Source organism: Castanea sativa, chromosome 2, assembly GCF_040712315.1.
Source record: "Castanea sativa cultivar Marrone di Chiusa Pesio chromosome 2, ASM4071231v1".
Taxonomy (NCBI): Eukaryota; Viridiplantae; Streptophyta; class Magnoliopsida; order Fagales; family Fagaceae; genus Castanea; species Castanea sativa.
In genome coordinates, this window is record NC_134014.1 from 33,766,065 (window position 1) to 33,838,153 (window position 72,089).

Consider the following 72,089-nt stretch of genomic DNA (forward strand, 5'->3'; position numbering starts at 1 on the left):
TTGTCTTCATGTATGAATGCCACAAACTTAGAAGTATAGGTTATTACATTAAATCCCGGTCTAGTGTAGTTAGGTTGATTTCTTGCCTACCCAAGTCCAATAAAGGCATGAAGGACAACTACCTCATCGCCTTAGGCAACTGGCACGATGGCCCTCACTGCCCAGTCGTATGGGGAGATCCAGGTATGACTCCTCAGGAGTTAATTTCCCTTCCTCATGACTCAATCTCAACCCCTTTAAATATTTTATTCCCTTTTGCGCGCTGTCATTTTTTATTTTTTTGCGCTTATCACAAATCTAACCACATTTGTCTCCTCGGGTGTTGCTTTTCGCAAACAAACAGCTCGTACGCCCACGTTTGAGCCACTGTAACGTCGCCGACCTGAACCGCGTCCTTTATTCAGAAGTGTTTGTGAGCGAAGATTTGCAAGTAAGAGCAGCTCACTTAATACTAGGATACGACCCTATATCCTCGGACTTCCAGGAGATAGAGAACGCGATTATCGCGGGGGATAGGAGGCGCAAGAGAATAAACGTAGCAAGGCCGCACTTTCTCACCGATCACGACATTCCTGACGATCCCAACACCATCATATACACGCGACCAATCGCAGCGATACCTCTTTCAACGCACTCTCGGACAACCGCCGCCCCGGAGGAGCAGGTGTCCTCGTTGCACTCTTTGGACGAGGAGATAGACCAATTCCGGCTCGAGGACGACGAAAGACCCCGAGGAAGCCAATTTGTCGTACTCACTGATAAGGAAGACGAGCCCGCTGAGGCCTCCAGAGTTGCAGGTTTAATAGTTGCCCATCCCGACGATGATTTCGAGGAGGAGGATATGGACGTGCTCCAAGGCCTTTTGACTAAGAGAGGCGAGAAAGTCGCCCAAAAAAGAGCGGGAGGGTCCCAAGCTCCTCCGTCCTTGCCACCACCCCCTCCTTTAGCCGATCCTAAACCTCCGGTTGAAGAGCCTAAGAAGAAAAGGAAGGGGGAGGCTGAGGAGGCTGGTGGCGAAAAACAGAAGAAGCCAAGGCAGCAGCCACAAGAAGCTCAGCAGCAGAAACTAGACAAAGGCAAGGGACGTGCTCGTTCAGTTGAAAGCGGGGAAATTAAGGACATGGCCGAAGTGCACCGAGCACCGGCTACCTGGTCTCCTGACTTGAGATTGGACGGAGCACCAATCTCCTGTCAGTCCAGCATCAGGGCATTCCAACAAGGCCACACCCACCATTTGGCCGAGGCGTTGGAACGTCCTCTTCTGCTGCCCAAGGATATGGAAGCCTTGGAAAAAATGAGCCAGCCTCAGCTGTTCCTTTCTTTAAAAAGGGAATTAGCCCTGGTAAGTTTCACTTTTTATGTACATTTCGTTTTTCTTGATATCTGACTATTAGTGAATGTCTTCCTATGTCTAACCCTCTGATGCTTTGTCACAGGCTATTCAAGAGGTCTTTGCTGCCGAGAAGTTCGTGGAGGATTCTCGGAAGAAGGCCGGGATGGAGCAGGAGATCCGGATGGAGACTGAGAAGTCCCTAGGCCAGGCCCTCGCAGAAAACGAGAAACTCTCCTCTCAGCTGGCCAATCTAAAAAGGGAAAGAGACGGCGTCGAGGCCAACCTAAGAACGATGAGGACTCAAGTGGAGGGACAGCGCAAGCTTCTTCATCAAAAGGATGATGAGCTCTCCAAAGCACAGAAGGAACGCTCTGACTTGGAGAAGGAGCTTGCGCAGATGAAGAAGGAAGCCTGCACCTTCAAAGATTCACTAGAGGCTGCGAAGAAGGCCAGCTACCAGGAAGGGGTGACGGTAACACAAGACCAGCTGACAGAGGCGTTCGCGGCCTTGTGCCGAGAATACTGTCAGTAGGTCTAGGGTGAAGCCCTAAATGTAGCAGGGGTTCCTTCAACTTTCGAGCTGAGGAAGCCCGAGAACGTTTGGCTTCCCCTTGACATACAGGATATAGAAGAGGCTCCTGCTGTCGCACCTGCCCTTGAGACAGCTCCTTCTACTCTCCCTCTTGTGATCCCAGAACCCATTCCGGATCCTACAGAACCTTCAAGTTCCAATAAAGAGAAGGAAGGGTGTGGGGGTGCCGAGAATGACCCAATTCAAAGTGTGGAGCCCATCGTCCCTCCAACAACTATAGCAAGCAGAAGAAAACAAATTATGTCTTCCTTTAAGTTGGAGTTGAAAAACACTGAAGTTACAAGCACTTGCCAGCAAGACCCCCTTTTGCATGTAATGTTTGTCAGAACAATTAATGAAAGACAGTCTCATTTGATTTTCACTTGACTTGTATTTATTTTATCTTTGTGCTTATCACAAGAATTCTTCTCAAACTACATCTTAGGAGTATATCAAGCACGAAGTAATAACGAACGTCTGACAGGCTAATTTACCCTTTGCAAAAATTTGAAAAGTAAAGTGTTCAAGAACCTGCCAAAAACAAACTTGGTTTAGATGGCAAATAGTGCCACATTTTGCAAACCGATATGATACTTAGAATTTGTAACCTGGAACGTTAATTCTAGCAAAGTGTGGGATCCGAGGACCCTACCTTACCAAATTTCTGCTTGATACTTGGAGATGTATAACTTAAAATTCTATTTAACCATGGTTCCGTTTAATAAACGATAAGACATCAATTTTCACAAAGTATGTGGTCCGAGGACCGTACTTAACCAAATTTGTGTTTGACATTTAGTAATAGTAATTTAAGATATTAATTTCCCCATAGTAGAAGGTCTGTGACCCGGCATAACTAAGGTTCTGTTTAACAAATGATAAGGCATTAATTTCCTCAAGGTATGTGGTCCGAGGACCATGCATTTCCAAGTTTCTGTTTGATATTTTAGAACATATCAATTTTCACAAGGTATGTGGTCCGAGGACCATGCATTACCAAGTTTCTATTTGATATTTTGGAACATATCAATTTTCACAAGGTATGTGGTCCGAGGACCATGCATTACCAAGTTTCTGTTTGATATTTTGGAACATATCAATTTCCAGAAGGTACCATGCACTACCAAGTTTTTGTTTGATATTTTGAAACATATCAATTTCCACAAGGTATGTGGTCCGAGGACCACGCACTACCAAGTTTCTGTTTGATATTTTAGAACATATCAATTTCCACAAGGTATGTGGTCCGAGGACCACGCACTACCAAGTTTCTGTTTGATATTTTGGAACATATCAATTTCCACAAGGTATGTGGTCCGAGGACCATGCATTACCAAGTTTCTATTTGATATTTTGAGAGTTGTAATTGATAAACCCATATACATTTATAATTTAAACCACAAACGACAAAAGTGCCTTTCATTACTAATAATACCTTCGAAGGTTGTTTACATATTCCACGGGCGTTGTACAACTTTTTCATCTAAATCAGCTAGTCGATATGACCCTATGCCTGCTACAGAAATAATCCGATATGGTCCTTCCCAGTTCGGTCCTAGTTTACCCCAAGCGGGGTTTCTAGCAGTACCTACAACTTTTCTCAGAACCAGATCCCCAAGCGCAAGTGGCCTGAGCTTCACATGGGCATCATACCCTCGTTTAAGCTTTTGCTGATAATAAGCCATTTGGACCATAGTTGTCTCTCGCCGTTCCTCACTAAATCTAGGCTCTTCTCCAGGAGGCTGTTGTTGTTTTCTAGGCTAAAAGTACTCGTCCTAAGTGTGGGGAAACCAGACTCTAAAGGTATCACTGCCTCGGCTCCATAAGTCATAGAGAATGGCGTTTCTCCTATAGATCTACGCGGCATAGTTCGATACGTCCATAGAACGTGTGGTAGTTCTTCTACCCATCTGCCCTTCGCATCGTCCAGCCTTTTCTTGAGTCCACTAACTATAACCTTGTTAACGGCCTCGGCTTGCCCGTTTCCCTGAGGATAAGCTGGAGTGGAGTATCTATTTATGATGCCCATGTCACCACAATATTTCCTAAAAGCTTACTATCAAATTGAACGCCATTGTCCGAAATGAGTGTATGTGGTACCCCAAATCTAGTGATGATGTTTTTCCAGATGAACTTATTGGAATCGATGTCCCTAATATTTGCCAAGGGCTCAACCTCTACCCATTTGGTGAAGTAGTCGGTCCCCACAAGCAGCCACCTTTTGTTTCCTACTGCCCTCGAAAATGGTCCTACTATGTCCAATCCCCATTGAGCGAAAGGCCAAGGACTGGAAAGAGGGTAAAGGACTCCTCTAGGCTGATGGATGTTAGGAGCGAACCTCTGGCATTGGTCACACTTTCTTGCATAGTCCTGAGCTTCCTTCTGCATATTGAGCCACCAATATCCTTGAGTCAGGGCCCTATGAGCTAGGGACCTTCCCCCAATATGGCTCCCACAAATTCCCTCATGCAGTTCTTCCAAAAGCGCCTCCGTTGATTCGGGGTGCACGCATAACAAATATGGTCCGAAGAAGGACCGTTTATACAATTTCTGATCCTCGGACAACCAGAAACGCGGTGCCTTTCGACGGATCTTGTCTGCTTCAAACTTGTCGTCGGGAAGGATGTCGTTTTTTAGAAAAGATATCATAGGATCGATCCAACTAGGTCCAAGCCTTATCAAATGGATCCGGGCTGCACCAACAGTGGTAAGAGCTAGCGCTAGCAAATCTTCGACAAGGATAATCCTAGGCAAACCTTGAGCCGAGGATGTCGCTAGGGTAGCCAAAGAGTCTGCATGTGTATTTCCACTTCTAGAAACGTGAGACAGGATAAAGGAATCAAATTTAAATTGTAAACGTTTGACCTGGGTCAAGTATTTTTGCATTCTTGGGTCCCTAGCCTCCATGGTCCCTGTCACCTGGCCGACCACTAACTAAGAATCCGAGACCATGTGAACTTCCTTTCCGCCCATCCTATGTACCATGTTCATGCTTACCAAGACTGCTTCGTACTCGGCCTCATTATTAGTAGCCGAGAACGCCAACCTTAGGAATTTTTCGAAGACAATCCCTTCGGGGGATACCAGGACGAGTCCGATGCCAGACCCTCTCTGGTTAGCTACCCCATCAACGGATACGTTCCAAGTCAAAGGTCTTTCGTTCGTAATCATGCCAACTGATTTCTCATCCATGTGTGATTCCTTCAAAGTTTCTTCCAACAATGGTTCAACAAACTCTGCTACCAAATCTGCAAGAACCTGGCCCTTCACCGAGGTACGTGGCATGTATTTGATGTCAAAGGCTCCCAAAATAGTTCCCCATTTAGCCACCCTTCCAGAGTAGTTGGCACTACGCAACACTGACTTGAGAGGTAGTTGGGTCAAAACTACAATGGTGTAGGACTGGAAATAATGAGGAAGCCTCCGCGTGGCATGAACTACGGCTAGAAGTGCTTTCTCCAAAAGTAGGTAACGCACCTCGGCGTCATTCAGCGTCTTGCTGACGTAGTAGACCGGTCTTTGCACCCCACCGTCGTCCCTTATGAGGACCAGGCTGACCACGTGGATGGCCACTGCCAGATACGCAAATAGGACCTCATCTACTTCAAGCCGAGACATAATGGGTGGCCGGGAAAGATATTCCTTAAGTTGTTGGAAGGCTACAACGCACTCCTCGGACCATTGGAATCCCTTCCATTTATTCAACAGTTGGAAGAAAGGCCTGCATCGGTCATCTGACCGCGAGATGAACCTGCTGAGAGCAACGATCATTACGATTAATTTCTGAACTTCCTTTGGATTCCGAGGTGGCTGTAAGGTTTGAATGGCTCTGACTTGTGCCGGATTCACCTTTATCCCTCTATGAGTAACCATATAACCCAAGAACTTACCAGAACTCACCCCAAAAGAACACTTCGAGGCATTAAGACACAACCTGTACTTTCTAAGTACCTGAAAAGTGTCGTCCAAATCTTTCACGTGCGCAGATATCGTCTTACTCTTCACTACCATGTCATCCATATATATCTCAATGGTCTTCCCCAACTGCAATTCAAACATTCTGGTCATCATCCTTTGGTAAGCAGCCCCAGCATTCTTCAACTCAAACGGCATCACTTTATAGTGATAATTCCCTGTTGGAATAATAAAGGCAGTTTTCTCCTGATCTTTTGTCGCTAGTGGAATTTGGTGATAACCCTGGAAGGCATCCAAAAAACTCATCCGAGGATATCCGACTGTGGCGTCCACTAGCTGGTCGATGCGTGGCATCGGGAACGAGTCCTTTGGGCAAGCTTTGTTTAAATCTGTGAAGTCTACACATACTCGCCATTTTTCATTCTTCTTTTTGACCACAACCGTATGCGCCAACCACTCCGGATAAAAAACTTCCTTAATAGCTCCAGCCTTCTTGAGCTTGAGCACCTCCTCTTTAACGGCTTCGGAATGCTCCTTGGAGGAGCACTGAGGGGGCTGCCTTCTGGGAGGAATAGCAGGATTGACGTTCAAATGATGACAAATGAAGCTTGGGTCAACACCCGGAGCCTTATATGGGTCCCAGGCAAAAACATCGATGTTGTTCTTTAGAAACTCCATCAATTCCATCTTCTCCTGGTGTGGTAAACATACCCCAACCTAGAAGAACCTTTCGGGATCATCCGATATCAAAAACTTCTCCAAGTCTTCGCATATGGTCTCCTCTGCTGTCACCGCGTCGGGCGCATCCAGAGTCGTTAATTGCTATAAGTCTTTCACAGTCGAGGTCGAGGACTGCGCTTCGGTCTGATGCAGTACTACGGCTGATATGCATTGCCTGGCCATCAATTGGCTGCCGAGAATCTCTTCAATGCACTCCCCCGAAGGGAACTTAACCTTAACATGCAAGGTAGAGGAACCAGCCCCCAAAGCGTACAGCCAGGGCCGGGCAAGGATGGCTGTGTATGGGGAATATGCATCAACCACAATAAAATCCACCTCAACCGTCTACGAGCCAAATTTCACGGGCAACTAAATCTGTCCCTTTGGTATAACGGCCTTCCCTTCAAAAATTATTAACGGTGAGTCGTAAGGGGTGAGGTCCTCCAATTTCAACTTCAACCTCTTGAACAAGTCAGGATACATGATATCCGTGTTGTTGCCTTGATCAATCATCACCCTTTTTACATCATAATTCCCTATCCTTAGAGTGACCACTAGGGCGTTGTCATGGGGTTGGATGGTTCTAGCCTTATCTTCCTCTGAAAATCTCAAGACAGGCACATTCAACTTCAATCTCTTCAGCTTGGAGCCACCCTCCTTGTCTTGGGAGTGCGAAACTGCCATCACCCTGGTGGGACATGAGCCAGTCCTGCCAGGCGCAGCGAAGATAACGTTGATCGTTCTCAAAGGAGGCCCAGATGAATTATTCCTCTAATTATTCGAGCCAGACTGACTGCCCTATCCACTAGGTTGGTACAGGTGCTGCTTTAATTTTCCTTCGCTGACAAGCTGCTCCAAGTGGTTCCAGAGGGTCCGACAGTTCTCGGTATTATGACCCACGTCTTGATGGTATTGACAAAAGAGATTCTGATTCCTCCTAGTAGGATCCCCCGCCATCTTACTGGGCCATCTGAAGTAGGGTTCCTTACGGATCTTCTCCAGTAGCTGGTGCACCGGTTCTCGGAATACAGTATTAACTGTCTGAGGTGCTGTCGAGCCCGACTGCACGGAGTAATCTCTCATCGGCTTGTTGTTGTGATATCTATCTGACCTGCAATCCCTTCTCTCCTGCAGGATAACCTTCGCCTTACCCTTCCCCTGCTGTTGGTCTTCCTCGACCATTTTGTATTCGTCAATACGGTCCATGAGGCGACGTACACTCCGTACGGGTTTCTTGGTCAAGGACTTCCTCAAGTCATGATCGGTTGGAAGGCCTACTTTAAAAGTATTGATCGCCACCTCGTCAAAATCACCGTCTATCTCGTTAAACATCTCCCAATACCTGTCTAAGTACGCTTTCAACGTCTCGCCCTCCTTCATAGCCATAGACAACAGCGAGTCCAACGGTCGAGGAACTCTGCTGAATGTAATAAACCGTGACGCAAATGCTCTAGTCAGTTCCCTGAACGAACCTACAGACCCAGATTTCAGACCGTTGAACCACCTCATAGCAACAGGTCCCAAGCTAGAAGGGAAGACTTTGCACATCAGGGTCTCATTGTGAGAATGCACTGCCATTCTCTAGTTAAAGTGGCTTACATGTTCCACCGGGTCAGTCCGGCCGTTATAAATGGTAAAGGTGGGCTGGGTGAACCTTCTGGGGAGTCTTCCATTCTTAATCCTACATGAGAATGGTGATTTGGAGAGTTGGTGCAACGCCCGGCTCATAGCATCGTTCTCCAAGCCCCTGGAGGGGAGCTTCCTGTGCCTATGACTTGGTGAGCCATTCTCTTCACAAGAGGATGTTTTGCTGGAGGGGTGACCATGACCTTGAACTGTAACTACTTCCCTGGGATCTCCCTGAAGAAAGACTAGATCAGGATGGCGAATGCCTCCATCTGACGCGACGTAACTTCCTCTTAAGATGATTGATCTCTTTCTGCATGGCTTTGGCACCATCTTTATGGGTGGTACTGTCTCCTCCACCGTGAGTATGACTCGCTCTAGGATACTCTGTGTGAACGCTACCCTCTCGATCCCTCCGGTGCTCAAGACGCTCGAAAAGATCCTCAGGTTACGATCCCTGAGATTCTGCATGGTGTGAGCCTAAGCCTACCATGGTGTTCCAGTTCCTTCAACACTAGATTCCCACAGACGGTGCCTATTGTAAGTACACAACTGCGTCTGGACCCAAAAACACACGTGGGCTCAGGCCCAATGAGCCTTAAACAATGAAATTTGTAGAGTGTGGGCTCGCAATCTAGTTTAGTGATATTCGAAACTCGATGAACAGGCTAGAATGTTATAGTATTTGCAAACAATAGACAAATAGGGCAAAACGAACCTTCTCGGACGTAAGCCGAGGACAACTTATATATTATTTCTCTTTCTTCTTTCAAAGGTTACAGTCCTTAATATTTGTCTCTCCCCTTTTCTTTACTCTCTTCCCTTCTTAAATACTTCTTCTTCTTCCCTCTTTATCCACGTGTAACGTAAATCACCCTATTAGACACTTGTCTCATCCACCACCCTCTAGAAGTCTTTAAACGATAGCAAGAAGGCTGACTTCTACTATTCAGGGGTCATTTCCCCATTAATGCGGCTAGGGAGGTAGGTGCAGGGTCTTTAATGTGGAGGTAGCAGCCTTTTTCTGAGATATTTTCTCACATCGTTATGTCCGGAGGGTGCTTAAATCCCCCTCTTAACCAACGGTTTTTCCAGAACTTTGCCTTGATCTTTTTGACGAATCCCAGGGTCATTGTGGGTTTGTCCAATGAGAGATTCGTCCTCAGATGAATCCTCGGACTCTCGACTCATGGGCCGACCTACAGTTCTAGGGGGCTTTTAGTCCAAAAAAAACTAGCACCCATTAATAAAACCCAAGGCCCAAATACTTACTTAGGTCCTTTTAGTCCCCACACCTGATAATATACATATATATTTAAGAAATTCTAAACATAAACACAATTTTCATTTAAATAGAAGAATAATGCTAGAGATACAAACCATTTTACAAAAAATATTACAACCTGCTAATATGGTGAGTGATTATTGGTAAATGAAAATATGATATTAAGGGTGAGTTTAAATGAAAACCAATAAGAGGTTGACCACATCAACATTTGGTAAAAATATTGTAAAATAGAATACAATACATAAATATATGTGTAAAAAAATTACAATAATTAAATATTCAGCATCTTTAAAATAAACAGATAGATATTTTAACAATTACCTCAACAAATAAAAGGGAAAAAAAAATTTTAATTTTCATTCCAACACATCTAGGGCTTACTTGTACCACAACAATAAAAAAAATTGAAAGGTCAGCAATTTTGTTTATTCGCTGCACCACCAAGTCTCCCACATAATTGTAGAAAATTTTGCTCTGTGTGTGTGTGTGTGTTGGCAAATGCCTTCTTCTTTTTCTTTTTTTTTCTTTTTTTTTTCTTTTTTTCCAGTTCTTTCCTTTTCCCACTTTTGCCACAGTTTTGTGTTTACAATATAAAAGTAAAAGTTCTGTGTGATTAGACTAGACAAGAAAGAGTGAAAGACAAGCTTGAAGCTTCCGTAGGCCCCTCAACCTTATACAGTGCTCTTGTGTTACGTTACTTTTTGTTAGTGTGAACACAATCATAATGGAAATAACACAGAGAGAAACCGAATAATACTTCTGAATATAATTAATTTGAAGAGAGAAAAAAAATACACAACACTATTTAGACTGAGGCGCGGCACTAGCTTTCTTTAAATAGATTCAAGCTATTGGTTGGTTAAGCTTTGTAACCGATGCAGAACTTCTCTTATTTGTCCTCCCAAGATACAACAGCCCAATAAATGTCATATGGCTAGAACTGTAGAACAATCTTTGCACAAAATGTTCATGCCCAAAGTTCCACTAAAAAGAACACCATTTTTTAATCAAAACCTCTCTATTTTTTAGTGTATAAGAATGCTTACAATTGCTGGATTTTTTGGTGTATATTGGAATGAGCCTGAATGAGTATTTATAGGCTCAATGGGCTTCACGAATTTACTACCTAAATTAATCAAATTAATTAGTTCCATTATTCTAATGTAGTGGGTGTTACAAAATGAATTGCTAGATATTAATTTGAACGTTGCAAAAAAAAAGTCGCTATAGACCATTTGTGTCTATAGTGACGTTTTTTGGGTTTTTAGTGACGTTTTAGAAACGTCGCTTAAACCCAAATTTCTTGTAGTGGCCGGAGTTACACAATTAATGGATGAGATAAGGAGATTCTGAAAAATTGACACATCCTCCCTTCACCTCCCCTTGCACATGTATCCAACCTAATATCTAAATCAATACATATTAGCTCATTAATCACCACAATTAAATGGAATAAAATAATCTCTCTCATTTTCAATATGGGATTAAACATTTTCACTAACTACTCATCTTTCATATTAATTCCCACATTTTTACATTTACGTTGTAATATAAATCAATTTTAATTATATAATATTAAAATGCTCCAACACTTTTCATTTGCTTTCTTTTGATTTCTTTACTTTACTTTTCATTTGCTTCCTTTTTTATTTTCCTTATAATAATAATCAATATATTATATGTCGTATGGCATTATAATTTATAAATGTGCTTGATTAGTTTGATTAAAATATACTATATATACTAATATGTTAACATTTTTTATTTAGCACTTCAAAAAAAAAAAAGTATTTAGTTGTTGTTTATAGCACATATTGAGTTATGAAGTATTATACATTACTATTTTAGATTTCATACACAAAAAAAAAAAATTTATATATGGCTCCCCTAAAGATAAATTCTTGGCTCCACCACTGAGTGGTAAACTAGTGACTACTCACAACTTGCCACATAAACAAGTTGTGTAAAAGTTGTAGTAAAAATTATGGTCCTAACATCACTCTTTTTTTAACTTGGTAACGACATTTAGTTTCTTTGCATATATAAATAGATAATAGAGAATATATATAATTTTTATTTGGTTTGTAGATTATACAAAAATAACTAAAACATTCGACTTTTTTATTTTTAAAAAAATTGCAAATGATTAAAAACAATTGTATTGTATGTTTTCTTTTGTTGATATATTGTTAATACCAAATTGATGCTAATTTAGATTTTCATAAAAATTTCCGTTGGTTCATATTTGTGCCAACTAAAATACTAGTTTCATCTTTGGCCATGTTGTGTCAACTTGTTTAATGAGGAAATTATGCTGTGATTGAGGGGTTACATGAAAGAATCCTTCAAAAGTGACTCTAAGATACTAGCAAAAAATCTCGAATCCAAGATCTCATGAATATTATAAGGCCTTAAGAACTAAGCCGACCCCTTGGAATTAATACTCTCCTATTTTGATATGACACAAACACCACCAACCATACAAATCATCATCCCTAGCTAACTTAAACAAGAAAATAACACAATTCTGTGCAAGAAAGACACTAGTACGAGGATAAATCTCATTAATTAGATTCAGGTACTCATTTAATGATGCGTAAAAAAGTATCCTTCTACGCAGCACCTTAAAAAATGGTAAGATTTCATAATCATTTCTTTTCGAGGAGTGCTACATTTACAATATATTTATACACTTTCACAAAAAATTATAGGTGGTAAGTTATTATTAGTTCTAATTTGAACTCATTACTAAAATTATTTTTTTGCCCATTAGAAACAATCAATAACAATCTACACTTAAAATTTGTTATGAAAATGTTGTGGATATAAAATTTTTCGTTCTTTTTCCCCCTCCTTTTAAGTCAGACGATCAACCATGCATGTCAATAATTTACTTCCAGTTTATAATATTGAGAGTAATTGCCTTATATATTGACTATCATGTATATTTTGTTATCTCGTCACACTTTTTTTCTTAGACTAATTAGTGTGTCGATCGGCCTGAAGTAATCGTTGGAGCTATGGATTATATTCATAAATTCCTTGCTTTTGGTTTTTTTAGAGTTTGTCTTTTTCCCGACCATTGATGAATATACGTACATGCGCATGTTACCTGCAGAATATACATGCAAACAAAATATACATTTTGTTTGCTTTTTATTTTTTTTTTGTTTGTGTGTTTCGCAAACAAAATATACTTGATTGTCTCTATCATGTCATTCCATGTTTTTCTGCAGATATTTGTGAACGTGCTTCGTTTGCTCCCCTTTAAGTTTCACTCTTTGAAAGTTTTTTTTTTTTTTGTTAGGGATACGTTTTAGGTTGTATGTTTTAGACCCCTTAAACACAACCAGTTTAACTTAATTATTTAGCCAAGTGATTAACTTAGGTAAATTATGCAGATCTAGGTTAACCATATAAATCATATTATTGTAAAGTGCGGAAAATAAAGAACACAACAATATGATAACTCAGGAACCAAACCAATAAAATACCTGGGGATGATTTAACCTAACTATCCTCAAGGTAAAACTAAATCCACTATGAAAGAATTAAAGTTTACATAATAGCGACTTAGACCACTAACATCTTATTGCTATCTCGAGTAGGAAACTTACTATCACGACCACGTGACAGCTTCGAGTCCACGAACTACTTCTTTCTTGGATTCTCAGCAAGTACAAGTACTCCTGTTTGTGTATCTTTAAGATCTTGAATCTGCAACTAAATTGATCATCAAGTTCTTGACATCAATCTAGATCTTGATAACCCTAAGTGTATGTGAAGGCAAACACCTCTAGATCTCATAAAAGATTCACACACATAGCATAAAAGAGCATCCATAAAATGTGGCTAGGGTTTTCCCTTTTATACCTAGGGCAAAACATAAAACCCTACACGTAGAACGGACTTGGGCTGAGTTGGAAAATTCTGCAGAAAAACAATCTGCACGAGCTTCGATTGATCGAGTCTAATTTTCGATCGATCGAGCCAAGCATATTTATACAGTAAATCCTGCAGAACACTCGATTCCAACTTTACAACTTAAACGTACTTTGAGCAAGTCTAAAACAAGACTAAACGTTTTGATCTTGGTTTGCCAACATTACAAATTGAAGTTCTAATACATTTAAACTCAAAGTCTTAAAACCCAACAAACTCAAAGTCTTAAAACCCAACAAACTCCCCCTTTGGCAATCCGTGACAAAACACAAACTTAAACAAAGTGCTCAAAGTTACAAACAAAACAGCCCTTTACAAAAACATAGCCCAACACAACAAATTCAACCTAACTACTATCCATCAGTTGCAAGTGTAGACAGCAGCATGACTGAATCAACCTGTATATTCCTGTAACACTTAACAAACACATAAACGCATGTATGGAAAATACAAGTAACACAAATATAACTTCTTGATTTCACATAATACATAATAATGACATATATCATGAATAACCTCATAAATATAAATCAATAAATAATGTGAAACAACAAGAAACATATATAATCAAAGTATCTCCCTTTATCATGGATAACCCATACTCAATACATCATAAGCCAAAAAAGTAAATACAAAATGAAGCACGTAGATACAATCTAAAAACTCCATAGCTCCAAAGCATCAAAATCTCCCCCTAACATCAAAAACTCCGCTCTACAAAATATGTATTCCCCCTTTTTGTGACGAATTGCCAAAGGGCACTCACTCATCATCAAAAGGAGGTGGCGGTCTAATACTCTCCGAATCCACTCGCAAAGCACGAAGCTCATCAAGAATATCCACCAAAAGCTAACCATGAGTCGCCTGGACGGTCATGACAGTCTCCAACATACGACGAATGTCAGAATCATCTGAAGTAGAAGGTGGAGGAACATCAGCAGCAGCAGCAGACGAATCGACAAACGCATCAGCAGAAGTATCACCTGTAGAGGAGGGAGGAGGAGGTACAACACCAGAAAACTCAACTCTAGGACGTTCAGAGCTTGCTCTCATCTAAGTAGCCCTTTGCCTAAGAAAGGTGGCACCTATAGGAGCAACTATATGGACAGACTCAGACGCGGAAAAGTTTTCTAAACCCAAATGCGAAAGAGCCCAATGAATAAAAACAAGGAAGAAAAGAGCATGAGAAACAGAACTACTCCGATGAACCTCAATCAAAGAACGAATGAAAAGATGAGGAAAACTCATAGGAGCATCAGTAATAAGGGCATACAAAAATGCACATCTCTCGATAGGAATGGTGTGCAAATGAGAGATAGGCCACAAAGAATGACAAGCAATCTGAAAGAAAAGATAATGAATCTCAGTCAACTCAGCAAACGTGATCCGATGATTAGAACCCCACTGGATAAAAGTACCAGTGATGTAGGACATGATGTCATCAAGGGGTGGAGACTCATCATGAGGATAAACAAGATGCTGAAACCAATGGCACCCCAAGAGCAGCAGCCACTACCGAAGGAGTAATGGTGTACTCGTCACCCCGTATCCAACTTCTCACAAGAGTGTTGGAATATAGGAGTGGACAGAGAGGTTCGAGTAGAACTCTCTAATCAAGTTAGCCGGAGGGGGATGAGAAATGTCCAGCAACGGTAATCAATCCCTACGCTAAAATTTTCTCCTAATCTCAAGATCAAGCTCATCTAAAACAACCTTTCTCTCAGCCCAGACGTTCCTAAACAAGTTCAAGGTCTCATACGTTTCTTGGTTTTTCTCACTCAAAAACCTATCACTCTCAAAAGAAAGTGCAGAAGAAGAGAGGCTTTCCTATTGGCTCTTGTCTTCCTAGGCATGGTGCTATGGATAGGACAAGACACACAGAAAGAACCAAGAGAAAAAAGAAAAACCAAGGGTAGACTACAAATTAGCACAAAAAAATATAGAAAAATAACAATCTATATGATGCATGATCAGTATAATTAGATGATGCATGGTCTAATGCAACGAGAATAAGTTCAACTTAACTTTAAAAACACAAAATTGGCTTAAGCATAGAGTTTATATCAAAATTAAAACCCCAAAATCTTGAAAAATCACTTATACAATTTTCAAGAAATTGACCAATTGATTATTAACCAAGATAGATAATACATTATAATGATCAGATTAATCAATCCAACAAGCCAATTTCATCAATTTAAACCAAATTGAACAAAATCCCCAAATCGGGTAATTTTAAGCCCTAGAGATTTCAATTTTTCAAAATTCATCAAAATGATCAAATTAACTCACTAAGAACAGTTGTAAATCATTACTCAACAAAAACCCATTGATCGATTTCACAAGAAAAAGCTTGAATCAACACAAATCCCAAATTCCCTTAGGTTCGAAATTCTCTCCTAAATGCATGAAAGATGAAAAAAAAAAAAAAAAAGGGGCAAAAAGGTCTTACCGGTCTTAGATGACAAAAACCTTGCAAAAATTTCGAGGGAAAACGACAAAAATCTTGCTTGGACCTTAGATTGATCGAATAGAGAGAGAAAGAGTTTTGAAATTTTGAAAAAGTGAATGAACACGTGAGAAAACTCAGTTTTTAAAAAACTCTCTATACGACTTTCGATAGATCGAAAAATAGATTCGATCGATCAAAGATGCCATCGTTTGATCGAACATCAATCGAGCACCGATCGAAACACAGAACCAAACCAAAATTTTAATCGCTATTTTGATCGGTCGAGAAACAGGTTCGATTAATCGAAATTCTGGAAAACCCAATTTTTTGAAAAACAAAGCACTTTTATGTAGAAACTCCTCAAAGCATATTAATTTATGAATAAAATGCATGAGTATGAGATGAAATGCTTTTCAAAAACACATGTTTTAAACCCAGTTTTCCCAGAAAAAATAAGATTTTCAATCAATTCACCTTAAATTCTCAAACTTCAAATATGTTTTCTATAAAATTAAAGGAATTTTTCAAACTTGGTTGGCCAAACCAAAATCACACACAATAACATGTACAAAGTTTAGCAAAGAGTAACTCATGTAGTGTGTGCAACTAAAAGAAGCTTGAGATACATGTGAGGTGATATATGAATAGAAATCAAGCACAATTTCTACAAAATCCATCACATACATTTAAAAGAGACTATCCCTTAAAGAGTTACATCATATAACTCTCACATCTTTTAGAATAAAAGCTTGCAATCATCTAAGTTTCTTGATTTGCCTCATAATATACACATTAATTTTGTTTGATCAGAAATTTATTAAGAATTAGCCGGGATAATGTACACACCAATTTTATTTGATTTATTTAATTATAGTCCAATAATGTACACACCAATTTTATCATTAAAACCAAGGCTACACTTTATGTTCTTTTTGTGCATGTGCTACACTTTCTCAAGCACAAAATCTTACGATATGCACTAAGGTATTCATGATTGGCTAGTAAACAGTAGTGAGATGGTTATATATGCCTTTCTCATTAAGTTCAAGTCCGACAATCAAAAGCATATGATTTCAAGATCAAGATCATGTGATCATAAACTATAAATATCTTCCCACATAACATGTACTACAAAGCTCAAACTAGTAAAGTGCAATAAAGTAAGCTCATCCAAGCTAAACAAAGTACATAAACATATTATGTAAAGATAATATGGTCAACCTTAATTTCAAATGCAAGAAAAATAATGCAAAACACATTTTGCTTCCCTTTTCCTTTCCTTTTTTTTTTTTTTAGATGAAGAAAATAACAAAAACAACCTAGAATGAAATGCATGAATGTTATGCAATGCAAATCCTAAAAAGACAAGGAAAACAAAAATAACAAAGAAGAATGGTCACAAAGAAAAGAGCGATAAAGCACAAGGACCCTGTCAGAAAGACTCAATTAGATCGAGTCTTTTGCATCCAAAGCTTTTTAGATGCACCTCTAGCATTGGAGTTATGATTCACATTAGAGTTCTGAGCAACTCCAGGATTGGTATAAAGGTTTAAAGCCTTTACCAACTCACCAATAAGTACCATAGGATCTTGTACTTGAGGCACAGGTACTTTTGGTTTATTTGCTAGATTAGCAGCTTGTAACTTGAAACAGTTTGGACGTATGTGCCCAGACTTTCCACAAAGTGACAAATCCATGCAGATCTATCATGCAACTTGCCCTTAGAAGGATTAGAAGACTTAGGTTTAGACTCTTGAAGATCAACCCTAATCTTCCTAGGAGGTGTAATTTCTACAGGTTTGACAACCTCACTCACAGGGGGCTCAGAAGAAGGAACAAAGTTTGTGGAATGTGTTTCAGAAACAGAGATGCTTTCTACAAAACCTAAGTCAATTTTGTCTGAAGGAGACTTTTGAATACTCAGTATATGATCAAGTTTGGAACTAGCAAACCTATTATTTTGTTCTCTAACAACAAATAATTCATGTTCCAAATTCTTAACTTTATCAAGCAAAAGCATGTTCTCAGTCTTCACATTATTCAACAGTTCATTAGCATCAAACAGTTTTACAAGCAAATTTTTCTTATCAAGTTCAAGAGATGCAATTTTCTTCAAGCCTAGATCAACACTCATAGCATCTTTTGCAACAACTTTGCAAAGCTTATTGTAGGCTTCTTGTAAATCTGCATCCTCAGAGAGTTTTCCATCAGAAGGGTTCTCCTCAACAGCAACACTTTCATAAACTACAGCAGTAGCAGTGAACGCAATGAAGTTTCCATCCTCATCACTACCAGATTCATTGTCAGAAACTTCATCATCACTAAGAGTTACAGCCATAGCCTTACCCTTAGACCTCAAGAATGTTGGACATTCAGATTTCACATGACCATTACCCTTGACAACCAAAACATTGTTGACCCATAGAATTATTAGAAGGTTGACCTACTTTTTCATTAGGTTTCTCATTATTGTTCATCTTAGTGGGTTCATTCCTCCTAAAATTTCTAGGTTCAGTATTGTTTTTACCTCTTGACCTTATGTTGTTGTTCCTAAGAAAGTTTCTAAAGTTTTTAGAAAGATAAATAATCTCTGTAGCAGAGAGCTCATTATCAAATCCACTCACATCAACAGCATCAACGGACTTATGAGCCATTGATTTGGATTTGCTAATCTTAGGTAGGTCCAACTCATAGAATTGAAAAGATCTTACAAATTCATCAACAGTGATGGAGTCCACATCCTTGTTTTTAGTGATGGCAGTTACTTTGGGTCTAAAATCCTCAGTTAAAGATCTAAGAATCTTCCTAACAATTATAGGTTGATTATAGATTTTACCCAAATTATAAGCAGAATTAACAATATTATTAGCAGAATTAACAATATTATTAAGCTTAGCATAGAATTCATCAAAAGTTTCATCATCAGACATCCTAATACTTTGAAACCTAGTTGTTAACTGCTACAGCTTGTTTATCTTAACTGCCTTTGTGTTTTCATGCACAGTTTGGAGAATATTCATGCAGTGTAAGCAACCTCAACATTAAAGATTCTCTTGAATTCCTCCATAGAAACAGCATTAAAAATAGTATTCATAGCTTTGCTATTATAAGCGGCTGCTTCTTTCTGAGAAGTTTGCCACTCACTCACTAGAGTAGTGGGCTTCTCCCATCCATATTCAACAGAGTTCCAAACTTTCTCATCAATAGATTTTAGGAATGCTTTCATCCTTACTTTCCAATAAGCATAATTATTCTCATCAAAGTGAGGTAGGATCACAAGAGAGTGACCATGTTCCATGACAACAGGGGTCAAGGATCAACTCTTAGATCAAAGGATCTAACACAAGAGCTAACCCATTCTGATACCACTTGTACGTTTTAGACCCCTTAAACACAACCAGTTTAACCTAGTTATTTAGCCAAGTGATTAACTTAAGTAAATTATGCAAATCTAGGTTAACACATATAAATCATATTATTCTAAAGTGCGGAAAATAAAGAACACAACAATAAAATAACCCTAGAAAGCCAAACCGGTAAAAAACCTGGGAATGATTTAACCTAGCTATCCTCAAGATAAAACTGAATTCACTATGAAAGAATTGAAGTTTACACAATAGCGACTTAGACCACTAACATCCTATTACTACCTCGAGTAGGAAACTTACTACCACGACCACGTGACAGCTCCGAGTCCACGGACTACTTCTTTCTTGGATTCTCAGCAAGTACAAGCACTCCCGCTTGTGTATCTTTAAGCTCTTAAATCTGCAACTGAATTAATCACTAAGCTCTTGACATCAATCTAGATCTTTATAACCCTAAGTGTATGTGAAGACAACCACCTCTAAATCTCACAAAAGATTCACACACACAACATAAAAGAGTATCCATAAAACGTGACTAGGGTTTTCTCTTTTATACTTAGGGCAAAACATAAAACCCTACACATAGAACGGACTTGGACTGAGTTGAAAAATTCTGCAGAAAAATAATCTGTACAAGTTTCGATCAATCGAGTCTAATTTTCGATCGATCGAGCTAGGCAGATTTACACAATAAATTCTGCAGAGCACTCGATTCCAACTTTACAACTTAAACATACTTTGAACAAGTCTAAAATAAGACTAAACGTTTTGATCATGGTTTGCCAACATTATAAATTGAAATTCTAATACATTTAAACCCAAAGTCTTAGAACCTAACATAGGTAATTATAACTTTTATTTGTCTCACCAAAACCAAAAGCACAGCTAGAGCATTCCAAATTTTTTTTTTTTTATAGGTATAATTGTATTTTTACTCAATTTATTTTTAAATTAAATATGTTATGAAATCAATCTAGCTCAAACAAAGAAGCCCAACGCCTTTTAAGCGTAGAATAATCAGAACCTGTCTTTCATGATTACCTAAAGGTGATTTACAACAGTTCTCCCACTTCTTCGTCCCCCTTTTTTTTAAATATATATTTATAGACTGATCCTTAAATAAATATTTCTATTTTCCAAGTAACAGATCGAGAAGCGCCTACTCCTTAAATTTTTTTTTTTTTTTTTTAAATTTTACAAGAAACAGAGACACCTCCATAATAACCCAGCCAATAAGAAAAGAAAAGAAGGTCAGAAGTCATAAATTGACCAAATCAATTAGCTAGCTAGTGGCGAAAACTAATTAAAGTTTTAAAACAATATATATAAGATTGACTTTCAAGTTTCAACAAAGATGCTGAATAGTACGCGTGGGTAGCACTACGGAATTGCCAGCTCGGACATCGGCAATTTTCCCTTATTTAATATCTCTACTTTTGAAGATATTATTAGGTGACTGCTAGCATGGTTATTTTTAATTTTTCAACTAATAAAATATTATTATTCATATAAATGTAATATTATTTGATATTTTTTATTTTTTATTCTTTATATTAATTAGGAAGCTCACACATACATTTGTATAAATAGCATCATTTCATTATTCAGGAAGGATCACATCAACCGTCCTCCTCATATATATATATATATATATATATATATATATATATATATATATATATATAATAATTTCTCCAATCTGTTGATGTAAAATATAACATGAATCACGTTAACCCAATTAGTACCAAATTAATTAATACAACGAAGTGCATGTTAAGAAAGACACTAAACATAATGATCAGATACACATTTCCCGGACAAGATTCCTAAACTCTCTCAACCATATATATATATAGTTTAATAATTTACTATTATAATTTGACAGCTTGCAGTTTCAATTAAGCTACTAATCTCGTACTACATAGTCTTCCTCCTCCTGTAATATAATAACAACAACAATAATTAATGACGAGAAAATAGCTTCTCTAAGATATCAAGTTTTTCTGGTCATGTCCTTTTCGTCTTCAATTCGCCTATAAAGATTTCTAAGCTACAAAATTAATTGAGGGGGTCAACCTTCTTTTTCCTGTCTTTATTTCGAATCTGATCCTTCTTCCCATGTGATACATTCAGACAAGAATTCGGCTGTTACGGTAAAAGGTTTGGTACTTTACGGGTATTATGACTAATAATACCTGTATTCCTATATAATTTCCTTTTGAATTTATGCATTAGGGGCTGGGGACTAGGGGATTATGGTAGGTGGTAACCTTCTCATTCCTTAATCCATTCCCTCCATGCATTGATTTTAAAACCTTCTTGTTTGCTGGAGATTAGTATCACAACAACAACACCACCACCACCTCCTCCACGCTCCACAACCCCCCCCCCCCCCCCTCCTCCCAATTTTATAACACGAATAGATAAGGATGGTACCAGATACATTTCATAAGGATATTTATAACGGTTTTATGATTGGTACAGTATGGTGTTAATATCCCTACATCAAACAATGCAACCATCTCTAAAACAAACCATCCTTATATGGCTGAGATTGCATTCCTGAAAATTCTGTCTCATCCAGAACATGTTAGTAAGCTTTTACCCTGCAACCTTAGCTGTGCTACCACTGTTCATAGTTATTTCCTCATAAATGCAGCAAGGGAAGTGGTTGTCCCGAATTTAATACGAAGGGATGGCTTCTATACTATTCTTCCTTCACCCATCTCGTATTCTGCGTCGAGTCTGCTTTTTTCCCTTTGTGATATTTTAACCTCATGCGCCTCAGACAGCTAATGCTCGTCCCCAAGGTCCGAGGTGTATCTTTGGGAATAACATTAGTTGCCCATTTGAATTAGATTAGGGAACCTCATCCCTACAATAGCCCCCCAAAACCTCATCTTTCATTCCTGACCAAGAAAAGCGAGGTTTTGGCCAATAAAAGTCATTGACAAGGGTACATTCGTTAATAAATTCTCCTGCGAGCACGTCTTTCCAACTGACTACGACCCACTCCTGATGCTTCGGAATCCCCAACTCCGCAATAAATGCAACTGGCAGCCTGCTGTTTCCCACATTCTATGGTGAGATCAGGATCGAATGGCTCAGAATTCACCATTAGAAGGGGTGGGAAGATTACCGCTTCTCCTTTTTCCAGCCTATATATAGGGAGAGGTGAAATCCTTCTCTCCATTTTGTCTCCTTAGAAGCAGAAAATAACATAAATACTCTCTTCTCACTTGATAACCTCGCCCGAGGAGTCCTTTTTTGAACTTGTAAGTGTGTATTTTTTGTTAACCAGATGTCTTCCTTCATTCTTTCACATTAGTAGATTTTTTCTTTCTTTTCTTTTCAAATAAGTAGATTCTTTAGTTTGGTAGACAATCCCGAACACCGAGAGGAGTTTAAGAGGTTTTATAGGATTCCCAATGATGTATCCATACAACATTGCGACCTAGGTGAGTGGCATGAGAAGAGGCCTACGGGTGATGTTGTAATTCCTATGATTGCCTTCATTGAAAGGGCATGAGGATTTCTATGAGTAGAGTTACTAGGGATTTTCTAAATCTTTTTAGACTGTGTCCTACCCAGTGCGTTTCAAACATGTTTAAAATATTAGGTAATGTAGATGCCCTAAATGAAAAATTAGGCATACAACTAACCCATCACGACGTGAACTGAGTGTGTAGTTGTCAGAAAGGTGCCGATGGGGGGGGGTTATTACTTAAAAACTAGGGTTCATGTTGTTAGGCTAATCTCTTGTCTCCCCGAGACGAACAAAGGCATGAACGAGGACTTTCTCATCATTTCAGGGGAGTGGCACGACGGACTCCATTGACCTACCAAGGATGGAACTCCAGGTGGGATGGCTTAGGGACACTTAACAAAAATCAATATTAGATTAGGAAACTATAAACCCCTTTTATCGTTTTACCCTTGCAAATGTATGTTTTTCTTTTACTTGCTCAGATCTGGGCTTGCCCAACCTACAAACTAACTTGAATCCTTAACTTTTCTTCTTCAGAGAAAAGAGCCACCACCAAGAGACAAAGTTTGGTGAACTTCGAACTACTAAATCGGGTTTTAAGTTTCGAAATATTCCTACATTGGGACAGTCAGCTCCTCGCAGTTCATGTGATCCTAAGTTTCACCCCCATATTAAATCGCTTCCAAATGTCCAAGCACGTGATCAAGGCCCGAGACTCCCACCTTGCTCTGGTTGATGTGGCCATTGAAGGCTTCATAAGCAAACCTCCTCTAGAGGGAACACAAGTAATCGAACTCCCTACCTTCAAGGATCCCCAACCTGTTGAGCTCCCTGCCCCCGAGAATTCTCAACCTATCATAGAGAAGATTACATCCTCGGACGAAGAAGCCGAGACAGAATCTAAAGATTATAACTTGGAGGAAAGCACTGAAAATACTGTTAGAGACGAGGATTTTGAAATCTTCTATCACACTATCGTGTTCGAGGAGGAAGGATTCAGCCCCCAGCTAACCTTAGCTTTAGTCAGTGAAGACCAAGGGGATACCGGTGTACCTAAAAGGATGGTGTTAGAGAAAAAGTTGCATGACTTACTCTTTCTGCCTCCGCACAGATCGAACCAGTTGACAAAAAACGAAAGAGGGACAGAAAAGGTAGCAAAGGAGTTCTGGAAGAAGGAAAGGTCCAAAAGGAGACCCCTCCCGAGCCCACCAAGGTGACTAAAATGACCTGCACCCAACAAAGAAAAGGGGGTGGAAAGCTCGAGCGCAACTTCTAAGCGAATGTCACGCCCCAAACCCCAAAGGGTCCAAAGCATGAGAAAGACATCTCCAATTACCTGTAGATTTTTCCTTTTTGACAATTCAATCCACATAAATCATATCAAGTACCAATATCAAGAATTATCATAATAATTCCATTGAATATACTCTCAAAGTAAGTCAGAACTTTAAGCATTAATTACAAGGACCATTAGCCACAAAAGAATAGAGGTCTGAATAAACAATTACATATCAACAGCTTTTCCCATCGATGGGAATAAAGTCACAACCATTATAACATACAAAAGAATGAGTAAAGCCTATTCTAAGATGTACATCATCTAAAATCTCCATTACAAAAGTTCAGCCTCCATCAGTAGTTAGTCTAACTACTGTTAGCCACTAAAAAGCTGTCTCAAAAAATTGTTGCCTACTCTGAAAAGTTTATAAAATAATGGAATGAGACATAGCCCAGTAAGTAGTATAATTAATTGGGGTGGGGCAAATGCAAGTTTCATCTTCAATAATAATAATATGACAAGAATGATTAAATAATGAAACACAAAGTTTCTCAAAGTAAATACCTTGAAACTATATACTATAATCTGTGAGCACTAATAATTCAAAACTATAAAATCTAACATACGGCAGTTTATCACAAATATACTACACTACCACGTAGGCCGGTCAGGGGATCTACCCATTCACAACTGGCATGATATTGTTCTCTCTGGTATGCAAGCTCTTGGCCCCATGGACAGCAGCTTCACCCATACCCACAAGGTTTTTCTCTCCCCCCATGGGCAGCACAGAAAGCGCGTCAAATAGGACCTCTCTTGCATGTGGTCTCTTGGCCCCATGAGCAGTAGCCTCACCCACACACAATCAATGAACCTCTTCCCCCCATGGGCAGTAGGGAAGAACGCGTCATCCAAAGTGAAAGGGCACTAACCTGGATTTGATTCCGTTGTCACAAAGACTATGGAAACCAATCAGGTGATCACACATGGCATAGGGTTAAAACCACATAAAGCTCACAGGTATACATTTCCTTTCAAATACACAGTTTATTATCAGGTAGTTTCAGAAAAACCTTAAATAATCTAACTTCCATAAAGTTTGTAAGGTTTTCAACTTCATTCGTGTCAAGAGATTTTCTATCAATTTCCCACATAACAAGATAAGATATGCATCTTTGAATTTTATAATATACCATAAAATCCATGATTTCCTTATCAAAGATTAAATAAAAGATGCTCATTTTTCCATATCAACAATTCATGCATTTCCTCAAATGCAATACCAAATATGATACATTTTCATACATACATACAAATATATATATATATATATATATATATATATATATATATATATATATTAAAGTTGCGACACAATAGTTTTTAGGAAAATATAGCTTCCATAGGTAGTTTCTAAAAGCGTGTCTAACCCAAAAACAACATTTATGCAACATGGTTATTTTTCAAAAATCCCATTAAAAAGCTACTTACCTCGCACCCGCAAAATCCTAATTCTCCAAGCTCCAAGGAGATTAGCTAGAACCTAAAAAATATTAAGTAAACCTATCACAATAAGCATAGAGCTCGAGATTGCATCTAGGTACAATTTAGGAATTGCCAAATAAGCACGTAATTAGGCAAGCCTAGTATTTAACCTCATCAATAATAATATATTTCACTTCCAAAGTTTCTCAACAAATTAATTCACAAGGCATAAACCCCAATTTATAAAGTTAACCCATTTAATGTCATCTCCAACATCATGACTAGCTTCCGTAAAATTTACACAACATCATTAAGAGATCCATGAAAGCAAAATAAAAATATCTTCCAAGACAAGAAATTTTAGAACTTCAACTAACTCCAAATAAACCCAATGACAATGGAAAGATTAGATTTACCAACCATCACATGTTATAACTCAAAACCCCTAAATTCTCCACCATAAATAAACCTTAAGTAGTCATCATTACCACAAACCATATACCCACTCATCAAATAATTCCACCAATACAAAACTCATACATACAAAAACATAAATATTACTTCCAATGCTCATAAATCACATGGATATCATTGTTAAAACTTAGATAAAAATAACCTCAAGCAAAAGTGTAAAACCCACCAAAAATATTAGAAATTTTTACCTCAAAAAAAAGATGTGAAGGTGCTTATGGGTTCTCAAGAATTTTCCGGTGATCTTGCCAGAAAATGATGGTGAAATGGTGGTTTGGAATGGAGTCCGATGGGTGAGTGTGGAAGTGAGTGTGTGTGTTTAAGTAAAGAGAAAAGAAAGAAAATGAAAGGAAGAAAAGAGATGGCCGGATATGAAAGGGTGAGATAGATTGAAATGAGTGGTGGGGAGTGATGTTAGGTGGGGGGCACGTGGGAACTAAAAAAATCTGATTTCCTCTTCTTCTTCTTTTAGGGGGGGGGGCTGACTGGGATGTTACAGCAAAGGTCTCAGGCTATGACCTGGAACCCCATATTTGAGTTGGACGACTCGCATATACGGGAGGACACTTCTATCCGCGACTTTGATGGCGGAAGAGCAGGCTTTATGGCCAATGTAGTGGAACAAGCGCTTCTTCTCCCAAGGGATATGGACAAGCTTTGAAACTTAAAGAAGCATGAGTTCTTCCTTCCGTGAAGAAGGACTTTGCCCTGGTGAGATTTCTTTGTCTTTAAATTCCTTCTATGTGTGCTCTCCTACTAACTCTTACGTTAATTGTTCGTACACAGGCTACCCAAGCAACGCACGTTGCAGAGGAGTGGGTCAACCAGGCTTTCCGAGATCTGAAGGAGGAGGAGTCCAAACGCTTCGCTATGCAAAAGTCTCAAGCTTTTATAGATAAAAAGCTGAAGGAGACTCTCATCAAGATGGCTGAGTGCAACGAGGCCAGAAGGAGTGCTGAGTCTGCCATTGAAAGCTCAGAAAGGCAAGCTCATGAGCAGCTTGTAGTTGAAAGAGGCAAAGAACCAGCTTTCCATTTCCCAGACAACCATTGTTGAGCTGAAGAAGGAAATCAACCAAAAGACCAAGGAAATGGACAAAGTCGAGCAGGCTGCATACGACCAAGGGCAAAAGGAGACTAAGGCTCACCTTAAATCTCAACTCTCAGTCGTATGTCGCAGCTTTTGCCTCCAGACATGGGTTAAGGCCCTGAATGCTGCTAGAGTGGACTCTAACTCTGAGCTGAGGAATCTGGAGAAGGCTTTCTTCCCTTCAGCAATCAGACCTCGTCCTGCCAGTTAGCCTTCTATCAATGCCTCTGTTCCAACTCCAACCAAGCCAGCTAAACAATAGCCCAACACTACTGCTCTTTGCAAAGCCAAACCTACTGAGCAGCAGCCCAACAACACTGCCCTGGCCAAAGCCAAACCCACAGAGCAGCCACCCAGCACCACTACTCCTTTTAAAGCCAAACCCACAGAGCAGCAACCCAGCACCACTGCCCCGGCCAAGCCAAAACAGGCCGAGCTAGCCATCTCCAAGCCCAGCATAGCTCTTGCCCCAAAACCCTGAGGTGGTAACCAAAGTACCCCAAACAACAAGAGATTCCTCCACCAATGCTGGACCAACCACAATAGCTCCCTCTACCCCAGCCCCAACCTTCAGAGTGCAACCCACTATAGGGACAGAGACGTAGAAAGTTCCCAAAGCATAAGGAATATGGCAGTGGGTCTCCATACTTCCTTTGTTGTTTGGTTGTTTTTTTTTTTTTAACATAAGGCATTTTGCCCTTACTGGTCTCCTTCTCTATATGTATTACCTTAAATTCAGCTTAATGGAAAACTTTTGTTAAAGCTGTGTTGTTCTAATTTACATTTACATTTCTACGATTTACTATTCAGCTTCCATGTCTATATATATAAGGATATGTTTGTATTGAGGTTTTACTTCCCGAGGTAGGTGACATAAGAAACAGAATATAACCAAGGTTAATTTGAATACCAAAAACATAACTTAAATAATATTTTTCCCTAAAGCAAGCAACCCCAGACGTTTAATTTAACTAAGGCATCGCTTAGTACATGAAAACCACTTAAGTGTTAACTTACCCAGGTCAGGTATCCCATGAAGTGGAACCCAATTAAGGCACTGTTATACGTATAGATGATCTTTATGTTAATTTACCCAAGGCAGGTAACCCGAGGAGTTGAACCTAGCCAAGGTTCTGTTTAACATAAAAATGAACCAAGTGTTAATTTACCCAAGGCAGGTGACTCGAGGAGTTGAATCTAGCCAAGGTTCTGTTTAAAACCTAGAACAACCTTAGTGTTAATTTACCCGAGGTATGTTGTCCAAGTAACCAGGCATGACCGATGTTCTGTTTAACACTTGAACAAACAATTAAGACAAGACATGCAATGATTGAAATAAAAAATGGCGTGATTTCCCTTCATTAATAATAATATCTTCGTAGATTATTTACATTCCATAGATGTGGTACAACATTTTCATCTAAATCCTCTAAAAAGTAGGCACATATAGGGCTGTCCATCAGAGCCCGTACCCGACCAACCCAAGGTGAACCGTCCGACTCGTACTCAAAATCGGCCGACTCGACACCGGTGACGGTCGGCAGCAGGTTTCAACCTCCAGTAACCAATACAGGCGAGTCGGTTGACGGGTTTGCTCTTCTAAAATTCGATTCCAACCGATCCAACTGCCTATATATCGAAAACACCCACCGATTTTCTCAGGTATGAGGATTTCCGATCATTTCTCAATAGATCCGTTGAGATCCGACGAGATCTCTTCTAGAACTCGTTGAGATCTCTTCAAAATTTGGTGAGTAGGTTTAGAAATCTTGCTTGATTCGACTATGTTTCGGCCAGATCTAGCAAATTTTGGCCAGTTCCAGCCTGATTTCGCCTGGTTTCGTCTTCCCCGAGTCCGACTGACCACCGACCGATCTGTACCCGATATACAAGTCACCCGAACCGACTCATTTAATGGTCGACGATGAGTCTGGATGTTGGAGACCCGATGTGGTCCGGTTGGGCACAAACCCGACCCGGACTGACCCGTGGACAAGCCTAGATACATATTCCAGCTACTAAGGTGATGCGATATGACCCTTCCCAACTAGGCCCCAACTTTCCCCATGATGGATTATTTGTAGTACCCACCACTTTCCTTAGCACTAAGTCTCCTGGGGCTAATTGCCTTACCTTCACACTAGTATCATACCCTTGCTTATGCTTTTGCTAGTAGTATGCCAACTGAACCATGGCAACCTCCTTCGTTCGTCAACTATGTCTAAATTTTTCTCCAAAAACTGATCATTACTATCGGGAGTGAATAAGCTTGTCTTTAATGTTGGAAACCCGGACTCAAGAGGGATCACAGCCTCGGACCCATAGGTCATTGAGAATGGTGTTTCTCTCATTGATCGATGAGGGATGGTTTGATATGTCCAAAGGACGTGTGGCAGCTCTTCTACCCATCTGCCCTCTGCTTCATCTAATCTCTTCTTAAGCCCGTTTACTATGACTTTGTTAACTGCTTCAGCTTGCTCATTTCCCTATGGGTAGGCTGGAGTTGAATACCAATTTCTAATACCTAGATCACAGCAGTATCTCCTAAAGACCTTGCTGTCAAATTGTAGCCCATTGTCCAAAATGAGGGTGTAAGGAATCCCAAATCGAGTAACGATGTTGTTCCAGATGAACTTTTTTGCGTCTACATCTTTGATAATGGACAATGGCTCAGCCTCTACCCACTTGGTGAAGTAATCAATCCTGACCAGGAGCCATCTTCGATTTCCCACAGCCCTGGGAAATGGTCCCACGATATCCAAACCCCATTAAGTAAATGGCCACAAGCTAGACAAAGGATTGAGTATCCCTCGAGCTGATGAATATTCGGAGCAAATCTCTAGAATTTATCACACTTTTTAATGTACTCTTGTGCTTCCTTCTGCATACTTGGCCACCAATACACTTGAGTAAGGGCTCTATGTGATAACGATCTACCCCCTGTATGACTTCCACATGTCCCTTCATGCAATTCCTCTAAAAGTAGTTCCATTGCCTCAGGGTGAACACAAAGCAAGTATGGTCTAGAGAATGAGCGCTTGTACAATTTTTGCTCCTTGAACAACCAAAATTGAGAAGCCTTCTCTGCCTCTCCTTTCTGATTAGGCAAAACACCCTTCCTAAGAAATAGAACCAAAGGATTCATCCAACTAGGCCCGACCATGATCTGGTGAACTTGGACTTTCCCTTTCTCCTCCTCGACAGGCTTATGTAGGTCCTCAACAAGTATGACCCGAGGTAGATCTTGTCTAGAGGAAGTTGCCAGAGTTACTAAGCAATCAGCATGGGTATTACTACTTCTTAGGATTTGTTGTATGATGAAGAATTCAAAACCTGACCGCAAGCACTAAGCTTGATTCAAATACCCCTGCATTCTCAAATCCCTAGCTTCCAGCTCTCTCGTCACTTGTCCTACAATCAACCTCAAGTCCAAGAATACTTCAACACCCTTTCCTACCATCTTTTGAACCATAGCAATCCCTTCTAGCAGAGCCTCATACTCAGCCTCATTATTCATGGCCAAGAAACCTAATCTTAGAGATTTCTCAATGGTGATTTTGTCTGGGGACACTATTACCAACCCCACCCCAGATTCCCTTTGATTCGTGGCACCGTCAACATATAACTTCCAGGATGAGGGCCCCTGAAGAGAGATTGTCTGGACATGCCTTTTCTCTGGGCCATGTTCTTCATCTACCCCTCTATTGGAGGCTTAGTAAACTCGACCACCAAATTTGCAAGAACTTGCCCTTTAATAAAGGTACAGGGCATGTACTTGATGTCAAATGCCCCTAAGATCGTGCCCTACTTGGAAATTCTCCCCGTATAATCAGCCTTTCGAAGCAACGATTGCACAGGGAGTTGAGTTAAAACCACAACTGTATGAGCCTGAAAATAATTGGAGAGTTTTCATGTGGCATGCACCACTGCCAAAATGGCATTTTCCAAGGGTAAATAATGAACCTTTGCTTCATGTAGTGACTTACTCACATAATAAACTGACCGTTGTACTCCATTCTCTACCCTCACCAATACCAAACTAACTACATGAGGTGCCACAGCAATGTAGGCAAAAAGAACTTCATCTTCCTCAGGCCTAGACATAATGGGTGGCTAAGAAAGGTAGTCCTTCAATTGCTGAAAAGATAGGACACACCCCTCATTCCATTCAAACCCTTTCCACTTATGCAAGAGTTGAAAGAATGGCCTACATTTATCCATGGACCTAGAGATAAATCTGTTCAGAGATGCAGTCATTCCCGTCAACTTTTGGATCTCCTTAGGATTCCGAGGAAGTTACAAGTCATTGATTGCCTTAATCTGATCAGGGTTAACCTCAATTTCATGATGGGTAACCATGTAACCCAAAAACTTGCCTGAACTAACGCCAAAAGAACACTTAGAAATATTAAGGCACAATTTATGCTATCTTAACACCTCAAAAACTCTTCCAAGGTCACTAACATGCTCAGTCTCTGCCTTGCTCTTCACCACTATGTCATTAATATAGACTTCAATGTTCTTGCCAAGCTGGGATTTGAATATCCTGGTCATCATCCTCTGGTAAGTAGACCCAGCATTCTTCAATCCGAATGGCATCACTTTATAATAGTAATTCCCAGTGGGTGTTACAAAAGCAGTTTTCTCCTAATCAACCAGAGTTAATGGTATTTGATAATACCCTTGAAAGGCATCTAAAAAACTCATCCGAGGATGACCAATTGTCGCGTCCACCAGCTAGTCTATTTGAGGTATCGGGAAGGGTTCCTTAGGGCAAGCTATGTTTAGGTCTGTGAAGTTCACATATACTCGCCATTTCCCATTCTTCTTTTTTACCACCACTGTATTGGCTAGCCATTTTGGGTAAAAAAAAAAACCTCTTTTATTGCCCCCGCATGCTTAAGTTTCACCACCTTTTCTTTGACAGCATCAGAATGTTTTTTGGAGGAGCGCCGAGGTGGTTGTTTCTTAGGGGTGACAGATGGATTAATATTCAAATGATGACAAATGAAAGTCGGATCCACCCCGAGAGCCTCAAAAGTACTCCAGGCAAACACATCAACATTCTTTCTAAGGAAAGTCACCAACTCTTCCTTCTCCCGATAAGGTAGCTGAACTCCCACTTGAAAATATTTATCATCATCATCATCAATAATAATCTTTTCCAGCTCTTCGCATCTTGTCCCCTCAACTACAGCATCCGAGGACATTTTTGTCTTCCTTAGTTGCTATAAAGCCCTTTTTATCACTGGCCGAGAACTCACCCTCAAACTGATGTCCAATTGCTGCAACTAGGCATTACCTGACCATATCCTGATTTCCAATCAACTCCTCGACCTAATCCCCTGAGGGATATTTCACCTTCAAGTACGAAGTTGAAGAAACAGCCCCCAAGGCATGAAGCCAAGTCCTTGCCATGATAGCAATATAAAGGGAATAAGCATCCACCACAATAAAATCCACTTCAACTACCTCTGATCTTGCTTGAACAGGCAGTTTAATCTGGCCCCTTGGAACAACCGTCTTCCCATCAAACCCTACAAGAGGAGAATCATAGTTGACTAAATCTTTAGACTTCAGCCTAAGCCCTTTATACAGGTCAGGGTACATTATCTCAACCTCACTGCCCTAGTCCACCAAGACTCTCTTCATGTCATACCCTCCTATCCAGAGGGTAACCACCAAGGCATCATTATGCGGTTGAAAAGTTCCAATCTTATCCTCATCAAAAAAGCTTAGAGTTAGTCAGACTTCGATTCCTCCATACTTAGAGTTAGTCGGACTTCAAATCATCAGCCTGTGGCCTTATTATGGACATAACCTTCGATGGGTATGAACTGGTCTGACCTGGGGCAGCAAGATTAACACTGATCATTCTCAAGGGTGGTCTTAGGAAGCATCCCTTTGTTAGGCTGATCCAACCTGACTTCCTTGCCCCGTGGGTTGATACATAAATTGCCCCAACTTCCCAACTTTGACTAACTGCTCATGGTAGTCACGTAGGGTCCTACAATCTTCAGTAGTGTGTCATCAATCATGATGGTACTAGCAATGAAGACTTTGATTTCGCTTCATGGGGTCTCCTCTCATCTTGTTCGGTCACTTGAAATATGGTTCATTCTTTATCTTCTCCAAGATTTGGTGTACAGGCTCCCTAAACACTGTGTTAACCACCTGGGCATTAGTAGGCCCAGCATGTCCAACAAAATTCCTTCTAGGCCGATTGTTGTTATAACTCTCTAACTTAAAGTCTCTTCGGTCCTAGGAAGTTACCTTCGCCTTTCCCTTTCCTTGTTCCTAATCCTCCTCCATCCATTTATACTCATCAATCTGGTCCATCAGTTGAAGCATACTTCGGGCAGGCTTCCTAGTCAACGACTTCCTCAAATCGTGCTTAGTAGGTAGGCCGACCTTGAACGTCCTTATTGCTACATCCTCAAAATTCTCATCTATCTCATTAAACATCTCCCAGTACTTATCCGAGTAAGTCTTCAGAGTCTCACCTTCTCACATAGTCATAGATAGCAAAGAGTCCAAAGGACGGGGGACCTTACTATAAGTGACAAATCAGGCTCCAAAGGCCCTGGTAAGCTCTTGAAAGGAGTTAACTGATCCTTCCTCCAGACAATCGAACCACCTCATCGCAACTGGCCCTAGGCTAGATGGGAACACTTTGCACATCAATGCCTCGTTCCTCGAATGAGCAGTCATTCCTTGATTAAAATGATTGACATGCTCTACCGGGTCCGTTCTACCATTATACATGGTAAACGTGGGCTGCGTAAATTGTTGAGGAAGGTTTTCCCTGTCAATCTTCCGAGTAAACGAGGACTTCGAGATTTAACGCAAAGCATTGATCATAGCATCATTTCCCAAGCCCCCATAGGTTGGGCTTTTATCCCTTTGCTTACGATGACGCTCCTCATGGTATGAGAAAGACTCATTGGAAGGAGTCCTTGAGCGGGCTCTGTAACTGTCATCATCCTCAGACAGAGATTATGTGCCTGATGGTGTCCCCCTTCTTTACTTACAACGTAACTTCCTACGTAAGTGATCTATCTTCAGCTACATGTTTCTGGTATCCTCCCCATGAGATGCATGGCTCCCACTTCTAAAATGACTCCTGCTGGTATGAGTTGTGTGTACGCTAACCTCTCAATCTCTCCTTCGCTCAAGATTCACAAAATGATCTTGACCTTGTGATCCCACTGACTCCTCGAAACCCACCATGATTAAACTAACTCAGGTCTGTTCAACACGCCCCATGGTGGGCGCCAATTGTAGGGACGCAACTTGACCCACAGCCCAAAAATGGCTCAAACAGTGGCCTAGTAAGCTCACCACAATAGATTTGTTAGAGAATTAGTTGGATATTGATTACACGATAGGTTAAAGTTAATCACAATGAGATAAGACACATATGGAATGACTAGGGCAACAAATTATGAAGAGAAGAAGCTCCTCAGACTGGCCCGAGGAATGCCTATTTTATATATGTATGTTTATTTCTCACTTATACAAATATTTCAGCTCCTAGGTACAAAGTCCTTTCTTTCCTCTTTCGATCGATCCACTTCCCTATGGATCCTATTTTTTCTTTTATATTTAAACACAAATCATCCTAATCCTACACTTGGAGGGCTGAGATCGCATTCTTGGGACTTCTGTCTCATCCAGAACATGCCAGTAAGTTTTTACCCTACAACCTTAGTTGTGCCACCACTGTTCATGGTCATTTCCTCATTAATGCAGCCAGGGAAGTGGTTGTCCCGAATTTAATGCGGAGGAGATGACTTCTACACCCTTCTTCCTTCACCCATCTCATATTCTGTACCGAGTCTGCTTTCTTTCCTTTGTGATATTTTAACCTGATGCACCTCAAATAGCTAATGCTCGTCCCCGAGGTCCGAGGTGTATCCTCAGGAGTAACATTGGTTGCCCATTTAAATTAGATTAGGGATCCTCATCCCCACAAATGTAATGATCAATATGGTACGGTGTTGACAACTTTCATATTGTCTCCTTTAAGAATTACAACCCTACATCAATCAATGCAACCTTCTCTAAAACAAATTATCCTTTTTGTGGGTGTAATAAAGTAAATGAGAGTATATCATTTTATAGTGTGATCATCTTCATATACATACAATGACACCATTTGATTAATGGTGTAAGTGGAATTTAAACTTTATATCTCTTATTCAATAACAAAAAAACTTTATTTGTTATTTTATTTTTTGATAAGAAAATATTTTATTAGTTAAACTAACTGAAACTCACAAATTCTTTATATATCAACGTAAAAGGGTGGAGAATAACATGATATTGCTTATTCTGTTTGGCCCTTCTTCTTTTTAATGCTCAATTTCTTTTGGCTTATTTAACTTGTTTTCATATGCAAAACTATTAAAACTCACACTTTAATACCATTATTTAACTTATTTTTTAAGCAAAAAGAGTCAAATAAGATATACCAAACCAACACTTAAACGAAAGTACATTATACGATATATGTTTATTTCCATCTGTCTCATAAAAAATTACTAATGTTATCTTATCTTATAATTAAAAGGGATCAATAAAATGATTGGTAGACCAGGTATTCTATCTTCCTCTCCAGAATGGAAAAATATATTGATTCTTAAAAAATTAAAAAAAAAAAGAAAAAAGAAAAGTAAGGCAAAATATAATTGGAAACCTACACCAAAATAAATCAGGGCTAATCAGCAACCCACACCGCATCGGGACCCGGTGGGACAGGTCGTCTAAAAAGAGAAAAGAACACTTCCTGTTGATGCTAACAGTTTATTGTCTTTTCTTTTAATTTATTGAAACTCAATTAATTCTATTTACATAATTTAAGCTACAGCCTACAACCCACACCCAGTCAGATTTTTCCGTCCATACTCCATAGGAAATAGTTTTTTGTCTTTTCTTATAATGTATTGAAACAAAATTAATTGACTAGCCGGAAAAAAGAAGAAAAAAAAAAAAACCATTAACCAAGTCAGGCAAAGGAAATAAAAGATAAGAAGAAACTCGCATTTGACCTTATAAATAAGACCCATTCCACCATTAGAGACTAGACTCTCTTCCAAAGCCAGCAAAATAGGAAAAAAAAACTGTAGCCCAAATCAAAGCCCAATTGCCAAGCCTCCATCGTTTATAGAGACTAAGAAAGATGGAGACTTCACCTGACTCTTTTTATTTTTTATTTTGTTGGTAGGTAAACCCTGACCCATATCAAACACTTGGCCAATTCCAGCTCCAGCTCACCCATTGAAGTTTTAACTACTTTAATTAATTCCTCTCCGTCTATCAGGGCCAAAAACGATTCCAAAAACCAAGCCAACCCATCATCTTTCCTTGATCTGATCTCTATTATCTAGAGTCAACCACAACAGAGACTTTTGGTTTTGGGGTTGGTCCGCCGTGGTGGGCATGGCGGACTTAGTGAAACAAATCTTGGCAAAGCCGATCCAATTATCTGACCAAGTGAGCAAGGCTGCTGATGAGGCTTCTGCTTTCAAGCAAGATTGTGGGGAGCTCAAATCCAAAGCTGAGAAGCTAGCTGGGCTGCTCCGCCAGGCTGCTAGAGCTAGCTCCGACCTCTATGAGCGCCCCACACGGCGGATTATCGAAGACACGGAACAAGTCCTCGAAAAGGCCTTGTCCCTTGTGCTTAAATGCCGTGCCAACGGCATCATGAAGCGTGTCTTCACCATCATCCCCACTGCTGCCTTTCGCAAAATGTCTTCCCAGCTTGAGAACTCCATTGGAGATGTCTCGTGGCTGCTCCGAGTATCAGCTCCGGCTGAGGATCGCGGCGGCGAATACTTGGGGCTGCCTCCTATAGCAGCAAACGAGCCAATTTTGTGTCTGATTTGGGAACAGATTGCGATTCTTTATACGGGTTCGCTTGAGGATCGATCAGATGCAGCTGCTTCATTGGTTTCGCTTGCTAGGGACAATGATCGGTATGGGAAGCTTATCATAGAGGAAGGCGGGGTTTTACCCTTGTTAAAATTGATCAAAGAGGGGAAAATTGATGGGCAAGAGAACGCTGCCAAGGCTATTGGGCTACTGGGACGCGACCCTGAAAGTGTGGAACACATGATTCATGCCGGCGTGTGTACTGTGTTTGCGAAAATCCTCAAAGAAGGTCCAATGAAAGTGCAAGCTGTTGTGGCTTGGGCTGTTTCGGAGCTTGTGGCTAATTACCCCAAGTGCCAAGATCTTTTTGCCCAGCACAATATAATTCGATTGCTGGTGAGTCATCTTGCATTTGAGACAGTTCAAGAGCATAGTAAGTATGCTATTACTAGCATCAAAGCCGCTACAATTCATGCGCTTGTCATGGCAAGCAATAATAATCCAAACACCAAGAACTTAAGCCAGGTACATGACGATGATGACAAGCAATCTTACAGTCAAATTACTCACCCCTTGGGAAATAAGAGCCCAAGTCAGATGCACAATTTGGTGACCACTACCATGGCCATGAGGTCACAGTCCAAGCCACTCCAGCCGCAGGGGAATGGTTCAACTCAAATCAGCAGCCATCCCACAAGCAGCAACCACGACAATGTGAAGCAGAATCTTCAAGTCCATCAACCCCAACATCAGCAAAATGTTTCTCTTCCAGGGGCTGGTCTTAAGGGTAGGGAAACGGAAGATCCTGCTACCAAAGCCTACATGAAAGCAATGTCAGCAAGAGCCCTTTGGCATCTTTCCAAAGAAAACTCGGCCATTTGCCGCAGCATCACTGAATCAAGAGCGCTGTTATGCTTTGCAGTTCTTCTGGAGAAAGGGCCCGATGATGTTAAATACAATTCTGCCATGGCATTGATGGAGATCACTGCAGTGGCAGAGAAAGATGCTGAACTGAGAAGATCTGCCTTCAAGCCCAATTCACCCGCCTGCAAAGCTGTTGTTGATCAAATGCTAATGCTTATTGAGAGGGAAGATCCAGACCTCCTTATCCCATGCGTCAAGGCTATTGGAAATTTGGCAAGGACATTCAGAGCAACAGAGACAAGAATTATTGCCCCGCTGGTGCAGCTTCTCGATGAGCGAGAAGCTGAGGTTTGCAAAGAGGCTTCAATTGCCCTCACAAAATTCGCCTGCTCAGAAAACTACCTCCACCTTGATCACTCCAAGGCAATAATAAGTGCCGGAGGGGCAAAGCACTTGATCCAGCTGGTGTATTTTGGAGAACAAATTGTTCAAATTTCAGCATTGGCTCTTCTATGCTACATTGCATTGCATGTGCCAGACAGCAAGGAACTTGCTGAGGCCGAGGTGTTCACTGTGCTGGAATGGGCATCCAAACAATCCTACATGACCCAGGATGAAACACTGGACCTATTGTTACAAGAGGCCAAGGGCAGGTTGGAGCTTTATCCCAGAAATGCAAAGGGACTCCTTTGATCCAATCAATAACAGACTGTTGTTGAAACCACCCCCCCTCCCCCCAAAAAAATGTTCCCTATAATTTTCTCTGTTTAATTATTCTCATGGAGTGTACATACATTTCATTCCATTGTCTTTTGTAGTTGTTTAGATGTACTTTCAATCATTTACAGAGCATTGTCATGTTGATTCTACTTCTTCCTCCTCCTGATTTGCCTACCTTCATGTAAACACCCATTTCTTGATGTAGAACTGTGGTTGGTTGCAATGCAATAGGGTGGTTTATGTAAACAACAATGTTATACACACAATATTTTCATAACGTGTTAAGGTAGTAAATTATGATTAGTGCTTTTACTGTAGTCCAATCACAAACTGTAAACTCAACAATTGTTTAAAATGTTATGAAATTTTGTTGTGTCTTTAGACTTATTGCTATGGAAATTCAGGATAGTTGGATACTAAGCATATGAATCATCAAAGAATGCGGGTTTAGAAGTTAAATTGTTCCCCCCTTCCCCCCTGCCCATTTGTCTTCCACTTAGAAATTGACTCAATTTTACAGTGGATGACCAACCTAAACCCTGGAGGCTAAAAGTTTGTTAAGATAAGTTTGGACACTTGGCATGTAAGATACTTTCCTGATCTTTATTCTATATTTTAGGACCTCTCCACGTGAATCACAATATGCTGTCTTTAACAATTTTTTTGATGTTTTCCAATGGGTGGTAGTCCGCAACTTTGCATAATTGGAGGGTGATACTTTAGCTGAGGTGGAAAAGCTAAAATAAGGTGGGGAAAAGATTTCTAAAAAGTTCTCATCCAAACAACTAGACTTTTGAACTTTTCCTAAAAATATATTTTCAAATAATGGAGCACTTGTTCGAACGAATTATGAAACCCTAAAATGGACCCAGGATTTTGGCCGTTTGGGAGAAAATTTCAGTCTCAGGGCTAACATCATTTTTAGCTACCCGTTCAAACTTGCTATTGATCACATTTTCAATTTGATCTTGGTGCTTCTACCATGTGTACCCTATTGAGTAGTTCAATAGAAAAACATTCAACTCTCCTTTTAATGATGCCTGTGCTAATGTGACATACAGTTCATCCTCTCAAGATTTGAGGCATTCTACCAATTACAACCTCCAAGAGGGGATATACTTTAAAAAAATTTAATATGAAAAAAAAATGGGACAATGACATGAATACAATTTAGGACAAATAAATCTGCAATGTATTCATACATAGCAGGCAACAAGCCTATCTATATCTATCAAAATCTTGTTTGTACAACCTGAAAGAGCTAATGACAAAAGTGTAGATACCTCATCTTAATGACAAACCAATAAACCTTCTCCAACTTTTATGATATTGAGATGCTTCTCCCAAAACTTTTCTGGAGTACAGTCATGACAACCATCACAGTCCTGCAATCCTACTCAAAATAAGGACAGATCATATAATTTCCCTTATTTTTTGGGATTGGTTTCAAATTAAATCTTAAATTTTCAAAAGTTATCCTTAAAACCAATTCAAGCTGTACTTTAAGTTTGAGTCAAAATAAAAAATTCAAGTAACTGCACTTTAGACTCTGGGTACTACAAGATCCATCACAAGAACACGAAGTAGTAGGTCTTAGGGGGGGAATAAACTTTTTTTAGAGGGCTTATAAAATGATAGCATTTTTAATCAAATGTATTTATCTCGTAAGATTTTTTAAGCAGTTTAGTAAGCTTTTTTGGTGCCAAAGTACCTCCTGCAACTCAAATGGAGAGATTTTTATTATCCAAACAAGTTTCAAGTTCTGCATACGTAAATTTCCATTCCGTCTAGTTGATTAGTACTGCTACAAACAATTTCATCATAACATATCTCACAGCTGCTGAGTTGGCATGTTGTTATTGATTTCTATATGGACCCACCACTTTATTGTCTACTATTAAGTATTAACAACTTGCCACCTCAGTAATTGTGGAAAAAATTGTGAGAAAAGTTGTTTCTAAACTTATTTCTAGCTGATAGTCAAGATGATTTAGAAACTTCAGGGTTGTAATTAAAAATCATTAAAATCTTAGGTTTTTGAAACCACCCCGAACTATAGGAGAATTATGTTATTTACCCAAAATAAATAAATATATAATCATAGTCAACACTTGAAAAGGTCCTATATATTGCACAAAACTCCCACTTTTGTTTGCAAGGTCTAAGAGAGGTGACGGGTATGCAATCATATACCCCCATTTTTTTAAGAGGCTCATAGTCCAAACACTGAAATTAAAAATTGTACGACTGTACAACCATTATAATGAATCTAATACACAAACCAACTTTCCTGATCCTCTAGCCATCAAAACCACCTAGAAGTTTTTTGTTCAACTCTTTTATTTAAATGAAAAATGTGGAAGAAATAGAAGTATTGCTGCAAACCCAATCATTACGGTAATGAAATACCTAAGCAGCATGTAATGCATCATCATATGATTGATATCACCATGTAAACAGTTTAAAATACATAATACTAGATAGAGAGTGATGTGCTGAGCTCATGCTATGTCTTGCCAACTAATTTTTTGTCTTTTGCTTTTTTGGGGGTGCCTTCAAGCATAATGTCAACAATATGATTATTCATCCTTGGCATCAAGAGAGCAACGTTTTCACTGGTCAACTAAATTTTAGTATTTTGCAGCAGTCCAACCTAATGTCAAATAGCCTTCTTCTATATATAATGAAAGTTTCTTTTTATTTAGTACAAATGGCGGAGAACAGGAACAAGTGAATTTTGGATTAAGAGGTATCACATGTAAGCTTTATCCCAACATGACAATATAAAAAATTAAAAAAAAACAAAAAAAAAACCCACACGCCTAACCTCTCCCCTGATAATGTATGATGAATGAGCATTCATGACTTATGGTCAATCCAATATGTGCTCCAGGACTGCTGATAAAAATCCTGTATAAAATCAGCTAGGTTAACTAATTTGAGAAGCACGTGGTAGGAAATCTGAAAGGCTAATCCATAGACAAAGAATTAGAAATCTGATGCTTAACAATGAAGTAAATACATAACATATAAGAAGGTGAACTTTCAAAAACTCACCACCAGTAAATACAATAGTGTAGAATACCCAACTGCCATAGCTTGGTCAAATTGAAGAGTCCGTCATGGAGTCACCCTACAAGACAATGTAACAGAATTAGAACAGTCTCTTAATAAAATTTATTAAAATGAAGAAAATAAAAGAAATTTCAATATAAAGCTCAACTGTCTTGCTTTTTAAGTGTATTATACTGCAGAATATGCCAACCAAAATATTAATATAAAGCTCAAGTGTATTATACTGCAGAATATGCCAACCAAAATTTATGAAAAATCTAATTTAAAGCATAATAAATACCAATGCCAAACTCAAACTTACAAAATAATAATAATAATAATAATAATAATAATAATAATAATAATAATAATAATAATAATAATAATAATATGACATCTTTTCCACAAGATAAGTCACCCATAAAACTAGTGAGAACCCAAGGTTTGTTCCACCCCCCAAAACCCCCCTAATATGAGTTCATTGCCGAAGGGGATTCATGCATAAATTATCCACACAATAGTCCATCAAAAAATAAATTATCGACACAATTATAATATTACTTCTTTGAGATATAATTAGACCATCAATGCAAGTCACTCTAAATATAAGATATAAGAGAAATTTTGGTGTCATAGACTCATAGTGTATATCTCAAAACCATTCTAACATACACAATGGGCATAACCACAGTATACGAAGAATTATTTGAATTCAAAACATTCCTTAATGATATGTTCGTTACTTGGTTTATTTTCCTAAGAAAGTAGCATTGTCCCCTCATTGATGCCAGTAAGAGACACACCCACATGAAATCCTATGTAATTTGCAGTTACAATTCTCTTACAAATATGATATTGATGAAGCACATATTCTCTAGTGTAATTTGGAAATTTTGCCAGACCACCATGATGCATTTCCTCAGTACATTACAGTAAACAACATATGGGAATGGGTTAGCCAGCTCCACAAGTAAAGACAGAAAGGACTGAATATACGATTTCTGGACCTGCATATGCCATAATTAAAACCAAAGTGGAGCCATATGTTTTTGAGAATTGACATTGTAAAAAGGGTCAGTCTTGGCAGCTAATAATAATATACATGCCCATAAGATTCTGTGTGAAATTCCTATGACCTATAAACTTACTGTAGAGATGAAGTGAGAGATCCCCATTTCAATGAAATGAAACATTATAGCTGAGTCAATAGAATTTGTATAACTCTACATAGAATTATATGATTTGTTGATGGGGCCAATTCATAATTCAACTTCCCAACTTGCCAAGTCAAGTGGCCCATCCATAACCATCACCTGACAACTCACATCATTGAGTGAATGATTACAAGACATATACAGATACATCCTCACCAAATATGCAAATCTTTCTCAATAACATAAGCTTCCAGGAGCTTAAAAAATTAGATTGTGAGTACCATTATAGTCAATTAAACTAGCCACATGGATATACAACTAAAAATTAACGGTATACACAAATTGACCAAAGCCACCCGATAATAGCTCTTTAATTTCTAGCATTAAACCCTCATGTAAAGTAAGGGAGATAAATTTGCTGCCCAGAGCCAAAGGCGGCAGTGATGACACAGAACCTGCATAAAACAGGAAGTATATTTATGGCCAAATTATGAGAAAAGTATCACACCTCCTCAAAAAACATGCGATGTGTAAACACATGAACACTAGAAAGGTTAATCATATGCCACATTATGTATTGCAACAGTTTTATTTCCATTTAATGGGTTGATTCTAAACAACTTTTTCATTGACCTGGAAAAAAAAATTATATATATAAAAGATTTGGATCAGGAAAATGGTAATGGATTAACCTCTATTCCCCACCCTCTGCAGGGACCAAGGGAAAAAAATGATAGGTAGGAACCACGCAAAGAAATTACAACAAAAAATGCTTAAATATCTATTTTCTTACTTATGTTTGGATTTTTGTGTCGTTTTGGTGGCATTCTACAATAGATACATTTAAAAAAATCATGCAGTCTTCCTCCTTTCCAGATCTGAATCAAATGGAAAATTATGGACAGAAAAGTTTGATCAGAATGATTAAAGAACTGCATCTCATTCCTTCAAATAAGTCCATGATTTCTTTGGCTACTAAAGTGGGAGAAGGAGGTAGGAGGCTAAAGTGATCGTGTATGTATTGATAAGAGATACTAAAAATTTATGTTTCACTAAAAGATTGAGTTTCAGCTGCTTCAAAGAAGGTCAACAAAGATGGCAAGTACTTGCCAAACACTCGACTGCACTAGCTCACCTTAAGAGTCAGACCACATCAATAAGTTAATTGTCCTAGAAAGCATTTTAAAACAAAAATTAGCAAATAACAGATTACAACAACAAAAAGAAATGACTCCAAATATAGATATATGCAGCTTATATCAGCCTCTCCAAAAAAAATTGGAGGTAAGGTTACTTATCAAACACCTCTTCCAGATCCCACAAAAAGTGGAATCTTTGTGCACTAGGATACGACCATTTTAATGCTGACAAAGAACAAAATATGAAAATATCAAATTCAGGGAAGCTGAATGAATGATATCTATAAGTAGATACACAGTACCTGCACAAGTGCAGTAGATAGGATTCTATTGTTACACGTCAAACACAAGTGCCCATTACGGAGGTACTGCAATATTGAGTTTTCTGAAACCTACTTCAAGGGAACATCACTCCTAATACTTATTAAAAAAAGAAAAAAAAAAATCACTCCTAATATCATCATGTAGTCCAACCTAACAAATGTGTTGATTATCAAACAAGTGTTCTGACTTGCAATTTGCTTGACCAACACAGTAGAGTACTCAGGTAATTCCTCAAATTGGCAGGTACCACACCAAGAGAACATGGCTCCTTATAGCATCATGTAGTCCAACCTGACAAATGCATTGCTTATCAAATGACTGTTTTGACTTGCAATTTGCTTGACCATCACTGTAGAGTACTCAGGTGATTCATTAAATGGGCAGGTACCACACCTCCTATAGGATTCAATGTCCATCTCAAATAGTGCAACTAATATAGATATTACACTCCAAACATCATTACCTTGGCTGGAAGGCCATGAAAGACTTTTCAAATGCCCATTAAAAGTTATTGAAGGAACCGTCTAGACCTAAACACTTGCATACAAACTAATGGATACTTTCCTTGAATATCAAAGAGAAAGAAATTTAACAACAACAACCACCAAGCATTAGTCCTAAAATTTTTAAGATCGGCTATAAATCCTTAACGTACTAGTCAAAGTCAATCACATGTATTCTTTTCCGTCATTCTATTCTATCTAAAGTTACACTCTCTATTACTTCTTTAATTGACACATCCTTTCTTATGCTTCTATTAATTTTATTTTTCGTTCCCTCAATCTGAATCAACTTTAACTTTCTCAGTGTTGCATTAATCGCTCTCCCTCATCGTTTAATCAATAAAGGTCACTCCTATCTTTAAGTTAATTTTCTCATTTTGAATCCTATCTTTCCGTATATTTACATTTATACATCTTAACTCTCTAATTTCAGCCATGTTTTGATTTATGAATATGTTCTTCTTAAAAGCAAAAACATTCAATACCTTAAATCTTAGTTAATCTAATAGCAATCTTATAAATTTTCTCCTATAACTTAATAAGTATTCTACAATCACACTGATGCAAAAACATAGAAGAGATGTCTTGCTATGTGAAATGCTGCAACAAAAAAGTAACAATAGTAATGATGGATTTTCCAATAATGATTATGATCAAATGAACAATGCAAGCTGCAAAGAATTCAAATAAGAAAAATGAAAGCTGAAATTTAGACAACATAATTAACCTATATAAATTATTTCAAAGAAAAAAATAATAGAGAAATTAGGCATCGAAGATTGATAATAATAGTAATAATAAAACTGTAGGTAAAAAAGAAAGGCGGGAACTCACAGCGTCAATGGAATTTTGTCCAAATGAACGAAGTTGTCTAGGGTTTGGTCCTCCACGATAATGGCGAATTGGAAACCCAATTCACACACAGAGCGAGCGAGCGAGCGAGAGAGAGAGAGAGAGAGGGATTTAGTTCAAAGTTCAAACGAACCGCTTGTATTTCGCCCCAAAATTCTTACCGCTACCGCCTGTTATTAGGGTCGTACAGGTATTATATACGTACTAGAAGAACGACGTCGTGGCTCAGCTCGTGTGTATATATATATGAGATAAAGAAATTTGGTAATGACTAATGAATATCTTTAACTATAAAATTATGCAAAAATATTCTTTTTTTTTTTTATTTTCCAAAAGTTTATATGAGGTTGGTTTTTTGTCCCTAAATTTTTTATTGGATACTAATTCATCATAATATTAATGAGAAAGAGAAAAATAGGCATTCGTTTATACCAAAACAAATGTCTTTTCTCTTAGCATGACTTGTCAATGTTTGAACAAACATAAATACAACAATTGCAAATATAATAAAAAAGAAATTTTTCTAAAATAAACTATCACCCCTCTAAAAGTATCAATGAACCAACCTAGTTAGAAAGAGACATTGCAATTCTAAATTAATTTAAAAGGGAAGAAAACAAAATTTTTCTCTAACTATTGAAAAATAATTATTAATTAATTATCAATCTACTAAAATTACCCAAAGTATGCACATGCATTCTAACTAAAGGTAAACCAAATGATATTATTACATATTTACGTGCATTTTATTATAATTAATTCTTTGAAAAACCTAATTATAAAGTATTCACAATCACATGCGTTCAACTCTAATGGAAAGGATGCCTAGTGTTCACTAAAATCTAGATGTGGCTTAATTTTGAGATATGGTGGTCCAATTTTAGCACTTGAGGTGTCATATTGATCACTAAGACTTATAGATTTGTTTTTGATTTAGCACTTGAATATCTAACTATAAAAATTGTGATATATTTTTGTCATAAAATGACTTTTTCCTCATAGTGTGGGGGTTAAATGACAATTACTAAATGAGGTGACGTACTAATCACTAAGACTATGAAGTTTCTTTCTTATCCCTAAATTTTTAAATTAAAAAAATTTGTCTATAAGTATTGAAAAATAATGAATTAATTATCAACAAACCTACATTTTCTACTAAATTTCCCAAAGTATGCATGTGCATTGTTACTAAAGGTAAACTAATAATATTATTACATGTAATTAATTATAATTAATTCTTAGAAAAATCAATTATAAAGTATTTTCTTTGAAAAATCAATCATAAAGTATTCATGATCACATGTGTTCAATTCTAATTATAAGAATGCACATTGTTCTTTTGTTAAAATCTAGATGTGGCTCTATTTTGAGATTTGGTGGTCTGATTTTAGCACTTGAGGTGTCATATCGATCTCTAAGACTTCTAGATTTTTTTTTTTTAAAAAAATTAAGCACTTGTGTTTCCAAAGATAAAAATTGTGATTATTCCTGTCATAAAATGACGGTTTTTGCTCATAGCGTAGAGCTAAATGACAATTGCTAAATGAGTGTCTATATCCCTTCATTGGTGTAATTTGAATTCGTGAACAACAGTGTTAAGACCAAGTTTTGCAATTGGACTTAACGTAGGTGGATGGTGGAAAGAACAACTTAATGGTTAAAAGGGAAATTCTTAAACTAACATGCATTTAAGAATCTCTTAATGATTTAATAAGGAGGATTTCTGGAGGCTGGTTTTTTAGAATAGCTTGCATGCATGTGGAAAAAGGTGATCCTAAAAAGTTAGGAGTATTAAAATTTTAAATTGTGTGACAAACTCCCTTCAAAAAAAAAAAAAAAACCTGGCAATCTCTATAATTTTCCTAAATGACATGACAATTTATACACTTTTAAATTTGTTATATCTAATTTAAATTAGTAAATGGATCAATTTCAATTAGAGACTAGAGATGATCTTTTTTCCTGGGAAGTTGATTGGCAGGTTCGACTTCCATCACACAGTGAGTATGGGTTTGAAACTCATAAAACAAAAAATACTGTGTTAAATTTTTGTTGGTCTTATTCACTAGTAGAGTGACACCTGTATATGTGCCCTCATCACATATTGGCTATTGCACACTCTCTGTATTCATACGGTCAAACAAACACTATTTCAGTTAGAAATTAGAATTATCACCATTTCACAATTTTAACAAAATCGTGTTTTCAAAATATAATTTTATTGGGAGTATGTAACAAGATATAATCATGTTAGGCCATCAACGTCCCCTTTTTGCAGTGTAAACCAAAAATCAACGAAGATAGTTAGTGGCCATATAGCCCACAAGACTACAAATGGCAGTGAGGACAGTCATACATTACACATAAACTTATCCTCACATCTGCCACTGCATTGGCCTTCTAATCTCCTCCACTCAAATTTCATAATCCACTGCAAACGAAAAAGATCATACCCTCTCGTTTTCATACTTCTTCACCAACTCCTCGCAACCCCATAAAACCATCACACTTTCTTTCTCTTGCTCTGCTTTATCAACTAGCATTGCAGTCATGGCTACTGCAGTAACTGCCACGGTCTCTTTTCCATCATCCAAGTCATCTTCTCTGTCCTCCAGAACCTCTATAATCTTACCAGAGAGAATCCCTTTCAAGAAGGTATTTGGTTGTCTTTGTCTAGCTTTTGCACTGTGATTGTTTTGCTTGGAGTTTGTGACATGGTTTTTGGTTTCTCAGGTTCCTTTGCAGTACAGAGATGTTTCTGTTGGTGGAAGAGTGGTTTCGATCAGAGCCCAGGTCGCCACAGAGGCTCCTGCAAAGGTTGCGAAGGAATCCAAGAAAATGGAGGAAGGAGTGGTAGTGAACAAGTACAAACCGAAAAATCCATACACTGGAAGATGCCTACTTAACACTAAGATTACTGGTGATGATGCTCCTGGAGAAACTTGGCACATGGTCTTCAGCACTGAGGGTATGAACTCCTATGCCTTTTTAGTCTCTCTAAATGCATGCCCAACTTGATTGGGTATTCCGTATTGATTGAGTGTGTGTATTCTGAGTCCCATATCAGGCATACATTAGGTTGATACTTTATAAACAAATACAAGATGTGGCTAGCACTTTTCCTTTGATCGATATGCTTAACATCTTAAAAGATGACTTTGTTAACTCTTCAACATATAGTTTATATATATATTACCTTGATTTTATTTGTGGGCTTTTATGTGCTTCTTAATTTTTTATAGCCATTAATGATCCTTAATATGAAAGTTGCAAATGTATCAATGGACTTACAATAGCACAGCAGTCCCTCTTCAGCAAGAATAAAAAGGAAAAAGCACATCAGCTCCTATTATCTTCTAAGTTTCTGGGATAAGCATGAACACTAAGAATATAACAAATTCATCTTTAACATATTAATTATTTTGAAATGAAGTTGATAAAGAAATTGATCATTTTGAGCTATCTGGTTGATTGGTTGGCTTAGGGGAGATCCCATACAGAGAAGGGCAATCAGTTGGGGTAATTCCAGATGGTATTGACAAAAATGGCAAGCCTCACAAGCTGAGGTTATACTCAATTGCCAGCAGTGCCATTGGTGACTTTGGGGATTCCAAAACTGTGAGTTTTTTCATTAAAATGAACCATATTTGTTGTGAGAGTTAAAGTTTATAATTACATGATTTTATAATGGGTTTTGAGTTCTTTTGTCAAGTCAGTATTATCTACATCTCAACGGTTTTTTATTTCCATAGCTACCTAAGTCTTTGGTTTCAATTCATTTGGTTGTCTGACCTGTTACCTTAATACAGGTTTCTCTGTGTGTGAAACGGTTAGTGTACACCAATGATGCGGGAGAAATTGTTAAAGGAGTATGCTCAAATTTCTTGTGTAAGGATGCAGAACTATAGATCTATGAAAATTCCGTTCTTTGTCTACCAAATTCTAATGAAACATTTTCCATCTTTTTGGTTTTGAGCGAATCTTATGAGAAACAATTTGAGGCAACAGAAAACGGTACCACCAAATTAAGGAAGATACCTTAGCACCCTAGTTGCTTTAAATGTTTGCATTTCAGGTGACTTGAAACCTGGAGCTGAAGTGAAGATGACAGGACCTGTTGGAAAAGAAATGCTAATGCCAAAAGATCCCAACGCTACCATCATCATGGTATATTTTGGTTTGTTATCTTAAGCAAGTACAATGTCAAGAAATTTAATGTATACTCCATAAATTGATTCTGAATTTTTCAGTTAATTGATTTCTATGCATTAGTAATTTTGAATTCATTTGTTGCAGCTTGCAACTGGAACTGGGATTGCTCCTTTCCGCTCATATTTGTGGAAAATGTTCTTTGAGAAGCATGATGACTACAAGGTAGATAAAATGCAATCAATCTTGTTTTGATAAACCCTTGATGAGAAACTAACATGAACCCCGTGATGACGAAATTTCTCTCATTGAAGCTTCAAAACAGTATCAATGGCCTTGTAGCCTTGCGTTAAAGGTCTAAAGTTCAGCCCAGTAAAGCATTAAAAAGGTGGGACTTAGGAAAATGAAAAGAGTTATAACATGTGGTAACTCTCATGGAGACTGATATAAGAATTGGACTGAAGCCGTCATCAATCCTCGAAGAGAAGAGTAATATAGTTGTCACATACAAATACAATCACTAGGATGCAGTTGCAATGGTGCTTTCAGCATCAATTGCAAATGCTGCATTTTGTTAATTTTACTTATAAAAAGCCCATGATTCATCAGGAACTTCTTTCTGTATTATTGGCTGCTTGGAAATTAGAAACCATTCATCATAAACATCCCTTCTGTCACAATTGAAAAAATACGTATAGTGGTGAATTCCTGTGTATGCATCAGCTGATGATTTATTCATCTTTTTGACATGTTGTGTAGTTCAATGGTTTGGCGTGGCTCTTCTTGGGTGTCCCCACGAGTAGCTCACTGCTTTATAAGGAGGTGAGATGGACTAGAGTTTCCTCACTCATCAAAAACCTTTTTGCCTATGTTTTGAAATATACACTGAAAGTTCTCCTATTGTATGAGACAGGAATTTGAGAAAATGAAGGAGAAGGCCCCCGAAAATTTTAGACTTGACTTTGCTGTGAGTAGAGAGCAAAAAAATGAGAAAGGTGAGAAGATGTACATCCAAACCCGAATGGCTCAGTATGCAGAAGAGCTATGGCAATTGCTTAAGAAGGATAACACCTTTGTCTATATGTGTGGGCTGAAGGGGATGGAAAAGGGAATTGATGACATAATGGTTTCATTGGCTGCTAGAGATGGTAAGTAGCAGATCAAACTTTGGCTAGACTAGATAGACAATTTTTACCTTTCATGCCTTCAATCTTGTGTTTGATACATTTTTCAGGCATTGATTGGTTGGACTACAAAAAGCAGTTGAAGAGGGCAGAGCAATGGAATGTGGAAGTATACTAATGCCTAAAGTACTTGTACAAATTTCTCCCACTTCACTTTTAAGCGGCAACTGATAATGATTTCCACTGCATTCTGTAGATAGGTAATGCCTTTGTAATTTTTCATTTTATATTTTTGTCCTTTTTTGTTTAATGCAGCAGTTGTATGGTATAGCCTCCACAGGAGTTTTATTTATGAGGGGTCATGGATATATAGTCATAAATATAGTTGAAGCCAACTTCAACTTCTTTTTACGAATTTTCAGCTCCATTATTCATCATTAATCATGACAAAACGGTCATACATCCAGCTTAAGAAAAAATTGAAGACAAAATGTAATACTTATTTCAGGTGGCCATTATAATTCCGTCTGTAGATCCTACAGTCAAATTGTCCTGATTCAACTCCATATTTCAATTTTCTAAATCACATTGTGGACATCACTAAGGTTACTGTGTTATGATCCTTCACATTCTTCATTTTGATACTCCCAATCACATGAGAGTGTAAACATTGTCTACAAGCTAAAATTGGTACAAACTTTAGCTATTATCTGATTCTTACCAAGTCACAATTACATTTGGTTTATTTGTTTGGTATTAAGCTAGAATAACTTTTTGTTACTCCCTATTGTCTTTTGTATGCTAATTTACTGAAAATGATATGTTGTGAGACTTGACAAGTGTGACATTTGTATGCTAATTTACTGAAAATGAGATGTTGTGAGACCTAAGAATTGATATGTCACAGCTCACAGGTCTTATATTCTTACTTTTGAAACATCACGATTCTTGACACTCTGTTTGTTTCAAAGATGATATTTGTTAGAAAATTAGTCATTTTCCAAAATAAAATTTCTATAAAACGATCTCATTTTCCTATGCTTGGTATCAACTTTAAATGAGTTAAAAAATAATCTCTTACATTCCTTTATTTAGCTTACTGTGACATAGAACTATTTTTCAAAAAACAATTTAGTGGAAAATAATCTCTAAAAATAAGTCATCATTTTTTTATTGACTAAAGATAGTTTTCCTTTAACTCATTTTTTTTCTAATGCTACTAAACACTAGAAAATAGAAAAAAACTATCTCAACACATGATCTTCCATCAAAGCAAACAGAGCGCGAGTCTCTGTTCATCTGACATAAAATTGCTTTATGCAAGTAGTTAGCACATATAAATATAGGGTAAATTATAATTTGAAATTTGGGGTAAGTTCAATTTTTGACCATTGCAATCTTAAAAAGTTTGGATTTAGTCCATGAAATTTTAAAAATGAAACAATGTTGTTACTTTTGTCTACGGTTCGGTTCAGTTTTGTTATTTAAAATTGGGCTGAATCGATTTTGGTTTCTTAGACATGTGATTGGTTCAATTTTAGTCCCTTTAATATGTTGTTTCAATTTTGATCTCTCAAAAATAAGGTTTCTTAAATTCCTTTGGTTAGGCAAATGGAAAATTAGATGAAGGAACCGAATTATTCATTTTAAAAAAAAATGTAAGGATCAAGTCCAAAGTTTTAGATTCAAGGGATCAAAACAAATCTACACTAAATTTCAAGAGTGAAATTTATAATTTACCCATAAATATGTGTATAAGAGGTATTATAGTATAGACTAATTGCATAATTTGCATTTATCAAATAGTAAGACAGCCAGGGTATTTTCATTTTTTATTTAAATTTAGGATACTTCATTTTAATTATTCTTATAATTTGGGGCTAGCAAAGATGCATTCACACGCCAAATAATATAAAAGAATCACAAGATATAACAATATTTAACATAATTTGGCAACTCCAAGCCTATGTACATGGACAATGCCAACCAAAGTCCACAATCAATATATTGCCAAATCCTAAAAACCAAACTCATAGATGAAGGCAAACAAATCTCACACTTCCAACAGTCCTTACACTACAAAAAACAAACAAAATCTCAATTTACAAAGATAGGTATCTTTCAACCAAAACAAAATTACCAAATTACCCTTCAAACTTCAAAGAAACCCCATTCATATTCTTATAAGAGTCTTCTCTTCTTTTCAAGTTAGAGGACACTTAGGCCAAAACTACTAAATCTTTTATAACAATATTTATTTATAAGGTTTCATCTTTTGATTATATTCTTTGATTAACAAATAATATCCAATTACTTTTCAATATGAACTTTCATTCCATACCGCATCAAGAAAATACCTTTTTGTCCGCTCCAAAAAAAAAATCCAAACCAAATTAGAATAGTAATTTGAGTTTAAAAAATTAAGAAAAAAAAAAGATTTTTAGGCCAAAAAAAAAAGAAAAAAAGAAAAAGAAAGAAGAAGATATATATGCATATTTTTAATTGAAACATTTGTCATGATTGTTGGTTAGACCACCCACAAAAATTGAAAAATAATTTTATAAAAAAAATAAATATAGGGACCAAAATGAAAATAATCAAAATATAAAGGGTAAAAAGAGAAATTCAAAACATAAAAGAGGAAGCGCCAAAGGCCTTTAGCAGGGAATTAACGAAGCGGAGGCTATTAGGGTTTTGGGGGTAATATATATATATATATATATATATATATATATAAGGGCGCTCATACATAGATATCTCCGATCCCTTCACATTCTATTCACTATTCTGATTATACTATAGCTAGGGTTAGGGTTAGGGTTCTCGATCCAATGGCGGAGGTCAGGTCGACTGGTGTGGTCCGGTGGTTCAATGACTCGAAAGGCTTCGGGTTCATCACCCCCGATGAAGGAGGCGATGATCTGTTCGTCCATCAATCCGCGATCCAATCCGACGGCTTCCGTAGCTTGGCTGAGGGCGAGCTTGTCGAGTTCGATATAGAGTTGGGCGAGAACGAGAGGACCAAGGCGGTCAATGTCACTGGCCCTAACGGATCATCCATCCAGGGCAGCAACAGGTCCGGACGCGGTGGCGGCGGAGGCGGATTTGCCGGTGGTTGGAGAGGCGGAGATAGGCGTAACGGTGGTGGTGCTGGTTGTTACAATTGTGGTGATACTGGCCACATGGCTAGGGATTGTAACAGAGGAAGCGGTGGTGGCGGCGGCGGTAGTTGTTTCAGTTGTGGCGAGGTTGGGCACATGGCGAGGGACTGTCCACGTGGAAACAATTCTGGCGGTGGCGGTGGCGGTGGGGGCTGCTATAATTGTGGTGGCTACGGACACATGGCGAGGGACTGTAAGGAAAACACCGGTGGTGGCGGTGGCGGTGGCGGTGGCGGTGGCGGCGCATGCTATAATTGCGGGGAAATCGGGCATCTGGCAAGGGATTGCCGCAACAACGGAGGCAGCAGCGGCGGCCGTGGAGGCGGTGCCGGAGGCGGAAGAGGCTGTTTTCATTGTGGGAAGCAAGGGCATTTTGCAAGAGAGTGTCCTGAGGAAACTACCGCATCTTGAATAACAAGAAAAAAAAAAAAGAGTAATAGTACATATTCTCTTTTGGTTACTTTTATATCTGCTGGTGGATTATACATAGGATGTTTTGGCTAAATGGGTTTTTGATGTTCTGTGTTGGTTTTTAAAGTTGGTCATCAAGCTTCTGTTTGATCAGCAAATTTTCCGGTTTACACAGCACACAGATATTGTGTTCTTTTGGATTGGATAAGATTATTAATGACTGCGGCATAACTTTCTAATTGAGCAGTTTATCTAGCCTTTTCTATATCTCATATATCTGGCATTGTTAATTTTTGCATATTGTTGTTCTGTTATAGTGTTATTGGTGTTACTCCATGCTTTCATTAGTGGTTTCGCTTATACATAAGATGTTTTGGCTAAATGGATTTTTGATTTTTTGTTGGTTTTTAAGTTGGTGATCAAGCTGCTTTTTTATCAGCAAATTTTCTGGCCTACATAGCGCACAGATATATGTGGTGGTTTGGATTAAAATTAGGGCTTATTTATCATGACTTTGGACCTGCGGCTTTACTTCATAATTGAGCAGTTCTAATCGTTATCTAGCTTTTCTTTTGTATAATATATCTAGCATTGTTACTGTTTGCATTGTATTGTTCTGTTATAGTGGTTTGACTCTTTCAAAAATGAGTAATAGCACATATTCACTTTTACTATTAAATTTGGTGGGTTATACATGGGATGTTATGGCTAAATGGGATTTTGATTTTGTGTTGGTTTTAAGTGACTGGCTGTTTGATCAGCAAATTTTCCAGTCTACATAGCACATAGATGTGTGGTGGTTTAGATAAGAATTAGGGTATTCTTATTAATGACTGCGGTAGTAACTTTCTAATTGAGCAGTTCTAATCTTCATCTAGATTTTATTTTATCTAATATGTCTAAAACTGTTAATTTTTGCATAGTATTGTTCCTATCAAAAAAGAAAAAGTGTGCATAGTATTGTTCTGTTATAGTGTTAGTGGTGTTACTGCATGATTTCATTAGTGGTTTAACTGTTGCCAGTTGCGCATTTTTGTTAACATAATTGAAAGTTGTTTAAGGTAGTACCTAGAAAAATGAGACTATAAAAGCTTAAAGAAATATTTGATGCCAAACAGCCATGAATCTTTTATTTTAAGAACTACTCCTTACCATTCAAGTCTGTCTTGTTTTTCAAAGTTGCAATATTGATATCATTGTAACATTCATTACACACATACAATGGGGTTTGTCAGAAATCTATTTGATGTCAAACAGCCATGAATATTTTATTAGATGCCAAACAGCCATGAATATTTTATTTTAAGAGCTACCCCTCACCATTCTAGTCTCTTGCTGTTCAAAGTTGCAATATTGATATCATTGTAACATGCATTACACATATAATGGGGTTTGTCAGAAATCTATTTGTTGTACTTTGTTAATTGTGCAAGGCATTATGATATATTCTCTAACAAGGGATTGATTAAATGTAAACAAATTTTATGCAAGTAAACAATCTAAAACAATTGGAAGATTTTATGCTGGAAAATATGTACAAGCAGTTAAGAAGCATGGTCAAATAAAGTTATATTATCAACTGGAGTGATTAGGCTTCAAGAGTTTGAGTCAATGACTATAGGTATGTAAGTTATTAGGATTTATATAGCCTTAGCATTTCAGGGCATTGCCTCAATGTTGCCTAATTGCCAATTTACATGATTACAATGAGCTTGGCAACACAGATGGTTCCTCTCCTTTGTTTGCGTCTGTGTAGATTGTTTCTCTCCTTTGTTTGCGTCTATAGATTTGTTCCTCTCCTTTGTTTGCTGCTTCAAACTTGTTATAGCCTCCTTTTCTTTTCTGAATTGTTTGAGGCTCCTTAAATAAAAGAGCTTGTAGGAATTAAGTTGTGCTCTGGAGTATTAGTGCAAGTAAGTTTTGATCCTGCATAAGTTTTGATCCTGCATTGCTTCTTGATTCTGATGAAGTTAATCGTAAAAGTTGAGTTCCTTCTAAGTTCTAGTGCAATTAAGTTTTTGCATGGGAAGGACATATATGGGTTGGGTTCAAGTTCTATATGGTGTGACATTTGGCCTCTCAATATCTTTTAATTCTGGATGTGCATTTTGAGAAAACCACTTTTGGATTATATTTTTTTTCCTTAAGAAAATTAGAGATCAATACTATCCCATCTATAAGTGCTTAAGTTTCAAGTTGGTCTAAAGTTGGTTAGATTACACTATACAGTCAAACAAAAAGGAAGGACATGTATAAAAGAGGAGGTTCACGTTTCTGTTGAAAGTTTTAGCCCATCAGTGTACCTGTTTGCTTCTCAATAGATGGTCTCAAGATAGTCTCAAATGGAGATCTTCCATGGCCCTGACTTTTGTGATCTTGCATAATAATAGTGTCAATGTAATCTTGCTATTGTGACATTTTTTTTTTGGAATAAAAGGTTCACTATATACAGCTGTGTTTTTAAGGCAATGTGCAATGCTTTTCATGGTGTGTAATGTCATTTACGAATAAGTGGGAAAAGTAATTGAAATTTTAATATTACACTTGGTTGCAAAAAAAAATTTCCCCAATTTGTTGCAACTTGCAAGTTTGTTGAGCTTTATTTCCATTGATGCATTTGGATGATACGTGTAAGTTAATGCTCCGGTTTCTCTGTCATACGTAAATTATTTTTCACGGTCTTACTACCATGAGATCTGGGGTGTCTCGAATTCTTTGTTTCCTTGGAAGGGTGTTTGGAAACCAAAGATTTTTAAGTGCGTGACGTTTTTTCTGTGGACTGCCGCTCATGGTTGGATCCTTACTTTGGATAATCTAATGCTAAAAGGTCGCTCTTTGGCTAATAGGTGTTGTATGTGTTACTGTGATGGGGAGTCGGTTAACCACCTTTTTCTTCATTGTCCTGTTATCCACTCTCTTCTATGCTTCAGGCCTTTGGTATTCTTTGGGTTATGCTAGGCTCGGTGGCGGGTTTGTTGTCTTGCTGACATCAGTGGCTTAAGAAGCACAACTCGGACATTTGGAACTTGGTTTCGGGGTGCTTAATGTGAATTGTGTGGTTGGAACGAAATCGTCGATCTTTTAAGAATAAAGGAAAGATGTTGGATGAGTTAAAGCTTTTATACCATCAGTCTTTTTGAGTGGTCTCAGTGTTGAAATTTTACTGATTGCTCTTCTCTCTTTTTGTCCTTCCTTTGCTTAGTTTCCTGATTTTTCTCTGTTTGTTGTGCTGTTTGTTCTTTTTTTTGCTTCTTGTTCATCATAATGAACTTCTTGTATTTTTTATTTTTCTATCATTTACAAAAATTTCCTGATTATCTATCAAAAATTTTTTTTTTTTCATGTTCTGAGCTTTGGGCTTTGATTTGATCCTCCCACATTTTTTTAAGTTAGTGGCCCAAACGTTCCTTGGACTCCTCGAATTAAGCGCCTCTTGACGTAACCAATGAGGCAGCGTTGCAGTTGTCTGAACTTTGGGAGTTTCGAAGTGTCTCTCTGGTCCCTTTGGTTTCGCAGAGGACAAATATTGCCGAACCGACCTATCTATGTCATCCCACGTCTTGTTTAGTTAGACTGTCAAAGTTGCTTGCTTGTTTTAAAACTCTGACCATGACAATGTTAGCAAGATTGTCAAGTTGCTTACATCCAAGGACGGTACTAGATTTTTTCATATGACGGTGCAAAGAAGCCTCTTTCATTCTTCGAAGGGGCAGGCGCGTTGGAAGAACTATTTGTTATTATTTTGTGAAGTGGAAACAGACGTTTTTATTAGTCATCTTTGTTCTGTATGTGCGAAGGAAATACACAGGTCAACAAAGTATTTCGTCACGGTAATCGGTTAATTTCAGCATGGCTATCATTATTCTCTTAAATAAATTTTTTTTTTTTAAATGTTGACAAGGATTCTAATTAGACAATCAGAAGCCCAGCATGTCATGGTGGTAGAACGTTGTCCACATTGAGACTAGCTCGGATTCATTTAACTTAGGCCCGCAATTTGCAAAATGGGTTGACTTTCTAACTAGCGATGGATAGCCTCAAGCTAATTATCTCAAGCATTCAGTATATAAATCACTGCTTTCATAATAATATGTGGACCATGAAAATCCATATGTAGAATACACAAGAACATTCTCATTGAAGGTTGTAAATGCTCTAATATACTATTTTTATAGCTCTAAAAAGCATCCACAATAAGAAATGCTATCCCATCTTATTTTACAATATCAAAAAGTTACTTTATTAATTATACCATACCATTTTACAATACATCATGATGGGACTGACGAAGTGAAACATAGACGAGGTGGCCTCACGGACGAACCTAACCCGTTATCGTCATCATCAGAGGAAGAGTTAAGGCCATTGAATGCTGCCAATAAAGCCTCAACCGTTGCAAGACCAGCTGGACGAACTAACGGGAAGGCATTAACTCCCATTACTCCCCTGAAGACGTTATCAGAAGAGGCATTAATGCCCCAACGAATACAATCCCCAAGCATGGCATATAAAACCCTTTCAACACCAAAACAAGGTACACAAAAAAAGAACTACATCACAATTTTAACTACTTTTATTCCCGATATCTCAACAACCTGCCTTTTTCTCCAGTACCGACTTTATCATCGAGGTGTTGTGGCAAGGTGCACCACACCGTGACCACTTGATTAAATTCCTCAAGCTCCCACAGTTCGTCGAGTACCTCCGGTGAGCCATCCGGACGAATCCCGCAAAGAATCAACGAGATACCGGCTTCATCGGGCTTGGCGCCGTCCGTGGGAACGACTTTCTCATACAACAAGAACACAGCTCCACCAGCATGGAATCCAACCAGACTCAGCCGGCCTTGGCGCAAAGAAGTCCGAAATCTTGCACCACCGTCGAAGAACTTACAAGACAGTAATCAAGAGACGGCAGTAGGTTACGCAAGAAGAGAACCTGGCCAAGAGCCGTTCAAGAGGACGAAGGATAGCTACGGGAGAAGTGACCGACGGAGAACTGCAACCCTGCAAGAAAGCGCATTCTCGACATCCTCCAAGAGACGAGGAAGGAGATGGATGAATTAAGAAACGCGATCAAAGAGAAGGCGGATCGAAGCCCGGATAAATGGAGCGAGCGACGGACTCCCCTTTACCATGGCAGCCCTAGAACGACCGGCACTGCCGAAATTTCGGCTACCTCGCCGAGCCTTTCGACGGCTCAAAGACCCCCAAGATCACCTTAACACCTTCAAGACGACCTTAGGCCTTCAACAGCCCCCCGACGAGATCATGTGTCGTTCATTCCCCACTACGGGCGGAGCCGGACGAGAATGGTTCACGAGATTGCCCACTTCGTCCATCGACAATTTTCGAGCAACTAAGTGCTTTCCGCGCCATTTCGTCGGGGGGCAACGTCCCAAAAGACCAAATGGATCACTTACTCACTATTAAGCAAGGAGAGAGGAGACTTTGCGATCGTATGTAAAACGCTTCACTCGGAGACTCTCAGAGGTGGACGATGCGTACGATAAGGTCCACTCGACGACATTTAAGGTGGCTTAAGTCCAGAGAACTCGTCGTCTCGTTAGCAAAGAATCCACCCCTGACGATGGCGTAGATGTTGTTGAAAGCTCAAAAGTACATGAATGCCGAGGACGCATCGGCGGCCATCGTAGACGAGGGAAAGCTAAGGACGGAAGGAAGAAAGGAAGACGAACGCAGTGGCCAAAAGCAGGAGCGTCCAAGCCGCCGGGGAGGTGACATCGATAGACGAAGAGACGAGAAAGCTCCACGACCGGTAAAATTCACTCCTTTAATTATGCCCGTTGACAAAATTTTGGCATGCATCCAGATCAACACCACCTAAAGGCCGAAGCCCTCGCACTCGTCACCAAGTGTGCGGGACAAAAGCAAATACCGCCGATTCCACAAGGACCACGGCCATTACGTAAGATTGCCGAGATCCGAAGGATGATAAGAATTGATACGTAAAGGAAAACTTCAAGCACGTAAGGAAGCGGGACTCCAATGTGTTCGCAGGGCAACACGAGCCAACGAGAGCCCTCGTCCAAAAACGAAGGTCGCCAATCTCAACCACAAGAAGTGATCGAGAGATAAGCACGATAGCAAGAGGACCTTTCGTGGGGATCGTGCAAGTCCCTCAAGAAAGCATACCGTAGACAAGTAAACAAATGATCCATACTAACCCCCATATCAAGCAAAGACTGACGAACCAAGATATATTCTTCAAGAAGAGGACGCAAAGGGGGTCAGCAGCCCCATAACGACCCTCCTCGGTGATAGCACTCACAATTGAAGGATTCAATACTAAAAGGATCCTCGTTGACAACCCGTAGCTCATGGACATTATGTACCTATCGGCCTTCCAACAATCAAGCTAGGTCCCGGTAGATCGCGTCCGTTCGAGTCCCCCTCGCCGCCTTTACGGTGACAGTGGTATACCCCAAGGGCATCGTGACACTAAAAGTAACGATGCAGCGCCTACCCGAGTGCCAGACCCGTCATCCGGACTTCCCGGTCGTGGACCGCCCTTCTTCGTACAATGTGATCATTGGTAGGCCTACGCTCAACCGTGAAGGTGCGCAACGTCCACCTACCGCCTAAAGATAAAATTCCCAACCGAAGACGGAGTCGGCGAGGTAAAAGGAGACCAAGTCTTGGCCGCAGAATGCTACCAGCCGTGTTAGCTACAAGAGAAAACCACACATGGACGATCGAGAGAGATAAAGAGGCAAATGGAAGCCCCGGAACGGTGGAACTCGTCGAGGGGGAAAGCTCAAAGGTGACGAGGATAGGTACAACCATAAGTCCCGAGATGAGGAATGAACTCGTCCGTTTCCTTAAAGGAAATTCGACGTATTTGCATGCGAGTCACGAAGATATGCTGTGCATACCATGCCGATAATCCGGCACGAGTCAAGACAGATCCCGAGAAGAAACCCGTCCAAATAAACGACGGTCTTTGCCCCCGAACGAAACCAAGCAATCATGGAAGAAGTTACCGCATTGTCAGCGTACTTCATCCGAGAAGTTTATTATCCCGAATGGATGGCCAACGTCGTGTTAAGTGAAGAAAGCAAATGGAAAATGGAGAATGTGTAGACTTCACGGACCTAAACAAAGCCTCGCCCGAAAGATAGTTTTCCCCTCGCCGAGGATAGATCATTGCAGACTCTACGGCCGGACATAAATTACTAACATTCATGGATGCATTTTCGTGTTACAACCGTATAAAGATGGCCGAGGAAGATCGTGAAAAACCGCTTTCATCACAAGCCAAGGACTCTACGTTTATAAGGTAATGCCCTTCCTGACCGAAGAACGCAGGGCAACGTACCAAAGATTGGTGAACAAGATGTTCGCCGAGCAAATTGGAAGAAATATGGAAGCATGTGACGATATGCTCGTCAAGAGCAAAGAAGAGGGACTCACCCGGACGACCCGGGAGAGACATTTAATACCCTCCGAAAATACGTATGAAGCTCAACCCTAGTAAATGTGTTTTTGGGGTAGCTTCGGGAAAATTCTCTAGGGTTCATGGTATCCCAAAGTGGAATAAGCAAATCCGGAGAAAGTGCAAGCGATACTCGACATGGCATCCCCCAAAACCATCAAAGAAGTCCAAAAGCTCACTGAAGAATAGTCGCTTCGACAGGTTCGTCTCTAAAGCGACGGACAAATGTCTCCCATTTTTCAAAACGTTGAAGCAAGCGTTCGCCCGGATCGACGAGTGCGAGGCCTTTTCAAGAACTCAAGCGCTACCTAGGCAGCCTCGCCCGTCTCGAGTCCCTCAAAAACAGGAGAGAACCTTTTATTTATACCTCGGCTTCTCATCCACAGCCCGTCGCCGCGGCCTTAATCCGAGAAGAAGACAAGAAGCAGCTCTTCCGCTTTATTATGTCACCAAGCCTTCCAAGGAGCAGAGGCCAAATACCCTGTGATTGAGAAGATTGTCTTCGCCCTAATAAGCAGCTTCGCGAAAGCTACGACCATACTTCGAAGCACACCCTATCCTTGTAATGACGATCAACCCATCGCAGAAATCCACGAGCAAGCTCAAGCCCGGGAGAATGGTCCATGGGCAATCGAACTCACCAATTCGACATCGAATACCATCCCGTAACGGCCATCAAGGCGCAAGCTCTAAAGGGACTTCATAGCGTAATTCACCCTCCCGTACGATGGTGACCTGATGGACGAGGCGAACAGCTGACGATTCGATCGACTCGATCGTCTGTACTGAAGAGGGAGGAGTAGGATCATTATAAACACCCCCAATGGAGAAAACTCCAATATGGAGTCCAATTAAAATTCCCGCAACCAACAACGAGGCCGAATACGAAGGCATACCGACGGACTAAGACTTGGCAATGCTCTCGGATTAAGAACTCGCTCATTCGCAGTGACTCGAAACTAGTGATAGGCGTATCGTGGAAGAGGCATGAGGCGAAGGAAGAAAGGATGCGTATACCTCAAGTTGGTCGACATCTAGCTCGTGGGTTCGACAAGTTGAATTTCGCCAGATCCCGAGAAGCTGACGCAGGCAGTACGAGGTCGCCAAGCATGGCCTCGTCTATTAAAGAACCAACGAACAAGGAAATTCTCATGGAGATTTAGAAATACCCCAAGCATCGAAGAAGTCCCCGTATTCTCCATCCGTAACATAGGTGCGGATGGATGGAACCGATCGTCTCGTATCTCCAAGACGGGCATCTCCTCGTGACTCACGAAGCCGGAAGGTTAAAGCAAGAGCGCGGTTTACAATTCTCGAATGATACCTTATACAAAAGCAGGGTTTTCCTGCCTTACCCGTTGTCTCGACGAGGAAGAAGCCAAGCACGTCCTCCACGAAATCCACGGCGGATTCGCGGAGACTACGCCGGCCTAGATCCCCGGTAAGAAAAGTTGTTAGAATGTGATATTTCCGGCCAACCATGCAGGAAGACGCCACGGAGCTCGTCAAGAGGTGCGATAAGTGCCGCAGGTTCGGAATGTCCGTAGGCCGCGCCAGGAAAGATGACGACGACATTACCTCCCGTGGCCATTCGCACAACGGGGGATTGATATCGTCGGCCCATTACCCAAGGAAAAGGACAAAAGGTTCTTGCTCGTCGCTATCGATTACTTCACTAAACGGGTCGAAGCCGAGGCAATGGCAACGATGCGAAGCAAGAATCCGTAACTTCGTGTGGAGAAATATAGTCCGTGTGTTCGGATTCCAAGAATGTTTATTTTGGATAATGGCCGAGCGTTCGAGCCTGTGGATTTAGGGACTTCGCTTCGGGCTAGGCATCAAGAACAAATTCTCGTCACCCGGACACCCGCAAATGGGAAACTGACAAATGAAGTAACTAATCGAACCCCGCCAGATCCTCAAAGCCCAGCCTAGACGAAGCCGGGTGGCGCATGGCCGGAAGAATTGCCCAATGTCTTCGCGGGCCTGCCGTAACGCAAGAAGAACCCCAACGGGAGAGACACCTTTCAAAGCTCACCTATGGCACCAAAGCCGTAATTCCCGTCGAGGTAGGGATGGCCAGCATCAGGCGAGAAGTGTTCCATGCGAGGACAATGACGACCAACTTCGAATCAACTCGGATTGCCTAGACGAAGTTAGGATAAGGCGTCTCGACGTGACGGTTAAGTACCACGAAGATGAATGAGTATTATAACAAAAGGGTCAAGCTCGAAGACTAGAAATTGGCGATCTCGTCCTACGCAAGGTGACTACCGCAACTAAAAACTCCGCCCACGGAAGCTCGGTCCCCACGTGGGAAGGACCTTATAGGGTCGTGCACTACTCCCGACAAGGTAGCTATCATTCGAGACCCTGGGGACGGACAAAGACTCCCACGACCCTGGAACATAGAACATTTGAAGAAGTACCACCAATAGATATAGATCAAGAATGTACCAATTCCTCAAAATTAATGAAATGATGTTTCAAATGATGTGCTCATACAGGTACCAAGTATCGGAGAATTAGAAATAAAAAATGCCTAAGTAATAAGATTCCGCATCGACGGATGTACATTACTGACGAAGGCAATACAAAATTTTCCTAAGTAATAAGATTCCGCAGAGACGGATGTAAATTACTGACGAAGACAAAAGCAAAGAACTTTTGTCTAAGTAATAAGATTCCGCAGAGACGGATGTAAATTACTGACGAAGACAAAAGCACAGAACTTTTGTCTAAGTAATAAGATTCCGCAGAGACGGATGTAAATTACTGACGAAGACAAAAGCACAGAACTTTTGTCTAAGTAATAAGATTCCGCATCGACGGATGTACATTACTGACGAATACAAAAGCAAAGAACTTTTGTCTAAGTAATAAGATTCCGCAGAGACGGATGTAAATTACTGACGAATACAAAAGCACAGAACTTTTGTCTAAGTAATAAGATTCCGCATCGACGGATGTACATTACTGACGAATACAAAAGCAAAGAACTTTTGTCTAAGTAATAAGATTCCGCGTCGACGGATGTACATTACTGACGAAGACAAAAGCAAAGAACTTTTGTCCAAGTAATAAGATTCCGCATCGACGGATGTACATTACTGACGAAGACAAAAGCACAGAACTTTTGTCTAAGTAATAAAATTCTGCATCGACGGATGTGCATTACTGACGAAGAGCAAAGCAAAAAAAAAAAAACATGAGAAGGCTTAAGTAATAACGTTCCCATCAAATGAGCGAACATTACTGACGGATACAAAAAAATTTTATAGAGCAGAACATGTGAAAGTAGATATGATATTATAAAAGCCTAAAAACCAGAGGCCATTGTTTGTACGAAAAAAAAAAGGGAAACCCATAAACACCGGGCTAAAAATACACATATAAACCTTTAAAATTTTCTGGAAAGCAACCCTTAAAACATAGGGCAAAAAAAAAAAAAAAAAAAGAAGATAATTTTTCACGGTCAAAAGGTGTTCAAGCGTCCGATCAACATCATCTTCGCCGGGGACTTTGGAGCGAAGCTTCAACGACCGGAACATCAAGAAGGCCTTCAAGAGCGCTGCCAGCTCGCGGCTCGAGCAGCCTCGTCACCGAGATTTCCCCGTCTACCTCTTCCATATCCAATGTCTTCGTGTCGATCCTGCATGATGCTGAAAGGCACTTCCCAAGCTCGAACCCTTTGAAGTACCACCGAAGAGTACAGAGTTGTACTCCTCCGTCCGCCGGAAACCTTCAATCGCTCCGGAGGCGACGACCTTGATTTTTTCCTTCGCACCTGCCACCTCCCCGTCTTTTTCAAGCACGAGCCGTCGCTCTACCTTCGGCTCGTCACTTAGCTTCCTAGCTTCCTCCCCGGCTTGTCGGGCGCTCTCCATCGAAGCAATTAGTTCCCTCTTCATCTTTGAATTCTCCATCTCCAAGACCTTGATCCGGATGCGAAGACTCAACCTTAACCTCCCGAGCAAGATACTCGGCGAGGGTGAACCAGCCTCCAAAGACCTAAAAATATACATGTTAGTTTATACACGGCGACATTTAGCTCAAAATAAACCAGCCGTAAAAGACACGTATGTTACCTCCGGACGAGCTTCGGAGACGACGACCCATCAATTCACTTCGCGGGCATGCCCGAGAACACCTTCGTGTCTTCTGCGTCACGACTCCACGAGCCCGGTCCATCGCGCCTTCTCGTCATCCCAAATGGTCGACGAAGATGTAGTCTCCTTCCCCTCTCCGCCGTACGAGGCCTCTTCGAAGTAGGGGTTCGGATCTCTTCTATTGAAGTAGCGGCGAGGCCGTCCTCGTAGTGTCCGCACCCGAAACCACGGGGTTAGGCGAAGTAATCGGGTGATGGAGGTAACTTTTCCTTTCACCCGACCACTTTCTTCCCTATGTTGGACAAAGGTTCGTCCTTCCGGATCGCATTTTCTCGTACATACCCTTATTAAATTTAGTCGTCATCTCGCAATAGAAGAAAGTATTGTAAAAGAACAGAGCAAATAAATACGAATGTAGATCCGACGAACCCAAACACTTACTCTTCTTCCCTTCAATATCGAGGCTTCGTGAGGACGAAGCGGAGATGGATCGGGCCTAAGTTGTAAAGCGAGCGTCCAAAGATCTACCAAGTCGTCCCGGGCTTTTCGATGGACCGAGCATACACAATGGCTGCCTCGACACGCTCCTTGTACCGCTTTTAGTTTCGGTCTCCTTTTGATCCGCAAAAAAAAAAGGAGAAATTAGTAACGATAACATCGGATTCAATAAAGAAGGAAAGGAAAGGATAATCGACGCACCCAAAGTCGGGGTTCCCCACCGACGAAGCAATCAGGGATATCTCCCCAATCCTCGGTTGCAGGGGGTCTCAAAGTCGTCCCCCGACACAAATACAACCGGACTTCCGCATCCGAAGGACGAGGCAAGCCCTCGACGATTCCGGTTCTTCTCTCCCAAGGTACTAGCTCATAATACCCATACTCCTTCGACTCTTTCAAACGGTACAAATAAACAAGCTCGTTCACCTTGATCATATCCCCATTAGTACTCAACCATATCTCCATACAAGACTACTATCCTCCACGAATCGGGCATAAGCTGCCTGCAGAGCAATACCCAAGTAAGCTAAAAGCTCCATCACAAACGGGTGAACGGGGAGCCTTAATCCACAAGTGAAAGCGGCCTCATAGAAGCACACTTCACTGGGGAAAAACTGACAAGCCCTCTCATCGTCAGAAGGCCGACGAACCCGAACTCGCTCCGGGAACTGAAACCTATCCCTAAACCTACCCACGGCATCGGAATCTAGCCCACACGCCTCCACGAGGGCGTGGAAAGCCTTAATCTCTCTCAAGGAGGACGCGGCAGTATCCCCCTCCATAAGATCACCACTAGACGATAACCCCGTCTCTAGATCGCTAGACCTAACTTCAGACATCGGCCGTTGTTTCTTCACCAAACCCTTAAACCAATCGACTGACCGGCGAAGCAGGGGAAACAAATCGCCCAAAACAATGCCTAAGCCACTACCCGCAAAAACGAAACCCTCCAAATTGGGAAAAACACCTAAGGACCCTCCTAAACGAGCAAAAAGAAAGGAAATCGAAGGGCAAGTTTCTCTAACTTCTAAGCTACCGACCATCGACACCCAAACAAAGCACAAAATAGGAAAGTACTCGAAAAACAACAAATGCGTAAACCAAAAGGAAAAAGGGAATCAATCGCCTGCGAAGAAGAAAATAAAGGGAAAGAGAAATAGAATAAGAAACATACCTCAAAAAGAAGAGACAAGAAGCCCAACGCGCACCAGCTCAGAGGGAGATGAAGAAATAGGTGAGAAAGAAATAGCTAAGACAAACTAAGAATTAGAAAAATGCAAGATAAAGCAAGGGAGAAGAAGTTTAAAAACCAAATGGAGGTGAAACTGAAAATCGGCGGGAAACCCAAGGGACATAATTCTCCGCCAACCACATCATGCCACGTGGCCACAACCCACGTAACGCCGCCACCACGCATTCAATGCTGCACGGAACCCAAAAAAAAAAAACTGTTCGGTTTCCACAATCGTCACTGACGACCGTGAAACCCGGGGGGCATCTGATGGGACTGACGAAGTGAAACATAGACGAGGTGGCCTCACGGACTCATCAGAGGAAGAGTTAAGGCCATTGAATGCTGCCAATAAAGCCTCAACCGTTGCAAGACCAGCTGGACGAACTAACGGGAAGGCATTAACTCCCATTACTCCCCTGAAGACGTTATCAGAAGAGGCATTAATGCCCCAACGAATACAATCCCCAAGGGTATATAAAACCCTTTCAACACCAAAACAAGGTACACAAAAAAAAAGAACTACATCACAATTTTAACTACTTTTATTCCTGATATCTCAACAACTGTCTTTTTTCTGTACTGACTTTATCATCGGAGGTGTTGTGGCAGGCACCACACCGGTGACCACTTGATTAAATTCCTGCTCCCACAGGTTCGTCAGAGTTCCTCCAGGAGCCATCTGGACGAATCCCAGCAAATCAACGAGATACTGCTTCATCACATCCAATATCCCAAAACTCTATTTTTCCTATTTTATTTAAATATTCTTTTATTTTCCTTTTTTTACTATTTCTCTTTTTCTCTTCCTTTTCCTCTCTTTCTCTCTCAACCTCTAGCACTGGCCACAACAGTTAAAACCAAAACAGTTCAACACACAGTCACCCCTATAGCCACCATGCCACCACCAACACACAGTCACCCCTACATATCCCAGCACCACCCACCGGACCATCAAACCAAAACCAAAACTACATTTAAAATAAATAAATAAATAAAAACCCATCAAAGCATCAATTCAAACCAAGCCAAAACCCTACATATCCCGGCAAACCCATTAAAAAAAATCACCATCGGAGCTACCGATGAAGCCACACACACAACACACATCACAGCACAATCTCCGATCTCCACCGATCCAAACCCATGCATACATCACAGCACACGCCCAGCCTTGGTCACACCCAAATCAACCTAGAAACCCACCAATCTCCACCGATCCAAACCCACACACACATCACAACACACACCCAATTCCGGTCACGCCCAGATCAACCCAAAAACCCACCGAGAAACCCACCACCCAACAAATACCAAATTAGAACAATCACTTACCCAAACCACAACTTACGGATTTGTTTTCGATTTACTCAATGGAGATATCTCACAATCCACACCGATTTAAGCTCTATGCTGATCTGAGAGTGAGGACCATTTGGTACTACCAAAAAAAAAAAAAAAAACTAAGCTTCGATCTAAGAATGGGGAAGGATAGAGAGACTAAGACAAAGAGGGTGGAAAGAGAGTGAGGGAGGGAGGCTGAGCTGAGATGAGATGAAAGGGAAGTGAGAGACAGAGAAAGATAGGGAGAGATGAGAGATGAGAGAGAAATGCAGGAATAAAATATTAATCTTACTTTTGGCATAGTGTTACAGTACTATCATACATTTACAATGGTACTGTAGCACTATGACAATTTTTTTTTACCAGTTTACATGTTTAGCCTTTCCACTGTTGAGAGTTATTGGGCCTGAATGCTAAAATATGCTTACATTTGGCATATAGCTGGGCCATTGTGAATGCTCTAAGCACAAAAAACGTGCTCCATCAAAGAAGGCAAATGCTAAATTTTTTGACACCCAACTACAGTGTGCTGCTACCTCTAGCAATGCACTGTAGCTGTAGCAACACACTGTAGCTGAGTGTTAAACCCAAATATTATATTTTAATCCCTACACGTGCCCTTTCCTATTCTCTCTTTCTCACACGCGATTTCCATCTTTTCCTCTTTTGGTTCTCCCTCAACCCATGCCTCATCAATCATCATGCTACTTTTTTTTTCCCCCTCAACCCAAGCTCTTCTCTTCTCTCTATGGACGAATGGTCATTGTTCTTGGATGGGGTTGAGATTGGAGAGGCTGGGCCATTGGGATGGTGGTCATCAGAGAGGCTGGAGTGGGTTTTGGTTGCGGTTTTGTAGTGGGTTCAGATCGGGTTTTGTGGTGAATTTTGAGTGGTGACTTGAGTTTCGATTTTACAGTGGGTAGTGGCTTGGTGGTGGATGTTGTTGTGGTTTTGGGCTTGTGATTATGCCATTACGGTGGCTGTGGTTGTAGTTGTGGTTGTGGCGCTAGTGGTAGTGGGTGTGTGTGTGGGTTTGAGTTTGATTTGGTTTTGGGTCTTGATTTGGTTTTGAGATTGTGTTTTGGTTTTGGTTTTTTTTTTTTTTTGTGGTTGGTGGTTGAGGTTGTGGGTGGTGGTAGTGGCTGTAGCTGTGGCTGTGACTGTGAGTGATGGTGGTAGTGGTAGTGGTAGTGGCAGTGGAAGAGATGAGATTGAGAATAAAAATTAAAAAATATATATTTTAATGAAGTGGTAAAAAGTATTTTAATGATGTTAGGTGTATAATAAAATGAGTTGTTAAAATTGATAAAATAACTTTTTAAGACATTAAATGCTAAATTTTTTGAAATCTTTAACGAGAATGCGCTAAGCATGGTTTGGTTTTGTTCAAAAGTTTATCAAGGTGCAGGTAACTTTGCTTCGTGTATAGGTATCAGAAAGTTCACTTTCTTTGAATTAAGATCCATCCCTAGGCCTCCAGATGAGCTCAATTGAAACTCAAGATCTAATCCAAGGAGTATCTAGTGAAAACTCTTTTTCAGAGTTTGTCTCTTGTTTTGCTGTTCTTTCCTTCAAGTAATAACAAGAGCCAAGAAAAAAAAAAAACAAAACAACAAAAACCAAGACAAAATAGAAGCAGAAAAAAGGGATCTCGAGGTAGGAAAAGAAGCGCATGTGAATAACGGAAATGTCGTGGATTGTAAGGGTAATAAAAACCGAGTTTGTTTCTTGTATACTTCAACTTGCATTGAAACTGTCTCTAATGGCCTGTTTGGGAGTTTAGAGAGGGAGGAGAGTAGAGGGAGTAGAGGGGAGGGGAGTAGTGGAGAGGAGAGTAGAGGAGAATGATTACCCTCCACCTTGTTTGGATGTTTTTATAATTAGTAAGGGGGAATGAAGTAATTAGCCATTTCCCTTGTTTTTAACATTGTAATTTTATAAATATAATAAGGATAAATTAGGTAATTTACTTTATCAATAATTTTATGTGCTTTACTCTCCCTCAAAATCTCTCAAATTTAGGGGAATTAAAAATGAGGGGGTTGGAGTTAGTTGAAACCCCTTCAAACCCCTCCAAACCCCTCCCCCTCATTCCTTAAAAAACTCCCAAACAAGATAATTGAATTACTCCCCTTTCCTCTACTCTACTCCCCTCTTTTTTTTAAACACCCAAACAGGCCATAAGTTCTTGAATCTTGTGATCAACTTCGCTCACGGGCTTGTCTTTATCTGATTATTTAGTCGTTACTCGGTAGTCAGTATATACATTCAAGTTTGTAGCCGTCCCAGACTGAGACTGAGACTGAGACTGAGACTGCGACTGAGAGATCGAAAAGAGCTGTGTAATCCGTATAATGGAGAATCTCCATGTCACGCCTCTCAGAAACACTGCCGTTTAATCATCGTTCGTTCTTTATTAACCTGGCTTTTGCTGAAAGAGCATCTTTTTTTCGCAATCAGCAAATTCAGCCCAATCCCAAAAAAAAAAAAAAAAAAAAAAATCTTCTCTGCTTGCCGTCCTAAAATTAACTTCGTGCACCCATGTGCAATGTGGGCCCTACTCCTGATCCTGTCCCCACCACAAGCCCTTTAAACAGCACATGGCAAGGGTCTCTCTTTCCAAAGCCTATAAATCACCCCAATTCCATACCATTTTGTTTTTAAATCTCTCCCGCATTTGCAGAACAGACACTAGAAGTTCTCTTAAAAAAATACCAACTTCGATATAAGACTTCGTTTTCTATTTGTCCCAAAATGGCCTCTGTCCAACCTTCTATCATTCTGCTCTCTTTTTCTCTCCTCCAAGTCTTCTCAGGTAACACAATCTTTCCACATGTATGTTATACTCTTTGTTTCTTTTAGTTTTTGTGATTAACTTTATGCTATTACATGCAGGTGTGTATTCAGCAACATTTACAATCATAAACAAGTGCAGCTACACAGTATGGCCAGGAATTTTATCAAACGCCGGAACCGCACAACTCTCCACAACCGGCTTCACGCTCCAACCAGGCGAGTCGAACACACTCGACGTACCAACCTCCTGGTCAGGCCGCTTATGGGGTCGAACCTATTGCACCCAAGACTCCACCACAGGG

The 72,089-nt window shown here is 39.6% G+C and overlaps 4 protein-coding genes and 1 long non-coding RNA gene across 11 annotated transcripts in view; 4 read left to right on the top strand and 1 right to left on the bottom strand.

Annotated features, from left to right (window-relative positions):
- Positions 1-24,273: 24,273 nt before the first annotated feature.
- On the bottom strand, positions 24,274-45,945 carry LOC142624492 (uncharacterized). 7 transcript variants are annotated; one of them, XR_012842344.1, is made up of 6 exons: positions 45,492-45,945; positions 42,383-43,146; positions 41,541-41,616; positions 41,311-41,393; positions 25,473-25,524; positions 24,274-24,396 (listed from the first exon to the last, which is right to left on the bottom strand). It is a non-coding gene; the product is annotated as an uncharacterized LOC142624492 (long non-coding RNA). The 7 variants fall into 7 exon arrangements; XR_012842340.1 differs by lacking the exons at positions 24,274-24,396; positions 25,473-25,524 and having other exon boundaries at positions 39,004-41,393; positions 42,383-42,544; positions 42,686-43,146; XR_012842343.1 differs by lacking the exons at positions 24,274-24,396; positions 25,473-25,524 and adding an exon at positions 39,012-39,868 and having other exon boundaries at positions 41,311-41,452.
- On the top strand, positions 36,127-38,795 carry LOC142624491 (uncharacterized). Its single transcript, XM_075798067.1, has one exon. It carries the CDS (start codon positions 36,468-36,470, stop codon positions 38,454-38,456), a length of 1,989 nt encoding a protein of 662 aa, XP_075654182.1. The 5' UTR covers positions 36,127-36,467; the 3' UTR covers positions 38,457-38,795.
- Positions 45,946-47,851: 1,906 nt separating the features above from the next.
- LOC142623861 (ferredoxin--NADP reductase, leaf isozyme, chloroplastic) lies at positions 47,852-51,197 on the top strand. The gene is made up of 9 exons (XM_075797338.1): positions 47,852-48,164; positions 48,243-48,477; positions 48,994-49,127; positions 49,319-49,397; positions 49,585-49,676; positions 49,806-49,883; positions 50,418-50,480; positions 50,572-50,806; positions 50,893-51,197. Exons 1-9 carry the CDS (start codon positions 48,060-48,062, stop codon positions 50,958-50,960), a joined length of 1,089 nt encoding a protein of 362 aa, XP_075653453.1. The 5' UTR covers positions 47,852-48,059; the 3' UTR covers positions 50,961-51,197.
- A 2,250-nt stretch (positions 51,198-53,447) lies between these two features.
- Positions 53,448-54,593, top strand: LOC142626215 (uncharacterized). The gene has a single exon (XM_075800009.1). The coding sequence runs from the start codon at positions 53,614-53,616 to the stop codon at positions 54,352-54,354; it is 741 nt and encodes a 246-aa protein (XP_075656124.1). The 5' UTR covers positions 53,448-53,613; the 3' UTR covers positions 54,355-54,593.
- A 16,984-nt stretch (positions 54,594-71,577) lies between these two features.
- The window catches only part of LOC142623320 (thaumatin-like protein 1), a 2,824-nt gene continuing 2,312 nt past the window's right edge, over positions 71,578-72,089 (top strand). Inside the window, exons 1-2 of the mRNA XM_075796716.1 lie at positions 71,578-71,806; positions 71,887-72,089. The exon at positions 71,887-72,089 is cut by the window's right edge and continues 491 nt beyond it. Of these exons, the coding sequence (XP_075652831.1) occupies positions 71,746-71,806; positions 71,887-72,089 (264 nt within the window). The 5' untranslated portion in view covers positions 71,578-71,745. The remainder of the gene's footprint in view (positions 71,807-71,886) is intronic.

Bases quoted from the DNA above. Each gene is read 5' to 3' on its own strand.
- LOC142624491 (XM_075798067.1), top strand. From the start codon at position 36,468: ATGGCGGACTTAGTGAAACAAATCTTGGCAAAGCCGATCCAATTATCT.
- LOC142623861 (XM_075797338.1), top strand. From the start codon at position 48,060: ATGGCTACTGCAGTAACTGCCACGGTCTCTTTTCCATCATCCAAGTCA. The intron at 49,398-49,584 runs GTAAGGATGCAG...TTTGCATTTCAG, and splicing joins AGTATGCTCAAATTTCTTGT to GTGACTTGAAACCTGGAGCT. The intron at 49,677-49,805 runs GTATATTTTGGT...CATTTGTTGCAG, and splicing joins CCAACGCTACCATCATCATG to CTTGCAACTGGAACTGGGAT.
- LOC142626215 (XM_075800009.1), top strand. From the start codon at position 53,614: ATGGCGGAGGTCAGGTCGACTGGTGTGGTCCGGTGGTTCAATGACTCG.